Here is a 72,089-nt window from a genome sequence, read left to right as displayed (position 1 = left end):
AATGTGTAATTTATTTAATTTGTCATTTTAATATAGCCATGTAAGTAATACATAGGATTATCTATGAAAAACTTTCAAAATTATTTTCTTTTCTTACTCTATTATAAATTTATTTTAATAAAATTTAGTAATTTACATATATTATTAATATGTTATTCAATAATTATCCATTCCAATTAAAAGATATTACATATTTTAGATGATTGTAGATGGTAAAAAGTTAGTAAATAAGGTAAAATTTTAAAATGTTTTATAACTAATCAATCAAATAAATCTAATCAAAAAGATATTACATGATACGCTAAAAAGTATTTTCCTAATGAGAAAATGTAAAGAGTGGATTTTTTTTTTATTGTAAAGTCGACATGTGTCATAATCGTTTCTTCATTAGTATATTGTATAGATAGATTAAATTTGAAAAGTTGATTAAAAAGATAAAGAAAATGGAAAAAAGGAGGAAAGCTTTGTGCCGCTTTACAGGTGTGTTCGTTTATGGGCTGCCCCATATGATCGTCTCAGTCGCGTCTAAGTTTTTGTGAATTTGAACAATTGCATTGAAGACTCAATTCTCTTAAGTGATGGTAATTTAAAACACATATTAAATTAGAAAAATAAATTAAGTAATTACATTTAGTTGTTTTAGTTGGTCTAAAAATGATATTAAATATTAAGTGATTAATTGACAAATTATTTAAGTTCAAAATATTTTTAATTGAGATTAAATTAAATGACTTAAGATAATTTAAATTTAAGCTTTTGAATAAGATTAGATTTGAATTTGAATTAAATAAAGGTATGTTCAAGACATTTAAATATCTGTTTAAATTATACGTTTGTGTTTAAATTTTGAATACATTACACGTCGAATATGTTATTACACGGTTTATATTTGAATATTTGAATTTAAATTAGCTGTTTTGAAATTAAGCTATACTAATTATAGACTTTCTTATAAATAAGATGACAATTTAAATTGACACTAAAAATAGGAAAAGTCAATTTAAATTGATGATAAAAATAAGAATTAAATTTAATAAAGTTTTACACTTTGTATTATCTGATTTTGCTGAAGTTTTCAATATCTTGTATGAGTTCTAACGTGACAGCACAACAATAGTTGTTAATAACAAAATACGGGACACAATGATGTAATTATAATTTAAATTACAGAAGACGAGGAGAGGCCACAAAAATAGTAAAGAGGTAACAGGAAAGGCATGTTGGAGAAGGTTGTGGAAGTTCTGTGCTTGTGGTGATAATTTTTTTGTAGTCAGTTCTATTCCTTGTGTACAGCATTCATTGCAATTATAATTTTAATTACGAATACAACATTGAGCAATGTTTTTCACATGATTTTAGTTTCATAAATTGTAGTTAAATGTTGGTTACGGATTTCTGCTTTAAGATACATCCATTCAATACTAATAGTGCAGACGCTACAGAGTACCGAACCATGACAAACACCCTCACACAGCCAATAAGCCACTGGAGATTATGATTAGTGTTAACATTCATGCTTGAATGGCTTGTGCGTGCATTGATGAATGTACGCTGTCGAATCTCAGTCAACAAATGGGTTGTATTGCATATCCTGTGCGATGATCCTTATCTTCCCTGTGTTAACAGTTCTATTCGATCAATTACCGAACAGTTACAAGTCTAAATGTATAATCTGTTTAAGCTCGAGTTATCTCGCATTTCACAGTTAACAACAGAGATTGGAAAGCGAAATGCAAGAACAGTACAAGTGTTGAGCTCAACTACCAACTAGGAATTATTTGATGGGCAGACAGTAAACTTTTCAGAGACATCTAATTTACTGGAGCATATAAATGTAACAAAAGATACATCTGATTATGTTTGGTACACTGTCAGGTAAATTAATATTGATCCTCATGCTAGAGAATATTTATTATACATTTAAGAGGCAATAATATTTTTTGTTATTCAAATAATCACACCCAGTGAATGTGAATATTGAACACATAGGTACAAAATGATGGCTACCAAATTCTTTTCAAGAAAGTTGACTTTTGCTAGACTGATACTCTCAATTGATTTTGGCATATTTGATACAATATACGTTTTCAATCATAAATATTTCTAATTGTGGTTAAATAAAAATTATAAAAAATTAAGATTAATAAAATTTACAGTATGACGAATTAAACTAAATTTCACTTGAGTATGTTTCAATTTATAGATTAAAAATAAAGAGTATAATAAAAGCTATTCATAAATAGTATTGAAAAAACAAATTTACAATTAAAGGGAATAGAGGGATTTGGAGTACTTTATAAGAATAAACTTTTGTTGTTTGTTCAATTATGACAACCACTAATAATGACCATTTTAAATATGCTAATACAAAGCCATCCATAAAACTATTACTCCTTTTGGTTTTCTTGAAACTAAAAATTAGACCAATATGTTTTTATTCAAAACATACAAGATCCTCCCATGGCTTCTTATCTCTCTATCTTTAATGGCTTCCACACCAACCGCCATGATTACACCCAAAAACATGCTCACAACTCCAAAAACCAGTAAACCCGGATGCCCACGAAACTGTGGAAACCTAACTATCCCATACCCGTTTGGAATTGGTACTAAATGCTCTTTACATGACTGGTTCAGTATCACATGTAACACCTCTTACAACCCACCAAAAGCCTTCTTTGAAAGCGGGATTGGGTCCGAAGATCCGGAGATCTTAGACATAACCCAGACCCATATAGTAATCCGGAATTTCAATAACCAAGTAGCATTTAAATGCTATGATTTTAAGGGGAATAAGACATCAGCATATGTAGGGATTTTTGATATGAAGGGTTATCCTTTTAGTTATTCAAGCTCAGCAAATGAGCTTATAGTCATTGGTTGTGATGATTTTGCTGAAATTCATGCTGAAGGATTCCTACCAAACGGAAATCAATTCAATTATACTACTGGGTGTTTAGCTATGTGTTCTACAACTTCAACTATTAATGAAAAAATCCTTCCAAAAGGATCATGTTCTGGGACACTTTGTTGTCATACAGCCATTCCAATTGGGACACAGACCTTTAAGATAATTCTATCTCCATTGGTTCGAAGCCTTTACTATACAGAGCATTGTGGGTATGCCTTTATTGCTGGTAATCAGAGCTTTAGGTACAATGACCTTTCCAATTTGACTATTAATAGTACAGTTGGTGTAAACAGAGTTGTTGCTAGAGCTCCTGTTGTGCTGGATTGGTCTGTTGGAATTTCTAAGACTAGTCAATCAAGGCTTAATTGTAGCAAAGCTAGGAAGAATATGACAGCATATGTCTGTCAGAAGAATTCTGAGTGTGTCGAGTCTGAAGCCGGAGGATATCATTGTAAATGTCAAAATGGGTTCGAGGGTAATCCTTATCTTAAACCAGGTTGCACAGGTAAATTCGTTCTTTAATTCTTTTGTTCTAGATGATAGAGTATATATAACATATCTCGTGCTTCAACCAACAGAAAGAAATAGGAAAAAAGGGATTTTCAGGATGAAAATGATGGGAACAGCACGATATTTATATGGTATATGATGATAGAGTAAATAATATATTATGAGGCTTGTGGTGCATTTATATTTCTAGCACAAAGGCTCCTTGTGTGAGAGGCCGTGAACCTCGCATTAAGCTTTTGCTTAAAGCCTCAGGAAATGTTATATACTCTGTCGGCATAGACTCTATCATAGTTGATGAAATTTTCATGAAATATTAATAAGGTACTGAATTGCTTGTGTTATTTTTGTATAGATGTGAATGAGTGTAGAGCTGGTAAGAATAATCCATGTAGCAGAGGTTGTGTTAATACAGTTGGGAGTTTCAAATGCCCATGTCCTGAAGGATATTTTGGAGATGGATTAAAATCTGGGACGGGTTGTGTTAAGAATTCAGATAATAATTCATCAGCAAATCTCAAGAGAATCACTCTTGGTAATCTGATCTAAATCTTTCTTTCAATATAGAATTTCGGTGTTCAAACCACTTACATTTATTAATTCATATGAATGATTCATGAAAATGCAATGTTACTAATGTCTAATTCTGGTTATTGTAAACTACAGGATTGGGCATATCCTTAGGAACAATACTTCTCCTATTTGTGAGTTGGTGGTTTTCTACTATAATTAAAAAGAGAAGGATTACTAAGCAAAAGGCTACGAACTTTGCGAGAAATGGCGGGTTAATATTGAAACGACAAATGGATACTGATGAAAGTGTAGTCGCAAGAATGAAGATCTTTACCGCTGACGAATTAGAGAGAGCAACAGATAACTTCAATGAAAACAGGATACTTGGACGAGGAGGACAAGGTATAGTTTACAAAGGAATGTTGGGTGAAGGTAAAATTGTTGCCATAAAGAAGTCAATAGTAATAAGTGAAAGTCAGTTAGAAGGACTAATCAATGAATTGGTTCTATTATCGCAAATTAATCATCGAAATATAGTGAAGTTATTAGGATGTTGTTTGGAGACTGAAGTCCCATTGTTAGTTTACGAATTCATACCAAATGGAAATCTCCACCATCTTATTCATAACCCAAGTGAGGAATTCCCAATCACTTGGAGAATGCGCTTACAAATTGCTTCTGATTCGGCTTCAGCACTTGTTTACTTGCACTCATCATCTTCAATTCCTATACTTCACCGCGATATCAAGTCCTCCAACATACTTTTGGATGAAAAATACAGGGCAAAGGTATCAGATTTCGGGACTTCAAGATCATTTGCTATTGATCAAACCCATGTAACTACTCGTGTTATGGGAACTTTTGGTTATTTAGATCCACAGTACTTCCAATCAAGTGTGTTTACAGAAAAGAGCGATGTCTATAGTTTTGGAGTAGTACTAGTCGAGCTTTTAACAGGACAAAAGGCAATAATAAACATATCAGAAGATGAAGATAAGAATTTAACAGCATGGTTTCTTTATCATATGGAAGACTCTCGTTTGATTGATATTATAGATTCTCAAATCATACAAGAAGGTTCAAACGACGAGTTTTACACCATTGCTAAACTTGCAATGAGGTGTTTAAATTTAGATGGAAAGAAAAGACCCACAATGAAAGAAGTCTTACTTGAGATTGAAGGGGTTTTATCACTTCATATTCCTGAAAAAAATCCTAAAATTTTGCAAGAACCTCGGCAAGTGGTTACTGAAACAACAAATTATAATGTATATGATAGTGGTTGTACGAGTTCTACTCAAAATACTTCAGATTATACTAACTCTAACAGTTCAGCTGAAGTAACCTTGTTATTCAGTCCTAGGTGATGTTAATTGTTAAATGTATACAAGTCTTCAATGAGCAATGCAATAATGCATTTTTTTTAAGGGAATTTTTGTTGTAAAACTCAATCTATTTGGCAAGGGAACCGGTGTGGTTGAAACTCAATCGCAATATTGAAATAGATCTTAAGCAAAGACTTGACCTTGGTGAATTGATATGATAATAAAAATCAGAATGTTACGGACTTAAATTTTATTTACCTTTTATTAAAAAATAATGTGATTTTCATATAAGTAAGTTGCAATAAACTAAATAATCTGTGTTGAAAATTTAAACAATAAAGTTAAATTTTAATCATATTATTTTCTTAAACTTGAAAGCAAAGCAGAATTTAATATTCATCAAGTCTATTATCGACTTTCACCTATGATTATAAAATAGAAGCTTTGTCAGAATTTAGATAACCCAAAAAGGCAGTAGGGCATCATAATTGAGAACACAATGGAAAAGAAAAAGGAACCAACACAAACACATTGCAGAATCAAATCTTTACCTTGTTTTAATTTAATTAATACGAAGAAATCTGCATATTCAAATTTGATGACGAGATTTTGACTTTGAAGCAGGGCATAGTAAAATTTGACAAATTTATTAAAGACTTTATGCAATTTTAAAAATATGATGATTTTTTAACAACTTTGTATCATTAAACACTTAATGTATACTACGTAATTTAATATTAAGGTCTCAACTTTGTGGGGCCTTATGCAATCGTCGAACATGTTAAACATGAACCTCCCCTGTATAATAGTATAAAAATATTAAATAATTTGATTAATATCCCACTTGCACATTGTATTTGTTGCAGATTTGATTAAAATACAGGCAAGTTCCATGAATCATTGGTTGTTTTCATCAACTTGAAATATTTTATACAATAGTCAGTTATTCACATTATTTGCCACGCCATTTTTGCTAATTTTTTGGCCTTTTTGTCAAGGCTTGATTTTATTACGTGTTCCATTTTACTTTTTAGTCTCTCTAAATTTGCTATTAATATAAATTTATTTTATTAAGATTAATTGTAGGTTATGAGAGCAATGAGTCATAAAAGCAATATTACCAAATAAACAAAAATATAATATTTGTGAATGTGATTAAGTGAGATTGTGGAATCATATTCTAAAAAAATTAAAGTAAAATTGATTTGATAATGAATATATGAAATTAACAAATATAGTAAAATTTAAAAATAATAGGAACTTATTAACTTTTAGCTGTAAGTAAATTTTTAACTTGCAAGTATGGTCGATCAGTCATGATATAAAGATATTGCCAATTATGTCGTTCTATTTTAATATTCTTACCAAGGGAAAATTATCATCGACCATGCTAGAGAACAAACAAGCAAATTTAAGTTTGGTGGTAGTATATTAAAAAAATTTGGAAAAATTACATTGGAGCAATTCAATTTTTTTCATGATTTTCTTACAATAATCTCACTTATTGATTAATCATAAATAATCCCAACTTTACAGAGTATTTGCCTAAAATAAAGTTGGGTAAACGAATGACCTGCTATAACAAGTTTTATTTTTTTTTAAATAAATTAATATAAAATGTCGAAAAAATGTAAAAAATGTTAATTTTTTTCTGATTCTTTTTATAATTTAAAATTTTTTATGTATAGTTTCAAATTTTTTTCTAATTTTACATTTATTTAAGTTTAATTTTTTGACAAATTACCTTGTATAGTATGTCATTCGGTTACCCGAGTTTACTCTAGGTAAATACCTTATAAAATTGAAATTACATGGTTAATTAATAAGTAGGATTATCGTAGAAAAATCATATAAAAATTGGATTATTCTAAGTAATTTTTTCAAAATTTTTTTATCAAATTTAGTAGTTTATTATTAAAAACCGTACGGAGTTTTTGATAAAGGACAATTTGACATATAAAAAAGTTTCTATATTAGGTAAGGATTGCAATTGAATCGTATATTTTTCAGGGGTATGATTATGAAAATTCAAATGAGTTTTATAATATGGGAGTAGTTCACTAGTTCTATTATACCCTTTGAGTTTTGTCTCTTTGAATTTCATCAATACATCAACACATGCATAAATTATTGTGGTATATCCTGCAGTCTGGACCAAAAAAAAAAAAAAAGTAGGTATAGCTGTATAAGAAGCGTGTTTAAAATAAAATTTACATAAATGATTAATAAAATTTACATAAATGATTATTCATCTTTGAATACAATAAGGTAAAATAAATAATCTAACCTCAATATAGTTCAATAAAATATTAAGTTGTTTGAGTCACTATGTTATAAAAAAAAGTATTTTTAAGAAAAAATCTTAATTGGTAACATAACAATTTTTCTTTATAGTTAAAAGAATTTCTTCGTATTATTTTAATCAACCTTTTTATTTGATTCAATATCTCTTTGTGTGTATATATGTATATATACTAGTATATATGCCCATGCAATGCACGGATATGTAAGTATGTATATATATATATATAATTTAATTATAAAGATAAACTAATAATAACAACGTGTTATTATGATAAATTCTAAAAGTAAAGATATTAAAAAATCACCATTTTTTTAAATGAAATCTATTTATATGGGAAACAATTAGTTTTAGTGAGATTTACTTTGTGCAAGATACTCATTCTACAATCTAATAAAAAATATTTTAAATTAAAATTGCAAGAGAAGTTTTTCATAGATGTTTTAATCAAAAAAATGAATGATTTGTTAAAAAGTAGGAGAATATAAGGAGAAAAGTAGTATAAGAGATAGAATTATATCAGTTTCTCTTGTATTTCATTTTCTGTCTTGTAACAAAATACTACACTACCTTACACATATATGTAGCACAAGGAAAGGGAAAAGAAACAAATGTAATACTATTGCAAGGTATAGATAAATCCACATAACAATGCATTCATTGTGTGGTTATATCAATCACAACACTCCCCCTTGAATGCATTACATATATGTGGAAATTTTATTATGACATTCATAATCCTAAAACTGTCTCATTAAAAACCTTTATCAGAAAAAAAACGCAGTGGGATAAAAAAAAAAACTAATCAAAGGGAAAAAGAGTACAGTGAGCATATTTCTCCCCCTGAAGTTAACAATGTCTCGAAATCGGCACATCCCAATCTTGCTTACCAAATGTTGAAATACACGAAGATGGTCGAATGCAACAAGAAGGGGGGTGATTTGTTGTGTATCTAACTTTACTTCGTTTTTCTTCTAATTTGCGGAATTTTAACAAACAAAATAAAGTTTAAACGTTAAAAAGCAAAAGATAAAAAGGAGACAAAGATTTTACGTTGAAACCTTCTTGGCCTAATAAGAAGGAAAAACCACGACCCCCCGGGATTTCAAAATTCTCACTATGTTTTAGGCAATCAATTACAATTACATAAAACAAATATGCTTCACTTGAAGCTTCTCTACTCTAGACCTAATTCTCTTTCTCAATTCTCCCTTTCTCTTTCTCTATTCTCACGATTCTCTTTTCTAATCCCTTAGACTTCTCATGAGTCTAGTTACAACAAAAACACTCAATTACCCTTACAAGGCCAATTCTTAAGAAGATTAAAATTAAGTAGTTGCTCAAGAAAAATATAATGAATTAATTGGCATTAAAATAACTTTGAATATTTTTCTTAATTGATCTCCCTTAATGGACACTCTTAATGCCTACTTCGCTTAAGCGTATCTTCCCTCGTTTATAAAGGGAATAGTCATCAGTGCACTCAACCCACGATTTCCATGTAGTGCACTCACCCCATGACTTCCATTTACTTACTTGCTCCCAAAGAAAATTGGGAAGTTAAAGTAGAGGTGGAAAATGACTACAGTTCTCTTGTACGGTTAATAGTACATGAGTCACTAGGAAGATCCTAATTTATAGAAGACTTGTTCAAAGTAGAGAATAAATCTCTTGGGTGTCCGAATTTATAGGAGACTAATTCAAAGTGAGGAATAAGTCTTCTCCATATTTTTAGGCGTTTTAAAAAAACTTTTTGCCAATTAATAAATTAATTAAATTAAGCAACTAATTAAACTTTTAACCTTTTACATTAACTAAAAACAAAAAACGTAATTTTCGTAACTTCCAGTCAATGTCTTCTCAGACCTGTATCGTGGGGAACAGCGCACTGTCTCCATCTACAACTTTCGTCAGGACTTTAACTCTAGGAACAGTAAACTGACTTCTAAAGCAATTGTCCAACTTCTTGGATATTTGAGACATGTACAACTTCCACGAACCAAGTCATAGGCTTCATCAACGATTAACAAAATCGGATATTCACCTACAAAACAATCTCTAAAATATGTTTGTTTATTTAAAAGTGAAGTCATCATCAAAACCTTAAGAGCCAACACCAAATACTCGAATTGCTTTGACGGGAGTGACTTTGTGAATAAATCAGCGGGGTTTTCACAGGATTGAATTTCTTGGACTTTCACCTTTTTATCTCTCTGTAGATCATGTGCGAAGAATAATTTAGGTGACAAGTGTTTTGTAAAATCTCCCCTGATGTATCCTTCTCTGACTTGGTTGATACATGCATCATTATCTTCATAAATTGTAGTTGGTGCCCTAGTTGTATCGTTTAAGCCACAATTCCTTTGGAGTTGGCCGATCATGGATCTCAACCATACACACTCTCGGCTGGCTTCATACAAAGCTATTAGTTCTGCATGATTTGAGGATGTAGCCGTTAGAGTTTGTTTTGTTGATTTCCAAGATATTACGATTCCTACATATGAAAATACATATCCAGTTTGTGACTTGGCTGTATGTGGATCAGATAGATACCCTGCATCAGCATATCCAGTGAGTATAGCATCATTTCCTGACTGGAAAAATAATCCAAGGTCTATAGTTCCCTTTAGGTACCGAAATAGATGTTTGATCCCATTCCAATGTCTTTCTGTTGGGGCATTGCTATACCTAGCTAATAAATTTACAGAAAATGCTATATCATGTTTTGTATTATTTGCTAAGTACATTAAAGCACCAATGGCACTCAAGTATGGCACTTCCGGGCCTAAAATTTCTTCGTATTCTTCTTGTGGGCGGAATGGGTCATCTTTTATATTTAGTGATCGTACCACCATTGGGGAACTTAGTGGATGAGCCTTGTCCATGTAAAATCGTTTCAAAACTTTCTCAGTATAATTGCTCTGATGGACAAATATTCCACTTTTCAAATTTTCAATTTGTAGACCAAGACAGAATTTAGTTTTTCCTAAATCCTTCATCTCAAATTCTTTCATCAAATATTTAGCTGTTATCTCAATTTCTCTTGGGGTTCCAATCAGATTTAAGTCATCTACATACACAGTAATTATTACGTTTGATGAATACACATGAGCTAATTTGGTTGTTTTTGAATCCTGCTTTCATAAGATATTCACTCAAACGATCATACCACATTTCGCCCAGATTGCTTTAATCCATACAATGATTTCTTTAATTTTATAGAAAACATATCTCTAGGTACATTCTTTGTTGGTAAGTTTAGTCCTTCAGGGACCTTTATAGATGTCTGTGTTGAGTGACCCATATAAATACGCAGTTACGACATCCATCAATCTCATGTGTAGGCTTTGAGAAACTGTTAAACTTACCAAAAATCTGAGTGTGGTTGCATCAACTACTGGGGAATAGGTTTCTTCATAATCAACTCCTGGCATTTGAGAAAAACCTTGAGCTACAAGTCTTGCCTTGTATCTAACAATTTCATTTTTCTCATTTCTTTTTTCTTACAAATACCCATTTGAAGCCTACGGGTTTTATGCCTTTTGGAGTTTGTAAAATTTGCCCAAAAACTTCCCTTTTTTCTAATGATTTTAATTCCGCCTCAATTGCTTCTTCCCATCTTGGCCAATCAGGTCTTTTTCTGCATTCATTTATCGATATTGGCTCAAGATCATTTTCATCATTTATTATTTCAATAGCTACGGAATAAGCAAAGGATTCATTTGGAATGATCCTTTTTCGATTCCATTTTTTCTTGGAGAAAATATAATTTATTGAGATTTCATAATTTTCATCCTTTTCATTATCGAAAATGTCTTAATTTTCTCCTTAATTTTCATTTTCATTTTGAATGTTATTTTGTGAACCTTCTAGTTTCTCAATCTTCTTGGTTTTAAATCTTTTGAACCAAGTGGCCTTCCACGCTTTCTTTGCACAACAATTTCATCACTTTTTGCTTTTTCATAAGGAATTTCTATTCGTGCTGGAGTATTTGCTGCTGGTATATGTGATTTTGTAACTCTCTTACCATCTGTGAATGCATCAGGTAATTGGTTAGCAACACTTTGTAGATAAACAATTCGTTGTACTTCTTGCTCACATGATTTTGTTTTAGGGTCTAAATATTCTAAATGTGTTGCTTTCCAAATAAGTTCTATATTTCTTTTCTGTAAGTCCACATTCTCTCCCCCTAAGGATGAGAATATTGTCTCATTAAAGTGGCAATCAGCAAATCTAGCTTGGAATTGATCACCAGTTAATGGTTCAAGATATCGAAAACCGACATATATTCCCATTCTTCTTTGTGGACCCATTTTTGTACGTTGAGGGGGAGCAATGGGCACATATACAGCGCATCCAAAGATTTTCAAATGTGAAATATTTGGTTCATGACCAGCTACTAATTGCATTGGCGAATATTTATGATAAGCTGTAGGTCTTAGCCTAATCAATGATGCTGCATGTAATATTGCATAACCCCAGGCCGATGATGGTAATTTTGATTTCATTAGCAGTGGTCTTGCAATTAATTGCAATCTCTTAATTAAGGATTCAGCAATACCATTTTTTGTGTGAACATGTGCCACGGGGTGTTCCACTTTAATTCCAATTGACATGCAATAATCATTAAAAGTTTGAGATGTGAATTCGCCGGCATTGTCCAATCTAATACTTTTTATTGTATAATCAGGAAAATGACTTTTCAATTTGATGATTTGTGCAAGTAGTTTTGCAAATGCATTGTTTCTACTTGATAGAAGGCTTACATGTGACTATCTTGTGGAAGCATCTATAAAGACCATGAAGTACCTAAAAGGTCCACATGGTGGATTAATTGGTCCACATATATCTCCTTGAATTCTTTCAAGAAATATAGGAGATTCAGTAACAATCTTATTTACTGATGGTCTAGAAATAAATTTTCCAAGAGAACAAGAGGTGCATAAGAGCTCATTCGACTGGGGAATCTTAATATTTCTTAGTGGATGCCCGACTGAATTTTCTATTATTTTATACATCATCCCAGTGCCAGGATGACCTAAGCGGTCATTCCATAAAGTGAATAGCTCCTTATTGTCTAATCTTATCATATTTATTTCAATCGGGCGTATATGGGTGAGATATAACCCCTATGAATATGCTGGCATCCTTTCAAGGATAATTTTCGTTCCATTTCTTTCTGCTGTAAGGCATAAGAATTCTTTTTCATTTATACTTTTGGTTTCCATATGGTAACCATTTTGTCTTATTTCCTTGAAACTGATAAGATTTCTTCGAGATTTACTCGAGTATAGTGCATCATTTATTTCTAATTTTGTCCCCATAGGGAGTATGATGCATGCCTATCCAGTGCCTTCGATTAATTTTGCTGTTCCTGATATGGTATTAACATTTGCCTCAAGCAATGTTAAGTTTGAAAAATATTCTCGATTTTTCAATATCGTATGTGTTGCTCCACTGTCCAGGAGGCAATGAAATGTTGATCCAATTACTAACATTTCTTTTTCTAAGACGAGAAGAAAAAAAAAATTTATTATTAATATAAAGCTAGAATACTCAATACAAAAAGAAACATAAGTAGAGAATTACAACTTGTCAAATGAAAAACAATTTAGATAAACAGAAAATGCATCTAGTCATCTCAAAAGATGTAATTATCTTCTTCTTGGGGATCAAGTTTGTGGAGGTTCACATCCTCAGTAAAGAAATTGGAGACATCTAAGGTGGGCCCAGATGTACTTGCTTCATTTACAAAATTTGCTTCTGCCCCTTTTCCTTTGTTTTTCTGGGAAGCTTGATATAAATCCACTAAATGTTTGGCGGTACGACAAGTTCGCCCCCAATGTCCAGTCATGCCACATCTATTACATGTGTTTTTGTATTTCTGGACTTGTTTAAAATTATCATTTCGGGGGGGAAACATATTTCTTTCATAAACGTTGCTACGTCCACGGCCACGACTAAGTCCATGACCACGACCACGACCATGACTACGGCCATAGAAATTTCCTTGTTCGAAAGTATTCATGCCGCTCTTTTCGTGATATTTTCCACGACCTCTGCCTCTTATAAAATAGTTCCCACGACCTCGATGGCGCACATTCCTCTCAATCATATTTGTCTCATTAAAGGGCATAGTCCCAACAGGTCTCCTGTTGTGATTTTTCAATAATAGTTCATTATTTTGCTCCGCAACAAGAAGTGTTTTCAGCAATTCATGATATTTCTTGAAATGCCTTTCACGATATTGTTGTTGTAACAAAATGCTATTTACGTGAAAGGTTGATAATGTTTTTTTCTATCATTTCTTCACCTGTTATTATTTGTCCGCAATAGACTAATTTTGATTTTATCAGATGAAGAGCTAAATTATAATCACTGATTGATTTGAAATCTTGAAATCTTAACTCTCGCCATTCATCGATGGCCTTTGGGAGAAGTACACTTTTATTATGGCCAAATCTTTCATTTAGCTCTTCCCAAAGTAATTTTGGGTCCTCATAATTGGTGTATTCATGTTTGAGACTGTTGGTTAAATGATGTCTCAGAATTGATGCAGCTTTTGCCTTATCTTCCTCAATTTATATGGCATCTCTTTCAATACCCTTTCCTTTGTCGGTGGGATTAAGTTCAATTATTGTGTATAATAAACTTTTTCCTTTTAGATATAATTTGACATCTGAAGCCCATTGTATAAAATTGTTTCCTATTAATTCCAGGGCATTGAATTCTCTCTTTTTGAGATCAGCCATTATTTTCTACAATTAAGAAAATGACAAGGTTATTTAATGGTTTTGTGTATCATTAGAGATATTAAAGCATATTAGTCTTATCTCCCCCTGATTTAATATCTCAAACATAATAAGTACAATATAATAAAAATAAAATAGATAGTATTAATAGATAATAAAACAAACAAAAAATAAATACATATTGCTAAACAAATGCAAGATTTATAATTTATTTTTGGATAATTAGGTAGAGCATTAATGCTAGAGTAATACAATTAAACCCATAGTGATAAGGAATGCGTCTAGTATTTTAGTTATATTGTCGGCAATTGGATATATATATATATATATGTATATATATATATATATATGTATATATGTATATATATATATATATGTATATATATATATATATGTATGTATATATATATATATATGTATATATATATATATATATGTATATATATATATATATGTATATATATATATATATATATATATATATATATATGTATATATATATATATATATATGTATATATATATATATATGTATATATATGTATATATGTATATATATATATATGTATATATATATATATGTATATATATATATATATATGTATATATATATATATATGTATATATATATATATATATATGTATATATATATATATATATGTATATATATATATATATATGTATATATATATATATATATGTATATATATATATATGTATATATGTATATATATATATATATATATATGTATATATATATATGTATATATATATATATATATATATATATATATATATATATATATATATATATATATATATATATATATATATATATATATATATATATATATATATATATATATATATATATATATATATATATAAAGCTGACCCGACCTGCTAAACTGATCTGAAACCGACTCGAAATTAGCGGGTTTGGGTTTAGATTTTTGACCCAATTAATTAAATGGGTCAACCCGACCTGATCTGTTTATTAAATGGGTTAGGTTCAGGTTGAATATTTAAATCCGAAAAAAACCTGTTTAACCCATTTATTAAATTTAAGACGGATCAACATTTGCCAAATACTTCGTCAAACTAAGATAATACCAATTACCATGTATTGAGGGATTTGTGATCTGAAGATGACTTTCAATAAGAAAGGAAGTTGTCCCACATCGGCTAAGGGATTTGTCAGCTGAAGATGACTTTCAATAACAAACGAAGTTGTCCCACATCGGCTATGAAAGATACTAATAAAAGAAAAATCCTTTAAATCACTTCCACAAATCTCATAACAACTTACGCAGCCACGCCGTGAGCACAAAGCAAACTATTCTTTCGCCTTTTACTAAAGAATACCGTGTGCTCGCTGCATTAAGTGGCATACATTTACTTTTGGAGGAAGCCTTTAATTAAGGTTAAATGGGTCAAATGACCTGAAATATATGAATTTAATGACCTAAAAAAAAGTAGGTTAAATGGGTCATTAGCAGGTTGATCCGATCTGCTATAGATCAGGTCGGGGTTTCAATTTTTGACCCATTAATTAAATGGGTTAGGTTCAGGTTAAGGGTTTATTGACCCATTTATATATGATCCGAACCTGAAAATGACCCAACCCGACCTGTTTGACACTCCTATCTGCTATATCTGATAAAACAATCGGTAATTATTTTTTGTAAGTAAATGAGCATACATCAATTAAAAACCCGACTATTAACTTATTTCGATATTGACCCGATCAATAGTTATCCGTAACCGATAACTACTCGAAAAATAAAGCTCGAACCCGATCTGTATCCGAAAAAACCGAATTAATTAGTAATCGATGACAACCCGAGACCGATTTACACTCGACACGAACTTCAACCGACACCGAACTGATGCTAACCCGATAGCTTGAATAACCGATCTCTAACCGAACCGTGACTAACCGACTCGACCCGAGTGTGACCCGTTGTAACACACAACCGAAAATAACCGATCCGAAATGCAACCGAACCGAATAACACCTGTCCGAAACCGACCCGATCAACCGAATGAACACCTCTAGTTGCGTTGATGGATTATTTGTTGTTCGTACCGGTGGAATATTAGTCGGTGGAACTGGTGGATTATTAGTTGGCCGTAAATGTGAATTACGAGTTGGTGGTACAGGTGGACCATTAGTATTATTGGGATTATTATGTCGGAGTTGATTTAAATCAGTCCTTGCTGGGTTTGTAGTGAAGGGTATGGAATTATGCTCAATTATAAAATATAAAAATGTGTTAGAAACACCTTGGATGATGATGTTGACACCATTTGATTGTTGGTCCATTTGTGGGTACCGATGGAGAAAAAATGCTTAATTAGGTTTGTAAAAATATTACCTTCTTGATTATTAAGGGTAGAGCTGGTGCTGATAACGTGTTAAAAAGTAGGGAGAATATAAGGAGAAAAGTAGTATAAGCGATAGACTTATATCAGTTTCTCTTGTATTTCATTTTCTGTCTTGTAACAAAATACTACACTACCTTACACATATATATATAGCACAAGGAAAGGGAACAAAAACAAATGTAATACTATTGCAAGGCATAGATAAATCCACATGACAATGCATTCATTGTGTGGTTATATCAATCACAACAAAAATGATGTACTTGAATTAATTATATATTTAATCTCTAACTGAAAAAAATTATAAATATTGAGAAAAGACAAAAAAAGGCTAGAAAATTAATTCATTATAAACATAAACTTAATTATTAAATCTTTGTATGTATTATGATATTATCATTATCAAAGTGAATCAATAATTTATTACACAACAATATTAAAACATATACTCATAGTAATTATTGATAATTAAGACAAATAAAGTTCAAAGTCTTCAACAATGATAGATAGGAGGGAAGATTGAATTGAAAAAATAGTCAAATTAGTTAACTTATTCATTATGTGATAATGATTTATTATCTAAATTAAAATAAAGATTTACATGTATATTCTTTTTGGAAAAATTATTTTAAAAACTCCTAACTATTCTCGATTTAAATATAAAACTCCCAACTATTGATTATTATTCAAAACTCTCAACCGTCCAAAATAACGTATAATCGGATAAATTAATTTTAGTGGAGAAGTAGTAAAAACCAGCTGTATTACTTAATCAACTCACCCCTTTAACCTTACACAACCATTCACTTACTCTCTCAAATTAACAAAGCCTTTTACCCACTATTCTACTGTTTCAAAACTCCATTGTTGTGGAGTACTTGTGGATGCATGCTGTAGTTCAATTACCATTAAAACAAGGTATTTTTTTAAAATAAATTTTATTCCTCTTTCTTTTATGTGATAATAAATATTTCCCTCACTTTAAATTTTAAATTCACATAGCTTTTTACCCACTTTAAACTGTTAAAATTTTCCAATTTTGATACTAAAATGTAGTTTATGTTGTTTGTTAATTTTTGTGTATGTTCTTTGTGTTTTAATGGTTGTTCTAAATTTCATTGATTAATTTAGGGTTACATTTGATATTTGTTGATTAAAGATGAATTCTAATATTTGTTTGAAATTTTGGTATGGTGGAAAGTTTAAGGGGTCAATTAATGGTGAAATTGAATATGTTGGAGGATTAATGAGAAATTAATGATGAGAAGTTTAAGGAGTCATTTAATGGTTAAAATTTTCGAATTTTGATACTAAAATTGATTATTTTGATATGAAAATTTTCAAGTAAGGATTAAATTTATATGAGACCGTGAAAACCATGTTACTTTTTGAAAAATATTATTATAAGAAAGAATTTCAATCAAAAATAAAATAAAAAGCATGATAAAAAAGTGATACATTTTACATAAATCAACATGTTACTTTTTGTCAAAAAAAAATGTGTTCCACGTAAGTGTTACTTTATAGTGTTGCTTTTGTGTTACACAGAAATTTAGGAAAATAGTGTTACTTTTTACACAAAAAAAAGTTTAAAATTTTTAGAAAAAAGTGTTATTCTATAGAGTAAATATATTTTTCTAAAAAATTTTGGAAAAAAAATGTTAAATCAACAAATAAAAGTGTTGTTTTTTTATACATAAAAAGGTTTTTATTTTTGAGTTTAAACAGTGTTACGTTTGAGAGATTATTGTTTTCAGTGTTTTCATAAAAGATTAGTTCTCACTTGAATTTTAGTAAAAGAGTGTTTTAATTCCTTTTTTTTTTCAAAATGCAAATATATAAATAGGGTTTGCAACTAGTATACACACTTTCATCAGCATTGCAACACAAATTAAAAATATATCAACTAAAACTTCTATGCATTCATAATATCATACTCAACACAAAGCATGATGCATTTACAAAACATCTACTATATACATAAAAAGTAACTACTATAGAAACTCAAAACACCTACTATAATTGTTAGAAATAGCTACCATATACACCTACTTTCAACACTACAAGCACCTACATTAACCTTTATAATTAAACATCTACTTTAAAACTTACAAGCATATACTATACAAATTTTAAATACCTACTATAGTCACTATAAACATCTACTGCAATTATTACACTCTCCACTCCTTTTTGTTTGTCTATTTTATGTTTTTCTACTTTAGGAGAGAGAAATTTAAATTTGATTTTTGAAGTATATATTGAAGACAAAATATATTTATATAGAATCTTGTTCGATTCTTCTTGATGCAAAGAAATTAATATATAATATTTACAATTTTTACAATGCGCACTAAGAAATATCAAGACTCAAAATTTGCTTTAAAATGTTTGCAAAAAGTAAAGTGGACAAACCAAAAAAAAGGAAGGGAGTATAAATTTCTACAATAATAATCACTATAAACACCTAGTTAATTTTAATACTACTACAAACACCTAATTAATTTTAATACTACAAACACCAACTTTCAATATTATAAATACCTAATTAACCATATAAACACCTACTTTCAATAAAATAAACACTTAAGTTTGATTAATAACACCTACTTTAAGATCTATAAACCCCTAATGTAATTGCTGATATGCATGCTCAACAGAAGAAAACTACTTGAAGAAGCCTACTTAAGTCCTAGAATATCAATTGAACAAGAAAACTTGCACTCCCTCCTTAGTTTAAAGCCTTATGACACACATCTTAGCCCTTTTATACTAACTTTTGCGCTTTCTTTCTTTGATGGAGGCCTTACCAGAGGCTCTCTTTTTCCTCTTAATGTCCTTATTAACAAAATTTGATTGCTTCTCATCACCATCATTGAGAGTATCAACATTGTCACCACCACTTGCTGTATCATCATCATCATCATACCTAATGTCCCGCTTGGAAGCAGGGTCTGGGTGAGGCAATGTGACGGACAATCAATATCTGTTACTCCTTTCACAGGGAGGACTAGAGGAAAGCGATCGATTTTACCCCTAAACATATGAGAGCCCTACATAAAAAGAATATGGGTGACGACATTTTCACTAAGGAATAGCTACATAAAAAAGGTACGAATCAACAAGAAGACAACTAAAGAAACTATCAGTAATCTAAAATATGGATCTGACGTCTCCAACTATTCCTATTCCTAGTCAGGTCCAGGGAGAGGCGCAGCTCACTTAGGTCGCTCTTTGTTTGCTCAACCTACGTTTTTTTAGGTCTTCCTCGAGTTCTCTTACCCTCCACTATGATGCTTTTTATCCTTCTAATGTGACAGCCGACAGTCTTTCTTTGCACATGTCCAAACCCTCTTAACCTATTTTCACGCATTTTAGCAGATAATGGGGCAATGCCTTACTTCTCTCTAAACTCCTGGTTCTTGATTTTATCCATTATTGTGTTACAGTATATCCATCTCAGCATTTTTATCTCTGCCACTTTCATCTTTTGTTCATGGATATTCTTAACAGGCGAACACTTTGTCCCCTACAATAAAGCTGGCCTAATGGCAACTTTGTTAACTTTGCTTTCAGTCTAATCGAAAACTTCTTATCACATAACACTCCAGTAGTCGATCACCACTTAAGCTAACTCGCTTGTATACGATGCGTAACATCTCCATCTATCTCTCAATCACTTTGGATAACAGACCCTAGATACTTGATCTTAGTCATACTTGCAACTACATCTTTTCCAATTGTCATGTCTGTGCCATCATGTTGCTCATTGCCACTAAAATTGCATCTCAAATATTCTGTCTTTGTACGACTTATACGCAACCCTTGTCTTTCTAAAACTGTCCTCCATTCTTCTTATCTAGTGTTAGCCTCTTCGCTAGTTTCTGCGACCAATACTATATTGTCAGTGAATAGCATGTACTATGGCACACTCTCCCAGATAGACCTAGAGAGCTTATCTATGATTACTACAAAAAGGAAAGGGCTTAGTGTCGATCCATTATGTAAGCCTACTCTAACTGGGAAAGATTTTGTAATCCCAACGGGTGTTTGTATGTTAGTTGATGCTTTATCATACATGTCTCGTATAGCTTCAATATGAATCCGCGAGACTCCTTTAGCCTCTAGACTCTACCAGATGATACATCGTGGTATGCTATCATAAGCCTTCTCCAAATCTATAAGCACCATATGTAAATCCTTTTTCCTCTCCCTATATTTTTCATCAGTATAATGGTAGATATCCCTAGCATAAAACCAAATTGATGTTCCCTAATCATCGCCTCTTATCTGATCCTCTTCTCTATCACTCTTTCCCACAAATTTATTGCGTAGATGAGGAGTTTAATCCCTCTATAATTCCCACAAATTTGTGCGTCGCCTTTGTTTTTACATAAAGGGATAAGTGCAGTGCTCCTCTATTCTTCGGGCATGCTATGTGTCTTCCAAATAACATTGAAAAGGTTAGTCTACCATTGAATGACATCTTCTCTTAAACATCTCCATACCTCAATCAAGATGCTGTCAGGATCGGTTGCCTTGGCTCGCCCCATCTCTTAAAGAGCTTTAACTTCATTTGTGGTTATGCCTCTGTTTAACTCATATTAATCATGGCTTTGGACGTTGGGAATATGCCCTCTTACCTCCTCTGGTCCCCTAGAAAATCAATTAAAAATGGTGCATCATTGTCCACAGACTAAGAAATGTTGCTTGAAAAACATAAATCTAAAGTCATAACCTATAACAAAACAAATTAAAACTTAAAAAAATCTACAAGCCTAACCCCCTAAAAAATAAAAACTTAAAAACACATGAAAATAAAGCAAGATTAACATTACGTGCAAATTAAGGTCAACAAGAAATAACAAAAAACTGAAATTGAGCAAGAATTTAGAAAGATAATGGCACAATATATAAGAGAAAAGAAAATTTAATTTCTTGATGATGAGAACGAAAAGAGAAAATGATGAAAGTAAGGGATGGGTGTTATTTTTTATTCTTTACGTTTTGTATTTGATTTTTTTATAAATTCATTGGGCTGACGCAAAAGGACGATTTTCTCAAAAGACTCACTTTTTGGTGAATCAAAAGTTCTCAAATGATACGGTATCGCGTTGAAACTCATTGTATTCGGTTTACCCAATGTATACTTATAGTTTTTATTTGATCACTGAAGACTTAACTCATTTAAATGATGATATTCAAAATACATATTAAATTAAACAAATAAATTAGATAATTATATTTAGTTGTAAATAGGTCCAAAATCAGATTAGATATAAGGTGATTAATTGATAAATAATTTAAGTCCAAAATATGTTGAATTATGTTTGAAATAAGATGACTTAAGTTAAATGTCTTTATAAGATAAAGTTAAATTTGGTTTTAAATTTAAATGTTTGTTTTAATAAGTATTTACAGGTCTTATTACGTGATTAATTTGAATAAATAATTTGCTTGGCAAACAAGTTAAACTAATTATAGATTTTTCTATAAGTATGGAGTTAATTGTAGAACTTAGTCTCTTCATCCACACTAGCATGTTGGTTGGCTATGAGATGCAGTAATTGAGCATTGTCTCTTGCATGACTCTAAGTTGCTCGGTTAGGAGATTCAACTGGGCTTGGGGATCCATTCCCTCCCCAATTTCTTCTTGGTTCTTGTCATGAGGTAACAACTAATTAATAATTATGTCTTTAACACAAATAGATATGCACATGCATAACACTCTTTCTTAACTTTTATTGAATTAGTAGCTTACTAGCTTAATCAATTTCCATCCTATTGGATAACTTATTCAATAGTTTCAACACTTTTAATGACGACTTTACCTTCAACTTAATTTACCATCATGCTTAGGCAACTTAGCCACATAATTAGATCATGATTTGCTTACAAGGAACTTTTAAGACACCTAGTTTACTAACGGTATTTAGTCGATAAATCTGATTTAAGTTAAACTTACAATTTAAATCCTTTCTTTACCAATAATCCTTTAATTATCAGTTCATTTCCTAATGACTTCCATTAGTTACTCCGAACTTCAACTTCTCTAAGTTAAACTAGTTCTCCAATTTTCCTAGTATTTTAGACAAGCTTCTGAAGCCTTGGCTCTGAAACCAATTGTAACCGCCTCGAATTATGAAGGCAAACACTAACTGGAATTTAGTATTAATCAAGCGGAAGCTAAATTTTGCCAACACAATTAAGGGGTTACTTAAAGGATAAACCAATGTCCAAGAAGAATACTTGAACCCAAACCAAAGCAATATAACAAAAGTTTTAACTGTCTAAAATAAAGGAAAATTACAACTAAATCGAAATAAGTCCAAAGTTTAAATTACATCCTTAAAATAGTCCAAACCTAAACAACTAAACTAATAGTCTCTCAAATACAATAAAGAGATCTTAACAAAAGGGTAGTCATATTCCAACTCGGGTTCATCTTCCACTCGCATATCCATTTTCCGTCAAGGTGCCATAGGGGTTTACTCTAAAAACAAAACCACTGGAAAAAAAAACATACAAAGCATAGTATCAGCAAAAAGGCTGAGTATAAACACACTAGTGTCCGTCAAACAAGTTATTAAAACCCTTTTTATTTGAGTAAATTCATTTTGAAATATCCTTTTTTCATTTGATAAATCATATTATCATTCAAACCCAGTTCGATGGTTCTATAATAATTTCAAATTCTCATTTTTCATCAAAAATCATAAGATCTCAATGGATCCAAATCAATTTCAAACTCATATCATAAGTTTGCATGGGTACTCTATAAGTCATCCTGTGACTCATTTGGTAGTTGGTTTACCGTCCGCGACATGTCCGGCAAGTGTAAAACAATGGTATTGTAAACAATACGCGCTCAGCATTGGTGAGTCGTTTAATCATGCACAAAACATTTGTTGTGGCATATGTACCCGCCATTTGGGCTAAAACATTTTTGTATGTAATATATATCTAGTAATTTCAATTGCATTTGAAAAGTCAAAAATATTAACTTTTTTCATATGATAAACATCTTTTATTTGCAACATAGCAAAACATACTTTATTGCGACATAGCAAAATCAAATCATAATCTTTCCCACATGGTAAAACATACTTAGCATAATCATATCCTCAAACATAACCTTTGTATTATATTGGGGCATCACTAGCACGTATGAAAATGCATTGTAACAAAAAGTGATTAAAGTTCAATACAATTTTTCAAGGAAACCAATAAAATGTTTCGTTTCAATCCTTCTTAAAGTAAATATAACTTAAAAAAGTTTTGAAATTCATTCAAAACAACTAGAATATATTTCGTAAGTCTATAAAATCATTATCACAGAAGATTTCATAAAACACTATTTTCTTAGATACGAGATAGTTTTGCCGGTAATAAAATCGCTAATTGGTTTACAAAATACATATTAATTCTCCAACAAGGCCCAAATTAATCAAGTAATTATAATACCTTATTTAAAATGAATTTAAGGTGGTCCCATCAGATTATAATTCGTTATCTCAATTTATAACGATTTTACAATTACTTTCAACAATTTAGGTATTTACTGTTATTTAAATGATGTCTTAAATCCATGAAATTTATAAACCATCTAAATTAAAATTGTTTTATACTATGAGGCAGTAGGTTACTAATACAATTATAATTTTTTTATATAGTTCTATTTTTACTCAAATTTAATTATTAATATTACACCTTTTAATAATTCAACAAGTTATTATTAGTTTGATAAATTAGTAAATAATTAATAATTAGCTTAATAAAATACATCAAAGTTCCATAAGGCATATAACATGTTTATTAGGCTATTCAAACTTATAAAAGTATGATGTTTTATTATTTTGTATAGACATTTTATCGATAAATAGAATAAAATAGGTTTAAAATTATTTGAGTCCGAATAAAATATATAAAAAGTCTATGATGTTCCAGAAGCTATTTTAAGGGGTATAAAATTTTAAATAACCATTAAAATCATGTGGGGTATTTTTAATAATTAATATCGTTATTTTACCGATAAACAGAATAAAATTTATTTAAGTCTATATATGGTCACGAAAATCCATATAAAATTTTCAACATGTATCTAATATTTATATAAATGTCTCATAAAATTTGCATGTCTAAAAGACATTATTTAGTATTTATTTTATATTTTACCGTTTTCTAACTTACCGATTATTAATAACCGTGTAAAAATTATTAAGGTCTTTAACTTCAACAAAATCTTCCCGTAGTTTAACCAATTTTAGTTACTGTCCATATGAGTATGTGATAAAAATTTCAAATCCATATGTCTCTATTTTGTAATTATTTTATATTTTACTATTTCACAATTTACCGATAAATAATTTAAGGATTGCTCAAAATCATGAAAAATTCCAAACTAAATATATTCTGGCCAAATCTTGTTGCAGACATTATAATATGGTTTTATTAATTATTTTTGATGATCAAAAGTTTATCTAATACCATGTTTTATAATAAGAGTATTTAACACCTTAAAATCCATTAAAATATCAATTTAACGAATAAATTTCAACAAAAATATCCAAGAGATTTTTTAACATATAGCTACTGGAAATTACTTTTAAAATGAATTTCAAATATTTTCAAAGCTCATATAATCATTTCCATCACAATAACTTTCACAAAGTAGTGTTAAACATGCCTTTAAACATACAACAATTCATAAAATTAACATGTATGATGCCCACAATAATAATACATGTAATAAATTATTCCATATTTAAAATTATCATTTTGATATCATTTTTCAAGATTTAAGAACTTCTCTTTGATTTAAGAACTTCTCTTTGGGAATTTCATTTTTAAAAACAAATTTATAACACAAACTTTCCAAATTGTTCTTAAATCCTTTGAAAATCACCCTATATAATATACCTCAACTCCAAGCCTATATAAATATTCCGTAAGCTCCCACGTAAGCTCCTATACATTCTTAGAAGTGGTTCCAACTTCGGGTCCTTGCCCTTCAAGTGTCAACTCCAACTCTTCAACTAAACATAGTGCATTCATCTAAAAATCAATAATAATTTTAGATTTCTAACTTGCACTTAACTTTCCTTAGTTGGAGTTGTTAAATTAATTCTTGTGATGATTTTAACATATTTGGAGTATACTTATTATGTTGAGCAACATACTTAATCCTGTCTCATAATTTTACTTAATTCCTTAAAGTAAGAAAATTTATATGTTTGTTGAAATTCATCTTCTTATTTTCTATATAGCCGATTTTTATAGATTTATAAGGGATGATTTTCTTAGTCTTAGAAATAAAACACCCATTTTATAATGATCTTAATTTATAGAAGGATTCATGTAAAAAAATGTTTTACATGAACAAGTTCTAACAAAAAGTAGTGGAAGAAAGAAATGAACGTAACTTACTCTATACTTGATGAATTTCTTCAAGTTTGGTGTCTATGAAAAGCTCTTGAAATGAAGATTATTTTTATGGAAGATTTGAGTTTATAAACATAAATTTTCAGAAGTTTTAGATGGGTTTTTGAAGAAGGTTTGATGAGAAAAGAAGGTATTTTAATAGTTGAAAGTTTGAACGATTCTAGTGTTTGTTCACGGATGAACTTGAAAGCAAATGTGTTGGGGTTTATGGTTGATTCATTATTCAAAAAATAGAGTGTTTTTGCTTCAAATATTTGTGTAGAACAAAAGGGGTTTTGGGTAGTGTGATTGGCTTGTGTGTGCAAGTGAACAAGGAGCTACTAAGGGGATTGGGGACAAACATATTGGCTGCTGATTTGGGGTGCTTTTTGTCCTCAATTTGGCCTAAAATAGCGTAAGAAAGGTTTCTCTAAGATAGTTCAAAGTTTGGGTAAACGATCATAAGTAAAATAATTCTATTTCACTGATTAAAATAATATTTGCTAATAAAAAATAATTTTTACTAATCATAATTTTTCTTTCCTAAATGGATCGATTAATCTGAGTATATATTATATTTAAGGTTTACTAAATAGAGGCTAAATTATTGTGCAAACATTATATCAAACTTCCTTCTATGAAATGATGATACGGTGTACTTATACACAAACACTTTATTGATGGCATGTTCAAAATATATATTTCTATAATTTTCTTCATCATAATTATCATTGTAAAATTATTCTAAATAAGATTTTAATTATTATTTTGTAAATATTGAAGTTAGCTGAATAATTAAGTTGACAAATTCTTTAAGGTTACATAATTTAAGAGTTTTTAATTAGAAGGTTAGTTATAGTTAACAACTATTTTATATTCTACCCTTTGAAGATATTTCTTGAGCCGAGGGACTCTTTGACCGCATTCTCCTTTATGGGTATGAGTTGCCGTCCTCCTTCCTTTCCCAGACCCTGATCACAGTTTTCCTATGAGCTAGATACACTGGGTATGATGATGATAGAGTTTAAAGTTTGGGTAAAAATTGTTGTACATGTAACAAGTTATGTAACTTGTACTTCATGTTTAAAAATCACTTGTATATGTGTATGAAATATTTAATTTACTCCCATCATGGTTAGTAACATGGTCGGGTAATAATTAAAATTTTCTCAAACTGTTATGGGTAGTTGCTCAACTTTAAGTTTTACCTCCAAAGTTTACGTTACTTGTTACGATTCATAATCACGTTACGAATTAACAAGTTTCTAATAATCGTAGAGATTTTTCAATTTACTACCGTCACTAATTAAATTATAATTAGTAACGAACAAACATATATAAAAAATTTAGGTGCTAAAAACGACTAATGAAACCTCATAATAATGCGTGAAAGTTGATAGGAGATCGATTACTCTCTAGAGGGGAGGGGGTGAATAGAGAGTATGCCCGTTTAAAATTTTTGTCTAGAAGGTTAGCTCAAGAGCTTGGGTGGCCATTCAAAACTATTTTCTAGAACAATTTTAGGTCGATTGATAAATCAATAACGCAAGTGCGAAAATGAACTTAAACAATAACACACATATGTTAACGAGGTTTGGTTCTAAACAACCTACTTCCCACCTATAGGTTCTCTTCCAACTCGTAGGATTCAACGCCTTTTATTAATGAACTTTAAGACAATCTAGAAGATCTCTCTATCTTCTCTCATCACGTTCTTCTCCTTGAAGAACGTCTTACAAGTTCCCTTAATAAAAGCATAAATCCCAATCCCACAATAGAGATTACAAGTTGAACACTTTAAAAAGTATTCCAAGGTTAGGCGTATCAATCAATCAAAGTTCTAACTCTTTTTTTTTAACACTAAATCCTATTAAAAAATGTAAGAGTTAGATGACCCAAGAATTACTACACTTTATGAACGTTTAGATCTTAATTCAACAAGAGAGCAAATTGTAAGAAGTGCTGCAATCTTAATCCTTGAATGAAGCCTTATATTTATATATGGCACGCCTCAACATATCCTTGTAGAGCAAGAAAGCTTCATCGGTCAATTTCATTGACCTGGTTAATCTGCGCCAGTCTACAAGATATTGAATTTTAACTCAAACTGAAGTTGCACTGACAGCTCATATAATTACGTCATTGTGTGCTATATTTTGTTATTAACAACCATTGCTGTGCTGCCACGTTAGAACTCATACAAGATATTGAAAATTTCAGCAAAACCACATAATACAACGTGTAAAACTTTATTCAAATTTAATTCTTATTTTTAGCATCAATTTAAATTGTCTTTTCCTATTTATAGTGTCAATTTAAATTGTCATCTTATTTATAGGAAAGCCTATAATTAGTATAGCTTAATTTCAAAACAACAAATTTAAAATATTCAAATATAAACCGTGTAATAGCATATTCAACGTTTAATGTATTCAAAATTTAAACACAAACTTATAATTTAAACAAATATTTAAATGTCTTGAACATACCTTTATTTAATTCAAATTCAAATCTAATCTTATTCAAAAGTTTAAATTTAAATTATCTTAAGTCATTTAATTTAATCTCAATTAAATATATTTCGAACTTAAATAATTTGTCAATTAATCACTTAATATTTAATATCATTTTTGGACCAACTTAAACAACTAAATGTAATTACTTAATTTATTTTTCAAATTTAATGTGTGTTTTAAATTACCATCACTTAAGAGAATTGAATCTTCAATGCGATTGTTTCAATTCACAAAAACTTAGACGCGACTGAGACGGTCATATGGGCCAGCCCATAAACAAACACACCTGTAAAGCGACACAAAGCTTTCCTCCTTTTTTCGTTTTCTTTATCTTAATGTATACAATATACTAATGAAAAAACGATTAGGACACATTATCGACTTTACAATAAAAAAATTTCCACTCTTTACATTTTCTTATTAGGAAAATATTTTTTAGCGTATCATGTAATATCTTTTTGATTAGATTTATTTGATTGATTAGTTACAAAAGATTTTAAAATTTTACCTTATTTACTAACTTTTTACCATCTACAATCATCTAAAATATGTAATATCTTTTAATTAGAATGGATAATTATTGAATAACATATTAATAATTTATGTAAATTACTAAATTTTTATTAAAATAAATTTATAATAAAGTAAGAAAAGAAAATAATTTTGAAAGTTTTTCATAGATAATACTGTGTATCACTTACATGGCTATATTAAATGACAAATTAAATAGATTACACATCAATTATTTAAGTAAATAATAATTAATATTTAACAATTAGGATAAGATGTCGATGAAATAAATTTCAAATGATAATTTTATCACCTATGTTTGACAAGTTTATGATACAAAAATACTTTAATTAAGTTATATGTTAATTGTTATAGTAAAAAATATATTCTTTAGACTGAAAACTTATTTAAAGGTTTTACACAGACATTAAACATTTAAAATATTTTTATATTATTTTTTATGCGTAGAAATTATCTATTATTTTATGTAATTACTAGAGATGTTCATTCGGGTGATCGGGTCGGTTTCGGATGGGCGCCATTCGATTCGATTGTATTTCGGATCGGTTATATTTTGAATGCGTGTTGCGACGGGCCACACTCGGGTCGGGTCGGTTAGTCACGGTTTGGTTGAAGATCGGTTAGCATCAGTTCGGTGTCGGTTGAAGTTCGTATTGAGTTTCAATCGGTCTCAGGTTGTCATCGGTTAATAATTGGTTCGGTTTTCCAGGTACAAATCGGGTCAAGGTATTTTTCATCGGCTACGAATTGCGAATTACTAATTAGTATTGATCGAGTTAGTATCAGATTAAGTTGTTAGTCATTTTTTAATTGATGATAAGGTTCCTTTACTTAAAGCAAAATAGTGAAAATGCAAAATCAATTAGTGATCATTATTACATTGTTACTTTTACTTGTTTAACCAGAAATTAAAATTATAAAGTTCTATCAATTTTCATCTAATTCGATTAGAAGTAGTTAAATAAACATTAACCATTGATTATTAACTCTAAATATATGAAACCATGTATTTATAAAATTTATTTTATTAAAATAACTAATAAGATGATTGAATATGAGTCGATCATACTTCTATGTAAAAAATTGGTTCAGGTTTACAATAGTTCGATCTAAATTTCGTTCGAGTTAAGTCGGTTTTAACCGGATCAAGTTCAGTCTCCAGCATGATTCGGGTCGGATATGATTCGGGTCGGCCATTATTAGGTTCGGGTAATCTCGGTTAACGGTTATATGTCGGTTAGAAAAATCGGTTACAGCTTGGGTTCAGTTTTCCCATTTTCGGTTGTCAACCGGTTCGTGTATAGTTTCGGGTCGAGTAATGTTGGTTCGATAAACATAAAAAAGGAACACATTTTCGGGTCGGTTAACTTTCGGTTTCGGATTGGATTTTCGGGTCGGGTCACTTTTGAACAGCTCTAGTAATTACTTATAATCCATATTATTTAGTGCATAATTTTATGATTATGTTTTATATAGTAATATATTAATAATATGTATCTCAATCTAATAATAATACTTTTACCGTTTTAAAACAAATCAATTTATAATTTCAACATACTTAAGAAGTTAAGAGTCATATAATAACTTAATTACATATATAAGATTACTAATTTTTTATTTAAATAATTCAAAAATCGTGCTTGATACGAAAAGCTATCGAACTGATAACTCTTAATAAATTTTTGTTTCCTCCTTTACTTGATGTATATTAGTATTTTTGTGTAGATGGGGATGAGTTTTTGAAATTTAAAATTCAAATGATTTCAAAAAAGATGTTGATATTAAGAGAATAGAAGATGCGAGTGTTTAATTTTTGTTTTCTTTTGGTTGGTTTCAACTTTGAAGAAGGATAGTTTCAAGAAATAGTCTCATACAATCATAAAACACTTGCTCTTGGAGAATTGTGTTCTTAGAATGGAGATTTGGATTAACCAGACGAACTAACTACTAACTACTCTTGTTTCGGTCTTGAAACGAGGAAGTGGAAAACACTTGAAATACCGTTAGTAGATTTGTTATCTAGAGCGGCGTTCTGTGGAAGGAAGCGACTTAAATTCCTGCAAAACAACACGTTAGCCTTGTCCGGGGGTGATCTCCCGGAAAACCCCACCGACGCTCAAGTTAGAACGTGGATATGAGAATATTGAGTAGATGATTATAAATTGAATGCAAGAATGTTATGAATGGTAGTGTGTGACTTGAGTGCACATTAAAGGGTTGAATTCATGAGTGTGACTCTTGGATGGTGGTAACTAAATGGGTGTAATTATGTGTGGAGTATTCATGAAGAATTATGGGTGTTAATGAAGATTAATGAAGAAAATGAAAGGGTTTGATTTATTGTATGCTCGATCAAATTCTGACAGAGGAAGCAGTAAGGTCGCTCGACCTACCCGCTCGACCGAGCGAGTCATTTTGGTAGGTCGAGCGGTCAGACAGAATGCCCCAGTTTTGGCTGATACTCGCTCGACCGAGCCGCTCGACCGAGCGAGCTCTCTGATCCGGTCGAGCGGATCCTCTAATATGCATAGGATGCTTGTTTTCGACCTTTCAAATCCTTAGAGTTATTTCATAGTATTCATTACTCAATATTAACTATGTATTCAAGTGAGCTATTCATCTTCATGTACCTAGTACTATAAATAGGGCTCTCATACTCACACATCAAACATATCAAACACAACTCCTAAGCCAAACACATAGCCTCTATTTTTTTATCTCTATCTCAATTGTAATTCTTCATTAAGAAGTGTTGTTTGTATTCTTTTGATATAATATAAACAGAAACTACACACCACGGAGGATGTAGCCATCATTCGGTGAACCTCCTTAAATCTTTGTGTCCTTTTAGTTACATTGTCAAACTTTGTTTTGTTTGTGGTTGTTTGTTCTTAGCATCGTAACGATATTGGCGATCATTTCAATTGGTATCAGAGCCAGGTTTCTTTTACGGTGTTTTAAGAAATTATTACTTGAAAATCATGACTACAATGAAGCTCGACATTGAGAAGTTTGATAGGAATGTAAACTTTGGCTTATGACAAGTCAAAATGAGAGCCATTTTGATCCAAAATGGTGTGCATAAGGCCATTGATGGTGTAGATAAGATGCCGGAAGGAATGTCCGCATCGAGATGAGAAGAGATAGACACTAAGGCATTATCGGCAATCCAATTATGCCTTTCCAATGAAGTGCTAAGAGAGGTTGTTAAAGAAACAACAACCAAGAGTATATGGAAGAAGTTGGAATCACTCTACATGGCCAAGAGTGTTACGAATAGGCTACTTTTGAAAAGTAGACTCTACGATTTACGCTTGGAGGAAGGTAAACCTTTGAAACCTCACTTAGATGAGTTTTATTCCATTATTATGGATTTGCAAAATATTAATGTCAATCTTGATGATGAAGACTTGGCAATTTATCTTTTATGTTCTCTACCCCCTTCTTATAAAAATTTTAGAGAAACTCTACTCTATGGTAGAGATAATTTGAGTAGTGATGATGTGAAGAGTGCCTTAACACAAAGGGACCTTATTGATTCGCAATTGTCACAAAAGTCACCAAGCAATGCTAGTGATGGGTTGTTTGTGAGAGGGAGGTCACAAGAGAAAGGTTCCACTAGTAGGAGTGGAAACAAGGGTAAAGGGAGGTCCAAGTCCGTGAGGCCAAATAAAAATAAAACTTGTAACTATTGCAAGCTTAAGGGCCACATCAAGAAGGATTGTTGGAAGTTAAAGAAAAAGCTTGAGGAAGAGGCTAGGGAAGGAACTAGCAATGCTAATGCTAGTTATGTGAATGATAGTGATGATGGTGATGTTCTTGTTGCCACTCATGAGTACAAAGAAAATAATGAATGGATTCTTGATTCGGGGTGCACATTCCACATGACTCCCAACAAAACTTTCTTCCATATTTTTGAAAGTGTTGATGGAGGAAATGTTACCATGGGAAACAACACTACTTGTAAGGTTGTTGGGATTGGGAGCATTAGAGTGAAGATGTATGATGGGATTGTGAGGACCTTAACCGATGTAAGGTATGTCCCGGGGTTGAAAAAGAATCTTTTGTCTTTGGGTACTCTTGATAAGATCGGGTGTAGAATCACTTGTGAAGGTGGAGTTATGAAGGTTGCCAAGGGCTCACTAGTGGTGATGAAGGGGAAGTTGAATGGGAGTTTGTATGCTCTTCAAGGTTCAACCATTCTTGGCTCAGCAAATATTTCCACAAGCACAATGTCCGATCATGACACCAAATTTTGGCATTTGAGGCTTGGTCACATGGGCGAAAGAGGTATGTTTGAACTCTCTAAACAAGGTTTATTTGATGGGAAGAAATTTGGGAACCTTGGTTTTTGTGAACATTGTGTTTATGGGAAACACAAAAGAGTTAGTTTTAAACTCGCCATTCACAACACTAACGGAATTTTAGATTATGTCCATTCCGATTTGTGGGGGCCTTCTCGAATGCCCTCCTTTAGTGGTTGTAGCTACATGTTGACCTTTATTGATGATTTCTCTAGGAAAGTTTGGTGTTATTTTATAAAACATAAAAAATGAAGTTTTTGATGTCTTCTTGGAATGGAAGAAGATGATTGAAAAGAAAACCGGTAGGAGCATCAAGACCTTAAGAACCGACAATGGTCTTGAATTTGTTGATAGTAAATTTCTCAAATATTGTTCTAATGAAGGTATTGTTAGACATAGAACTTGTGTAGGACGTCCTCAACAAAATGGTGTAGCGGAGAGGATGAATAAAACATTGTTAGAAAGGGCTAGATGCATGCTAAAACAAGTTAATTTGGGGAAGCAATTTTGAGCCGAAGCGGTGGCTACGGCATGCTATTTGATCAACCGTTCACCTAATACCGCCTTGAAGTTCAAGTCGCCACAAGAGGTGTGGTACAACACTCCGGTAAATTATTCTAGTCTTAAAATTTTTGGTTGTCCAGCTTACTTTCATGTAAATGATGGCAAGTTAGAAACTAGGTCTAGAAAAGGTATTTTTGTGGGATATGGAGTGGGTGTAAAAGGGTATAGGGTATGGTGTAATGATTCAAAGAAAATAATTGTTTCTAGAGATGTTTTTGATGAAAATAGCATGCTTGATTCTAGTATTGAAAAATCTTTTAATAATGTTAATAATGATGCACAAGTGGAGGTTCAACCTTCTAATATTGATGATGAGAATAATTATGATGATGTTCAACAAAGGTCTCCTCCGTTGTCCACAACTAGGCAAAGAAGGAAGATCGTGGCTCCAAGGAGGTATATTGAAGAGTGTGATTATGTGGTTTATGCTCTCAACATTGCTAGCGAAGTCGAAGGGTTAAATGAACCAAGTACGTACAAGGAGGCTATGGCCTCGAATGACTCAAGCAAGTGGTTGATTGCTATGAAGCAAGAGATGAAGTCTCTTGCAAAGAATGGAACTTGGGATATCGTTGTTGCACCAAAGAAAAAGAAAATTGTGGGGTGCAAGTGGATATTCAAGAGGAAGGAGGGTCCTTCTAGTGATATTCCTCCCATCTACAAAGCAAGGGTAGTTGCAAAGGGATACTCTCAAATTGAGGGTGTTGATTTTCATGAGGTTTTCTAACCGGTGGTGAAACACTCTTCTATAAGGGCATTGCTTGCTTTGGTGGCGATGGAGGATTTGGAATTACATCAATTGGATGTAAAGACGGCTTTTCTTCACGGTGAGCTTGAAGAAGAAATATTTATGAAGCAACCGGAAGGTTTTGAGGTAGCCGGTAAGGAAAATCATGTGTGTAGATTGAAGAGGTCATTGTATGGATTGAAGCAATCTCCAAGGCAATGGTATAAAAGGTTTGATTCCTTTATGATTTTACATGATTTTATTAGAAGTTCTTATGATAGTTGTGTCTATTTTAAGAAGTTTGAAGATGGTTCTTTATTATATTTGCTCTTATATGTTGATGACATGCTAGTAGCATGTAGTTCTTTGTTTAAGGTGGAGAACTTGAAAGAGTTGCTTTCAAGTGAATTTGATATGAAAGATCTTAGTGAAGCCAAGAAGATTCTTGGGATGGAGATTTTGAGAGATCGGGCTAAGGGTATCCTATACCTTAGTCAAAGGAAATACATTGAGAAAGTTGTGCAACGTTTCTCTATGGATGATGCTAAAGGTGTGTCTACTTCTCTTGCTTCTCATTTCAAATTATCCAAGAATTTGTGTCCACAAACAAAGGCGGAAGAAGAGCAAATGGTAAGAATTCCGTACACTAGTGCCGTTGGTAGCGTTATGTATGCTATGGTATGTTCTAGACCCGACATTACTCATGCGGTGAGTTTGGTGAGTAGATATATGTCTAATTCGGGGAAGGGACATTGGGAGGCGCTAAAGTGGTTATTGAGGTATTTGAAAGATACTTCAAATGTTTGTCTCATGTATGGGAAAAATGCAAGCGAGCTAACCGGGTTTTGTGACTCGGATTATGGTGGTGATCTAGATAATAGAAAGTCCAAAAGTGGGTTCGTGTTCACTTTGGGTGGTTCGGTGATAAGTTGGCAATCATCGCTGCAAGATGTGGTTGCTCTCTCTACAACCGAAGCGGAGTACATAGCCGTGGCCGAGTCATTCAAAGAGGCAAAGTGGCTTAAAGGTCTTGTTGATGAGATGTGCAATAAAGTGTGTGAGATAAGTGTGCATTGTGATAGTCAAAGTGCAATTCATTTGGCTAGAAATCAAAATACATTTCATGGAAGATCCAAGCACATTGATATTAAGTATAATTTCATCGGGGATGAAGTTGAGTACAAAAGGGTGTTGTTGAAAAAGATTGACACTACGGAAAATCCGGCCGACATGATGACAAAGTCATTACCTACTACCAAGTTTGAATTATGTGTTGACTTGGTAGGTTTAGCTCCTTGCTTGAAGTAATGCCCTCTTGGGGCATTTTGAGGTGTGTATGTTTTTTATTATGAAGTGGATTGATGAATGTTTTGACTTGGGTGAACTCAAGTCAAGGTGGAGATTGTTATGAATAGTAGTGTGTGACTTGAGTGCACATTAAAGGGTTGAATTCATGAGTGTGACTCTTGGATGGTGGTAACTAAATGGGTGTAATTATGTGTGGAGTATTCATGAAGAATTATGGGTGTTAATGAAGATTAATGAAGAAAATGAAAGGGTTTGATTTATTGTATGCTCGATCAAATTCTGACAGAGGAAGCAGTAAGGTCGCTCGACCTACCCGCTCGACCGAGCGAGTCATTTTGGTAGGTCGAGCGGTCAGATAGAATGCCCCAGTTTTGGCTGATACTCGCTCGACCGAGCCGCTCGACCGAGCGAGCTCTCTGATCCGGTCGAGCGGATCCTCTGATATGCATGGGATGCTTGTTTTCGACCTTTCAAATCCTTAGAGTTATTTCATAGTATTCATTACTCAATATTAACTATGTATTCAAGTGAGCTATTCATCTTCATGTACCTAGTACTATAAATAGGGCTCTCATACTCACACATCAAACATATCAAACACAACTCCTAAGCCAAACACATAGCCTCTATTTTTTTATCTCTATCTCAATTGTAATTCTTCATTAAGAAGTGTTGTTTGTATTCTTTTGATATAATATAAACAGAAACTACACACCACGGAGGACGTAGCCATCATTCGGTGAACCTCCTTAAATCTTTGTGTCCTTTTAGTTACATTGTCAAACTTTGTTTTGTTTGTGGTTGTTTGTTCTTAGCATCGTAACGATATTGGCGATCATTTCAAAGAAGATGCCGTGGATGATATTACTGGAATTTTGGTAGGCTAATGAAGTGGAGTATGAGTAAGGATACTTAAGAGGATTATTTTCAGATGTCCCTCTCCTCTTTGATGGTTGTCCCTATTTATAATGGTGAAGAAGGAAGTTACTTCAGAAAGGAGAGGTTGAAGATCATGGGAGCAGTGGGCAGTTACCAGCCTTGGAAGAAGGATAACCAAGCAATGAGGGAGAGTGGAAAGTTGGGTCAAACAGGAGGTTATTTTGCTGGAGGGAGGTCAGGGTATTTGGAGGTTACTAGCCTATGGGCCTATCAAGGAAGATAGGGAATTCAGACAAAGGCCCATTGACCGAAAGTCAAGGTCAATCCAGAAGGTCAAAGGTCATTAAGGTAAAATGACATTAATAATTTAAACAAATAAATAAGTTAGGTTAGTGATACCATGACAACTCTTATCTCTGCTTCTCCCATGCTTCTTTCTATTAATGATTTCGATTATCTCTTCTCTGCCATGTCCGAATTCAAATGCCTTCAACCTCATCCAACTCTTATCCCTCTCTTTAACTAACTTTAGTTGTTTGATATTTGACTCGATATGAATTGGATTGGTACCCTCACGATTTGTTACCGCCAGGTCGGGTTGATTTGTGTTTCTCTCTTCTAGGAAAATCCCTTAAGCTTGAGTATCCGCGTTACTTGAATGAGTATGTGTTTATATAGAAGTTTTAAAATATATTAAATTTGTTATATTTGAAAAGTAATCTTTTTTTGTTGATTTTAGAGAAGAATTTGATAAAAAGTTCAAAAAATTGAATGGGTGGATGAGACTATTTCTTTGATATGAAAATTCAGAGCACGAACTCTGATGTTGTGACATATACATCTTGGGGCCTGTACAGTTCTTTCTTTCAGGTTGTGGCCAAGGGTTTGTTGATTGAAATGTTAGAGCGCAAGATTGTACCTAATATTTGTACCTTCAATATGGTAGTTTACATGTTAAAAATGAGTATGTTGTGGAAGCCGAAGCCAGTCTATGGTTTTTGTTTGAGAGAAGTGAAGCTATGAGCATCATACTTTACAGTGCTATAGTTGCTGGATATTGTTTACTTGGTCAGATGGAAGATACAGCAAATCTACTTGACATCATGGCCTATGTTGTTTGGTGCCTGATGTTGTAAGTTTTACTACTATGGTTAATACTTAATAGATATTGCAAGGCTTGATATATTCACAAGGCTCTAAACACTAGACAGGAGATGTGATAAAACTAAAATGGGCACCTAATCTTGTTATCTATAACACTTTTAAATGGATATTGCCGTCTTGTCTTCGTGTAACTTAACTGCTTAAGTGATTCACAAAAGACATTCTTCAAAAGTTCAACAAATAATTTGACAGTATGTGATGTTATCCATGGAGAGAATTTGGAGAATGGTAATAAGAAACTTGCTTGAACCTTGTGGTATGCTCATGCTGACTTTTTTTGTTATTAAGATATTTCTCCGATGTGAGATGTTATAACTTCTATGATATAAGCAATTTTAAAGGGATGGACTAAGTTAGTAAGTGTGTCAAATTCAAAGGGGCAGAAGGACTAATTGATGAAGTGTAGAGTAGCTTTTAAATTTTTAGTTATGAATGATTTATAGCTCGTTAAATCTTCATTTCTATCATGTTTCTTAAAATACTCCAAAGAATAGGCGTAAGTTGTACTCCCTCCATCTATGCATAATGGTCTCTAATGTGAATTTGAAGTATAGCTTAACCTTGAAGAATGCAATAGAAAAGTAACACTTAGTTAACCATCTGCCTTATATTACAATTTGCTGAAGAACATTTTCCTCTGCAGGCTGAGGAATAGTTAGAAAATTGAGGCGAGAAGCATTCGTCCCTTGCAGATTTAGATGGGTCAAATTCAAACAGCGTACAAGAAGAAGATCAAGAGCAAGAAAAGGCCAAAATTTGATTCAAAAGAGGAATACTTTATCAAGAATGGAGGTATTTTGTTGGAAAAACAAATTGCTCTTAGCCAAGGGCAACATAAAGGAGCAGGGCAGCTTAAAATTTTCTCAAGGGAAGATATGGAGAAGGCTACAAACAATTATGACCCTGCTCTCATTGTTGGTAGTAGTTCTTATGGAACTATCTATAAAGCTATCCTTGAAGACCGTATTGTAGCTGTCAAAGTCCCGCCACTGGTCGATCCAAATTCCAAACTAGTTGATCTCTACTTAACTGAAGTCTCGACATTAATGGTCATGAATAATGACAATATGGTAAAACTCTATGGTTGTTGCCTCGAAACATTTATACCAATGTTAGTGTATGGATACATGTCAAATGGAGGCCTCTTTCAACTTCTACATGGCGATGTTCCATCTAGCTTGAGGATTAAGTGGGCAGATCGTTTGAGAGTTGCTACTGACGCAGCCTACGCATTGTCCTATATGCATAATGCCTTATTAAAGCCTGTGGTGCATAGGAATGTAACGTCAGTCAATATAGTACTGGATCATTCATTACATGGAAAACTATCAAACTTTTTCTATTCAGTGTCCATTACCCCAAGAGAGACACAGAAATGGCCTGTTGAAGGAACTCCAGGATATATTGATCCCGAATACATAGAAACTCAAAAGGTGACTGATAAGTGTGATGTGTATAGCTTTGGAGTTTTGATGTTGGAACTATTGACTAGAAAACAGCCTTCTATGATGTCCAGAGATGGGGGGGACTTGGTTGATGAGTTTGTGTCAGCTGTAGGAAATAACTGCATGATTGATATGATAGACAATAATATATTGGATCGAGCAAGTAGGGATGAGATACAAAGGACTGTACAGCTTGCGTTGACTTGTGTGGCAAAGACAGGGGCTGAGAGACCGTCTATGATTGATATTGTTGGTGAGCTTTGGAGCATACAAGGACGAAACAGTAAATAAAGCAGAAACTGTGCTTGAAATTTCAGGTTCAAGCTTTTGATTAAATGAAATACAAGATCAAGAACAATCAGCAGAAGATATCAGTAGGCAAGTAATTTGTAAGTTGTAAGTGATTCTTTATGCATTCACAACATTCAATAACAATATGAACCAAACTACCGAAGTAAATCAAACAATATCAAAACTTACATTTTAATCATCTCAAAATTACAATGAATGTTGTATTTGTAAATTAAATTATAATTACAATGAATGTTGTACACAACCTTTTTGTGTGTAACTAACTAGAACTGACTACAAAATTTTTTTATCTACTGATAGAATCGAGAGTAAAACCTAAAAGCTATCACCACAAGCACAGAACTTCCACAACCTTCTCCAACATGCCTTTGCTGTTACCTGTTTACTATTTTTGTGGCCTCTCCTCGTCATCTGTCGTTGAGCAGAAACCGGAGACCTGCTTCTCGTATGGTCACCATTGCAACTCGGGACTTCAAACACTAAATCAGAGTTTGCACACTTTTTATTCTCCTCACAGATATCATGATTCTCCAAAAGTGCTGCATCTGAAGGAATGCAATCACTAAAAGCAGGTACAAGTTCTGCAACCAATCCATTCATAAGCTCGGTAACTAATGCTGCATCGTTATCTGACAACTCGAACTTCTTCACCATCTCTTCCATAACAGTATAAACTGTATCGGTTTCAAGAGAATACGAAAACTTTACAGTTTTCAGATGCTGCGCATCTTCAACAAACGATAGAACCATTAATATCGAATCCTTCATCAGCTTTCCTTGTAACATGAATTTTGTATCTAATGACTTCACTGAGTCCGCAGCACCAACACTACATTCTGATCTCAAACTCGAATCCAAAGGCGACAATACAGATTCACTCGGTGCAAGAAACGAGTCATTCAAAAGCTCGATAGCAGAAGGTCTTTCAGATACAGGAGCCAAACACTTGTCAATAAACTCCTTCACCTGTAAATCAGTCACTTTGTTAAGGGTTGAGATAACCTTCTTATAAATCTGAGCGGAGTTAGTACATTCACTGTAAGGTAATTCCCTAGTGACCATCTGAAGCAAACACATTCCAAAGGAATACACATCCACTCTCTCATCATATTCTTCCTCAAAAAGCTCTGGCGCCATGAATTGAGGTGTACCAGCACCACGCGGCATTGCACTACCTTGTCGAACAATCGTTGAAAGCCCAAGGTCTCCGATTTTGACCTTGCCAGAGTTGCCATTAATGAAGATGTTATCACACTTAAGATCTCTATGAATAATTGGTGGTTCGTGGCAATGAAGATAAGACAACCCACTTAAAATCTGTCGAGACCAATTCTTGATGGCCTTACTATCAACATGATTATGTTTCGTACGATACTCACTCATATTTCCTGATGAGAAAAGTTCAGTAATCATATTAACCGTCTTCTTCTGGTAATCAACCCATGAATGGTAACATCTCATAATATTAATATGTTTTAATGATTTCAACAAAACTGATTCTGCACATAAACTCTCGAGATAGTTCTGCGATTTGAACAAATTATCAGGTAACTGGATTATACTCCAAGCAATCTCTAAACCGTTAAATTCATCGAAACCCCTGTAAACTGTTTTAAATGCGCCTTCTCCGATGATTTCATCGTACCTGACATAACGTCTCGTCGGATCTGTCTCCACAATTACGAATTCACCGTCGCAATTCAAACCCATGATACGAGAGTGAAACAATAAATTAACGAACAAAACACAATAATAATTGACAATGGTTGCTTGAGCTTAACGTTAATGTTAGAGAATTAACGGTGGTTATGGTGAAACCCAGGAAGCATTGAGGGTTTGATTTATAGTTTGGGATTACCGTTACACTCGTGTGTGTTTTTTTAGAAGTTATAGTCGTGCGCTGCTAAGAAAGAGTATTCTTTTTTGTTTTTTAATTTATATTTTGAAAATAATGAAGGCCGTCTCCTAAATCCCTTGTGTCTATTTTATCTCTTAGAATTTATGAAAAGAAAAACTAAATATTAGTATATAAAAAATTTTCTCCATTTATTAAAATATTTATATTTGAGTCATTATTTTTTGGTTACTCTCGTGTAAAAATAGTATAAATATATTTTACTAATTGAAACAATAAATCAAATAAGTATAAAACAGATTTTTGGGCCCCTCTGATAACGGGGGTCTGTTCTGTAGACCACTTTGCACATGCTAATCGACAATTATAATATATATTATACTTTATTTTTTTTAGCTAATTTTAACATTTTTGTGATTCAGTTTTAATTTTAAATTTTTATGTTTCAGTTCGTTTTTTTTAAGATTGTTAAATTATGAGACTATTCTATATAGGTAGTCAATTTATCTAATTGATCACTTCGAATTTATAATTATAAGTGATCACTTTAACACACTAAATATATATGTGTCAACCTAATTAAATTGGTCTCACAGTAAAACTATTACATTTGAGATTGTATGTAAAGGAAATGGTGTGGATAGAGATGTAATGTAATTAGGAAAATAATGTTTTCTTAATAGTAGATGTTTTTATAAATTAAGGTAAATTAGGGGTTTTAGTTTTCTAAGCTAAATTAGGGCTTTCAAAAAATTAGAATTTTTTATTTGTCTATCTCTTTAGTAATTTTGAATGTACATAATTGTATTTTTTTTTTCAATTATCAACGTCAATTATTTATTTTTCTAATTTACCCTTGCGGATTATTATTTTAGTTTACAAATGCATACATTGTATCATTAATTGGTCATCTCGTCACATTTACGAGCAACAATACTCAGATTTGATCTTACACTCTCCAACAAACCTTTTTTATTGGGATTTGATCGCAATTGAAGGTTGTCTAGGCATTGAGAAAGATGGTTTTTTATAATGTTGATATTTAGACCAAGAAAGTTTTGGACTAACTAAAATATGGGTGATGAAATGAATAAGAATTTTAATTAACAGTTAGAAATATAAATAGAAATAAACTGAAAATAAAAACTTCAATTATGGGTTTTTTGGCGGAAAAAATCTGAACTTGACATTGTATTTATAAATCTTAACTTTTTTAGTGTTTATTTTTTATAACACATAACTTAAAGTGTTCATGTAAACTTATGGAGTAAATTTAGGTCAATCAAAATATATTAATATGGTGCATAGGTTTATAGGAAAAAATTTTGGTAAATTAGTTAATAAACTAAAGTTGGTATTATTTTAGGAAAAAAACTCTCTGATTTGGTATTATTCATAGTTAACTAAAAGTTGATATTATTGTATGAAAATTAACGAAAAGTTGTATAATTCATCGTAATTTTTTCTTATAAAAAAATGGAAGGGAAATTCTACGTGGTAACCCTAAGGTTTTGGGTTTTCCACGTAGTAACCCAAACTGTTAAAAAACTCATGTGGTAACCCTGGGATATACCAAATTGTTCCACTGTGACCTTTTTACATATTAAATGTTAGCAAATGTTAATTTATAAGCTTTAAAGCTGTTGTATGCCTATTTATGCGATTCACCATTTCAAATACCATCAGTTTCAACCTTTTCCCCCAAAATATAAACCTTAACTATATCATCTTTCATCGAAATCATATTTTTTTCCCCTAAATCCAAAGATGGTAGAGTTAAGGTTTATGTTTTGGAGGAAATGTTGAAACTGATGGCATTTGAAATGGTGAGTCGTATAAATAGGCGTACAACAGTTTTAAAGCTTCGAAATTAACATTTGATAAATTTTTATGTACAAAAATTTCACGGTGGAACAATTTAGTAAACCTCAGGGTTACCACGTGAATTTTTTAAAAGTTTTGATTACCATGTGAAAAACCCAAAACCTCAGAGTTACGACGTGTAATTTCCCAAAATGGAATATATTATACTAAGATAGGAGATTGTATTGTATCTTTTAATATAGGTAAGTATGTATAAATGTTTACAAGATGTGGTGGAGATGAAAGTAGTTTAATTATTTCCTAAAAAGTTAAAAAATAAAGATATATATGAACTTCCATAAATAAAATATATGGAACGTTTCATAAAATAAAGGAAAAATTACCGTGAATAATACAATTTTTTCTAATTAGTTAATTTTTTTACTATGAGTCAAACTTATATAATTAGTTAATTTTTTTTAATTCATTAATCAATTAAAAAATTTAGGTTATTTTTTAACAGACTAAATATATTATCATTTAAAATTTTATGTTTTAAAAAGAGGTAATCAAAAAATGAATATGAACTTGCTTAAAATAAAATATATGGAAATTAATGTTTTCAAAAATTAATAAATAGGGTTCACGTTCGTTTGTTTATATTGATAATACAAAGATAATCTTGTCCAATGGCAACTAATGGTTTCACCTCATATTCAATGAGAAGTAATGATCTCATACCTCTCCACATACACAAAGAAATCATGTTCAACATTCTATCAAGGCTACCAATCAAATCCTAATTCGATTCAAAACCGTATCAAAAACATGGCAAAATTACATCGAAAACTCCCAAGTATTTCATCCAAATTCATCTTCAACAATCCACCAAAACCCATGAATCTAATGCATTACTCCTCCTCAATCATTCTGAAACTAGAATTTATGTCTCCATGATTATCATCATGTTCATCAAAACTCAAAACTTCCACTTGAGGCTACTAAAATACCTTTCCCATCCTTTAATTTGAACAATGATGAATTTGATAATGACGATTACAACAAGAAAACCCTAGTTTTGGGATCATGCAATGGCTTACTTTTGCTTGAGATTAGATTATATTATGATTATAATTGTTATGATTCCAATTACTTTCTTTGGAATCGATGCATATATATGCGCATCAAAATCCCTAAAAAAAACTCCCATTTAAAAGTGTCATGATTAAGTATCATTGGTATATTTTTATAGGATTTGGGTATATCTGAAGTAAATAATAATTTAGAATAAACTAAATATGTATAGTTTCTCATATTACAATATTTTAGAATTATTAGGAGGATATTTAGTGTAACAGGAGAAACAATCTCGATACATAATTATCATTTAATAATTATGTTTAATACAAAAAATATTCTCAAAATGCCGAACTGTTAAAAACTTTAAATACTAAAACTTTTTAAAAGAAAAGTAAAATATTACATCTGATAAGAAATATTGTTTGCTTAAAAAGAAAAAAAAAATACATCATCATCGAGTCATCAATAAAGATACAAAAAACAGCTAAGTTCTCGATAAATAGTAATTGCTACGGCCTGGATCGGAACCCGAACTAAACTGTCATCCATGATACGGATGACAGCCGATTGAATCAGTCAGCGCTTAACGCCGAGCATAACTTCCTATCCAGCTCAAAATACAGAAATTATACGCTATATTTACAAAATAATAATTTCAGTACGAACTTATACTTAATTGACACCACCGTATACTTTTACCATATTCTTTTTCTGTTACATACTTTTAAGTCATTAAGATACCATTCTCGATCCTGACAGAAGTACGTTACTGCCACTTATACAATTCGGTAATCTTAACACTTAAGTAAGTTCATTTGGTTAATACTCATAACCATACCATGCATCATAGCATCAACACTAATCAAGTTTATCACTGATCAACAGACACATCAATATGACACCTGATATATGTAAGGGTCTGGTTAGGTGAGGACTGTAGTCCTAAACCCTAACTGTGGTGGGAGTCGTCACCCCTCCAATACAATATTTATGCTCGAGCTCTACAGGATAGGTAGCGAACCACTGTCTTACACTGCATTTTAAGTGTCGGCCAACACGGACGCCGGGATTTTCATGCTGGTCCATGGTTCGACATTACCTTACTATTAGGGTCATTCAATCAATACTCATTCACACAAGTACATCACATTTTTATTACTACAAGTTGACTTTGAATTTGACTTTGACCAACCTAGGTGGTAACTTCATTTATTTAATATAATTCTTAACCATAACGTTTACCTTTACGTCTTTATATGTTCATTACTTAATTTTTACACATTAAATTTTATTTATAACTTTATTTTAATAGCTCACAATATTCACACTAATAACTTAATACTCTATTAATAGTCTCCAAATTAGTATTTTCCGCAAGTAGTTACTAAAATCTATTTCTCTTGAAATAAGTTCCAAAAATCAAAATTTCCAACTTTAGAATAAGTAAAACTTTATTCTCTTCACAAAATCAAACATTCTAATTAAAATTCAAGTTAAACTGCAACCTTTGGATAAATTTTCAAAATTCAACAAGTTTACCAAAAATAATTATTTCAAGTTTGGAAAAACAAGTAAACTTATTAGATTCCCAAAAATCAACATTCTAGTTATAAAACAAATAAAACTTATAATTTCACAAAAATCAATATTTCACACATAGTTTAAGAGCAAGTTTACTAAAAATATTTTTACATCTTTTTATATAAATTTTGGTCAAATGGTTAGCAAATAAAATATTATTTTGTACTAAATAGTAATTAAATGTCACAAGAGTTATTTTTTAATTATGATATCTCATATATTCAAGAAAATCACTTTAATATTTAATAACTTATAAAAATTTCTCAAAAATAACTTTTAAGATTGTATTTTAATATTATCACAAAATAGCTTATAATAATATATAAAAGTAAAGTAAACTCTTTTTCTTTTTAATATGATAATGGTCGAATGGCCTATAAGTGTTTTGGGGCCTTTTTCACTAACAAAACAACTTCATTTAATTTACTATAGTAAATCCTAGATTTAAAAACTTTACGCAATAACTTAGAAATTTACTACAACTTTAAGGATAAACTTAAATCTCAGAATAAAGTATAATAACAATATTCTTAATATAATCATACTTGGTAAAATACATTCATAAAATAACTTACTACCTCATAAACTAGTTGAAGACTAACATAAACATATTAATAAAAAATTCTAACATAAAACAAATTCTTAAATATAATAACATTTCTAATGTAACACATAACTCATAAACATACTAGCACTAGTTTATAACATAAATCATACTTAATGTCACTAGAATATAATTTTGCACCCAACTTCCTAAACTTGTTCAAAGATTATTAAATTAACATACTAAAAATACTTTTAGCATCCACATACTTAATATAATCTTGATCGTAATTTCATTAAACTAACTTCCACTAAAACATATTAACATATTTCAGACTTTGCATATTATAAAATAAATATAATGTAAATTCCACAAAAAGACTAGGGTAAGAAGTTATACCATACTAACACAAGGATTAGTACTAAGTACTAATTAGGAAAATAATAAGAAATAAGACCCTCCAACATAGATAATAATGCTCCAAAGATAATTAACCCAAACTCCCAAAATAATGACGATGATTTAAGCTAAATAAAGAGTGTTCTAAGCTTCATGTTCTTGAATTTCTTCAATTAATAATAAAGGTATTAATGTAGTAAGATTTTAATGAAGTGAAAATATAAGAAAGAATGTTAGAAAGATTTGATGATGGTGGTGTAAGTGATCTCATGGCTAAGGGGGGGTATTTATAATGGGTTTGGGTAACTTTGTGGTTTATTAGATTGTATGAAAAAGAGTGTTAGGAGTATAGAAGAAGGTTAACTTGTGTAAGTGATTTAGGGTGTGTAAGTGAATGTGTAAGAGTTAGAGTGTGTAAGTGAATGTGTAAGAGTTTGGAGTGTAAAAGAAGGTTAGCTTGTGTAAGGAAATGGTGATAGCTTGTGTAAGTGATAAACATCATGAGTTACTATAGAAAGGATTTTGGTTCATCAAATTTTTGTTCTAGTATGTACAAGTGAATATACTTTAAAATAATGGGTAAATTTGATCATGAAAATATGTAGTTTATTTAGAAAATTTTGCTTAAACTATACATATTGTTAATGATAAAAATACGACTCATTTTTATATATAAAATAATTAAATCAAAATTATAAGGTTAAAATAATAAGTAGTAATGTAGTTTAAGGAAGAAAGTAAAAACGTAACGTTTTACAAAATCGTGAATATAATAATAAAATTTTACTTTTCGTACTATAAAATAATATTTTAGTGCTTATAAAAAGATTTTTTAAAAAAATACTATTTTAAAGTTTAATATTTGAAAGAAATTACAAAATCGGAAAAGATTTAGGAATTAAAGATGGTTTGAAATGGATAATCAAAGGATTAAAGAATTGAATTGAAAGTTCGGAATAATTAATTGGAAGATTAAAATTAATAATTTTGAGTCTGTTACATTTAGGGATTTAAATCTTTTAATTATGGTAGGTGTTTTCCTTTATAATCTGTATCTTTTTTGCACAGTAAATCAATGAAACAAACACAATTAAACACAGAGCTTTAATTTGAGAGTTATTCAAGTCTTCATGGTATCAGAGCCGACGGTGGTTCAAGCACTAATGGAAAAAAACGTATCCACTGCTAATCATTTGCTGCGGTTTTTATATACGCAGCAATAAATAGGAAAAAGAATTAGGAAAAAAAATAAACATTCAAATGCTGCGGTTTTAAGCTTGCCCGCAGCATTTAACACTTTCAAAAATGCGTCTTATAACGTTAAAATGCAAAGCCCTCTTCTATTTCATAAAACATACGTTTTCATCTTCTTCAAAAACCCAGCTCTTCAAAAACCGACAACAGTTTCTTGCTTTTCAAACCCTCTTCTTCATCATCTTAGTTCTTGCTCTTCTTCATCATTCTTGCTCTTCTTGCTCTTCTTCATCATATGCTGCTTCAAACTCACTCTGTACATTGTTGTTGCTCTTCTTAAACCCACGAAAAACCCACGAAATTTGGGCTTAGTTCTTGCTCTTCTTCAAGGTATAAATTTTTAAAGCTTAGTTCTCAAACCCATTGTTGTTCAAGCTTCATTAATTGTGTTTTAGGGCTTAGTTTTTTTTATACTATTTTTTTTTCATTGTATAGGTTATACACAACCCAAAACCCACGAAAATTCAAGGTATAATTTTCATTTTGATTTTGTAAATTAGGTTTAAATTTATCATAATTTATGAATGTGTATGTAGTTGTTATTTTTATGTTTTAAATTTATCATAATTTTTTTATAGTTTGTAAATTAGGTTTAATTAGGGTTGCTTATGGTTAAATTTATTATTATGATGGTTAAAACAATATTCTTATTAATTTATATATATTTTTTGAACAATTTATAGATCATGATGGTTTATTATTAATATTGTAAATTAGGGTTAAATGAATGATTGTTACTTAATTTTGGAGTTCGTTAAGTATATATGTTAAAAGTTGTTATTAATTTTGTGTTGAATTAATTAATCACACAAATTAGGATGAAAAAAGATCGTTCTTGGATGTATGGAAGCATTGAATCGTCAGAATTTATTGATGGCGTATTAGAATTTTGTAGTATTGCGGTTGAACATCAAGTTAGGACGGAGGGAGTTGGTTTTTATTGCCCATGTGTCACTTGTGGAAATGTATCAAAGGTAGATAGTGTTCATATCCTTAGGGAGCATATACTTTGACGTGGGCTTAGGCCTCAATATCACGTTTGGGTTTGACATGATGAGGAGGGAGTGTACAAAGAGAAAAGTGTTATTGAGGATGTCAATAATGTGGCCGATGTCAATGAGGATGTAGTAGATCGTTGTTGATGGGTATGAGACAGATGAAGAGAATGTCGATGAGGATGTGGATCGTGTTGATGAGATGATGGAGGGAGTCGAGGATGAGTTAGGAAAACGTACTCGTGTTTTTGACTTGTTGACAGAGGCTTCTCAAAGGCCGTTGTACCCTGGATGTACAAAGTTCACCAAACTAACAGCAGTGTTAAAAATTTTCAACATTAAGTCAAAGTTCAATTAGAGTGACGCTAGTTTCACAATGTTATTAGAAGCGTTAGGTGAGATGCTTCCTGAGGGAAATGAACTTCCAAAGTCAATATATTATGCCAAAAAGCTCATGTGTCCTTTCGGCTTAGAGTACCAGAAGATTCATGCGTTTCCGAATGATTGTGTATTGTATCGGAATGAAAACGAGAACTTAGAAGAGTGTCCTAGGTGTGGGTTATCGTGCTACAAGCGTAAAGGGGCTCGGGATGCTATTGTGTTGAAGTGGTTGGAATTGAAAATAATAGTCATATGCTAGAAATTAAGTGTTAAGTTGCGATTTTATGGGTTTTTAATCTTTTTTGGCACTTTTGCGCATAAAGTAGCTCAAACTTGGTTGTTTTGCACGAAACTTGGCACACAACACTATATGGTATATATTATTGTGTTGAAGTGGTTGGAATTGAAAATCATAGTCATATGCTAGAAATTACGTGCTAAGTTGCAATTTTATGGGTTTTTAAGCTTTTTTGGCACTTTCGCGCATAAAGTAGCTCAAACTCGGTTTGTTTTGCACGAAACTTGGAACACAACACTATTTGGTATATATTATTGTGTTGAAGTGGTTGAAATTGAAAATCATAGTCATATGCTAGAAATTACGTGCTAAGTTGTGATTTTATGGGTTTTTAAGCTTTTTTGGCACTTTCGCGCATAAAGTAGCTCAAACTTGGTTTGTTTTGCACGAAACTTGACACACAACACTATTTGGTATATATTATTGTGTTGAAGTGGTTGGAACTGAAAATCATAGTCATGCTAGAAATCAAGTGTTAAGTTGCGATTTTATGGGTTTTTAAGCTTTTTTGGCACTTTCGCGCATAAAGTAGCTCAAACTCGGTTTGTTTTGCACGAAACTTGGAACACAACACTATTTGGTATATATTATTGTGTTGAAGTGGTTGAAATTGAAAATCATAGTCATATGCTAGAAATTACGTGCTAAGTTGTGATTTTATGGGTTTTTAAGCTTTTTTGGCACTTTCGCGCATAAAGTAGCTCAAACTTGGTTTGTTTTGCACGAAACTTGACACACAACATATTTGGTATATATTATTGTGTTGAAGTGGTTGGAACTGAAAATCATAGTCATGCTAGAAATCAAGTGCTAAGTTGCGATTTTATGGGTTTTTAAGCTTTTTTGGCACTTTCGACAACACTAACATCTATTTTCTCTTAGTGCTTTCGACAAGATTATAATACCGTTGATTGCGGCTACTACACTCTCAAATACATAGACGATATCTTACAATCCGTGAAGGAGGTTGGAGTCGTAAACATTGGCGCCGTAAGTATTTGTTACGTTCTTAAATTATAATATTATATATTTATTACTATTGGTAAAATGTAATGTTTATGTATCATTTAATTTAATATTATATTACAGGTTTTATACGACACTCCAAGGGAAACATGCCCTTTGAGAGATGGAGAAATGCGCTAATTGAAAGACAAGATTGCCGCGTATCTTGCTAATTTTTGTTCTTGGTAAATAATGTAATTAGTTTAGATTTAGGACTTTAATTTGTATATGTACATATTATTATATATACAATCGAGAGTTTACAAAGAGATTATTGGTGATAATTGGTGATTATCATTGGATTGTTAATGACATTGTACATATTGTTAATGACATTGTACATTAATCATTGTTTATTACATTGTACATTAATATTACATTGTACATTATTATCATTGGATTATTACGAAAAAAGAAAAAATATATATATAACTATATGTTGCGGGCCTCTTGAAACCGCAGCATATAGTGTAAGACTATATGTTGCGGTTTGAGGAGGCCCGCAGCATATAGTCTTACACTATATGCTGCGGTTTTTGTAGGCCTGCAGCATATAGTTGACTTTTCTGCTGCGGTTTTAAACCGCAGCATTTACAATAGGCCATCTACTGCTTTCACTAATGCTTGGGGCCAAAACCGCAGCATATTATGGCAAAAAAACTGCAGCAAATGATTTTTTTTCCACTAGTGAAGGGACCAACATCGTTCTCTAGCCTCATCATCTACCATCCTTACTTGAAAATATGTCAGAAACCAGAGGAAACGAAACCACCCTAGAAATAGCCGGAAAACTAGTAACAATGAACCAGCTGCTGGAAATTCTACAGCATTTAAACACAAATCGAACCAATGCATAGGGGGGCTCGAATCAAGCCATTAACCTCAATGAAAAATTCAACTATCAAAACTATACAAAGTGGTCAAAATTGATGTATTTGGCCATAAGTGGGCAAGGTGAACTAAGTCTCATCATCGCTTCCCCACAACCATCACCAAATGAACCAGAATACACAACGTGGACACAATAAGATGCTATAGTCATTTCTTGGGTTATTGAGAACATTGAAAACGAATTGGTCAATCAATATCTCGATTACCCGACAGCTCGAGATTTATGGCAAGGAATTGAATCCCTTTACAGTAGCGGTGAAGATGAGCTACAAATTTATGATTTAACCGTCAAAGCAAACTCCATGAAGAAAAATACCGATTCAATCGAGGTATTTTACGAGAAAATGGTGTCGATTTGGAAGGAAATTGATAGGCGTGTTCCAAATCCTATGAAACACCCAGAAGATATAACAATCTTCAATGAAATTACACAAAAACAGAAGTTGTACCGATTCCTATATGGAATTAATGAAACATTCGACAAAGACAGGAGGGACATTCTAAACATATTGACATTACCATCAGTGGAGGAAGCCCACGCCTCCATTAGAAGAGAGATCTCAAGGAGGCAAATTTTAATCGATATTCGATTGTGGGGCCACTAACACTATGACATATGACCCTAATGATCTTATTTCCACCAGTTCAATAAAAAAATCTCTTATCCAGACAGTCAGTGGAGATTGTGTGGCAGTACGGGGTGTAGGACAATTGATATTCTTCCTAATATTAAATTAAATAATTGTCTTTTTTGTCTCCAATTTGTCTCATAAACTCCTTTCTATTAGTCAGCTGACTAAAGAATTAAATTTACTGTTCTAATGGGCTCCAATTCTTGTATTGTACAGGATCAGCAGATACGGGAATAAATGGGCGTGGTACTGAGAAAAATGGCTTGTACAATGTGGAGGAGGTCTCTCAAAAAGGTTGCGCAACACTTGTTCACCGATCTGTGGAACAACTTTAAAAATGGCATCGTTGTCTTGGTCATCCCTCCCTAGGGTACTTAGAACATCTTTATCCTGCTTTGTGTGGTTTTAAACTAGTTTTTGATTGTGAGTCTTGTATTTTGGCGAAAAATCAGAAACATTCGTGTTATCCCAGTCTAAGTCATTCCATTGAACCTTTTATTCTTTTACATTCTGAAGTTTGGGGACCTACTCTTGATGGAGTAACTTCTGTTCTTTTTTTATTATGTATTATTCATTGATGATTATACTAGAATGTGCTGGATTTATTTTGTGAAACAAAAATTTGAAGTTTGTGATGTTTTCATAAAATTCTATAAAATGATTCTCACACAATTTCAAAAACAAATCTGGATCCTACGAACTAACAATGGAGGAGAATACATAAACCAAAAATTACAAACTTTTTTTCCGACCGTGGACTTGTTCACCAAACCTCATGTCCTATCACCCCTCAACAAAATGGGATTGCAGAGAGGAAAAACAGAGCACTTCTTAATAAAGCTAGATCCATTATGATTGAATCATTTTCCCCTACAAAACTATGGCCTGAGGCCATTGCCACAACTACCTATGTCACAAACTGCCTTCAAACAAAAAGTCTCAAATACAAAACTCCTCTCGATACTCTCTCCTTACACACCAACTTTATATCTACCCACTCTCTTCCTCCAAAAATCTTTGGATGTATTGTTTATGTTCACCTTTCTAAACAGAATTGCACTAAACTTGAACCCCGAGCAGTCAAATGCGTATTCGTAGGATATGGTACGCACCAAAAGGGATATAGATGTTATGATCCTCTCACAAACCATATGTATACAACTATGGATTGTGAATTTCAAGAAGACTCCTACTACTGCCACCACCTTAGATGTCAGGGGGAGTATACCAAAGACGATCTAAGTTGGTTAATAGGTAACACAGATCACAAAGAACAAGGGGACAATGCCACTGAGACTGCCTCTGAAACAACAGTGCTGACACTATCTCAACCATAACTTTTACCCCTGTCTAATGATCCTAAAGAGGTAATTGTTTCTCCTTCAGCACTTATTGGTTTTATTGAATGTAATCCTATCATTGAGAAATTACAGGAGGATGATGGTGTGAATGATAATGGTAAGAATGATGATGGTAATGGTGACAATTCTATAACCAGAGAAGAGTCGATTGAATCAGTGGGATACAAATTACCTCCATGATGTACTAGAGGCATTCCCCTAAAGAGGTATGATCTAGAATATGATGCCTAAAGGTCAAAATATCCGATTGATATGGAAGATCGTGGAACCATGGCGGAATCTTCCTTAGCCTTTAAAGCTTCCTTATACTCAAGTAAGATCCCAAGAACAGTAGAAGAAGCTCTCAGAAGCAAAGAGTGGAAACAAGCCATGGAAGAGGAAATTGGAGCACTAATGAAAATAGAACATGGGAAAGATGTATTATTCCGAAAGGGAAGAAAGTCATAGGATGCAAATGGGTGTTCACAATTAAGTACAAGAGTGATGCTGCAATTGAGAGATATAAAGCACGACTAGTTGCGAAGGGATATACACAGACATATGGGATCGACTACTCTGAGACATTTTCCCTAGTAGCAAAGATCGACACCATCAGGATACTTTTTTCAATAGCGGCTAATAAAGATTGGCCCCTGCACCAGTTTGACGTTAAAAATGCTTTCTTACATGGAGAAATTGAAGAAGAAGTGTTTATGTAAGCGCCACCAGGGTTCACAGGAAAATTTGGGAAAAATGAAGGGTGTAGGTTACGAAAGGCTCTCTATGGCTTGAAACAATCACCTCGAGCATGGTTCGACAGTTTTACCCTTGCATTGAGAACATTTGCATACCATCAAAGCAACTCAGTTCACACATTGTTTCTCAAAAGAAAAGGAGATTTGATAACATGTCTTATCATCTATGTAGATGACATGATTATCACAGGAAATGATAAAGATGAGATACAATTGTTGAAAAAGAAATTGTTCAATGAATGTGAGATGAAGGATCTTGGAAAAATAAAATACTTTCTGGGAATTGAGGTTATTGAGATCAGCAAGGGGAACTTTCATATGCCAGAAGAAGTATGTTCTAGACCTTGTAACTGAAACGAGGATGTTGGATTGCAAACCGACTGAGACTCCAATAATAGTTAACCATGGGTTACAAATGTTAGAAGGAGGGGAAGCAGCCAACCGAGAGCAATATCATAAATTAGTAGGAAAGCTTATCTATCTATCCCACACATGACCAGATATTGCCTATGCAGTTGGGATAGTAAGTAGATTTATGCATCAACCTCAGACACAACATATGGAAGCAGCAATCAGGATCCAAAGATACTTGAAGGCACACCAGGAAGAGGAATTTTCTTTCGAAGAAACAGACATCTAAGCTTACAAGCGTACACAGACTGGGCAGGTGATAGATTTGACTGAAAATCAACATCGGGATATTTTACACTTGTGGGAGGAAATCTTGTGACTTCGGGAAGCAAAAAACAAAAAGTGGTGGTTCTATCCAGTGTTGAAGCAGAATTTAGAGGGATAGCAAAAGGGATCACTGAAGTACTTTGGATAAGAAAACTCCTGACAGAGCTCAGTTTCAAACAACGCAACAGTTGTGAGTTGAATTGTGAAAACAAAGCAGCAATAAGCATATCAGAGGAATCCTGTTCAACATGATAGAATGAAACACGTAGAAGTTGATCGACATTTCATAAAGGAGAAGCTTGAAGCAAAGATAATCAATACTCCGTTTGTTCGATCCAAAGAACAACTTGCAAATATCCTAACCAAAGTTGTAGGAGTGAAATAATTTCAAGACACACTACGCAAGTTGGGTGTTGATATTGAAGATCCCACTACCCAACTTAAGGGGGAGTGAAGGAAAGAATAATTTAGAATAATTTAAATATATATAGTTTCTCATATTACAATTATTTTAGTATTATTAGGAGAATATTTAGGGATTTAAATCTTGTAATTATGGTAGGTATTTTCCTTTATAATTTGTACTTTTTTGCATAGTAAATCAATTGTTATGAATGGTATGTGTGACTTGAGTGCACAAATTAAAGTGTGTATTCATGTGTGTGACTCTTGATTTGTGGAATGCAAATGGATGTAATTATGTGGAGAGTATTCATGATGAATTATGGGTGTTAATGAAGATTAATGAAGATTAATGAAGAAGAAGGGACTTGATTTATGGTACCTCGATCAGAATTCTGACAGAAGGATCAGAAAGGTCGCTCGACCTACCCGCTCGACCGAGCGAGCCATATTGGTAGGTCGAGCGGTCAGACAGAATGCTCCAGAATGTAGCTCATGTTCGCTCGACCAAGCGAGCTCCCTATTTCGGTCGAGCGGATCTTTTGATATGCATGGGATGCTGATTTTCGACCTTTCAAGTTTCATATTATTCATTACTTAATATTAACTATGTATTCAAGTGAGCTATTGATATTTTAGTACCTAGTACTATATATAGGGCTCTCATACTCACACATCAAGTAACATCAAACACAACCCCTAAGCCAAACACATAGCCTTTTGTTTTATCTCTTACTCAATTGTAATTCTTCATTTAGAAGTGTTGTTTATACTCTTTTAATATAATATAAACAGAAACTACATACCACGGAGGACGTAGCCATCATTGGGCGAACCTTCTTAAATCCTTGTGTCTCTTTTGTTTAGTTTACATTGTCAAACGTTGTTTTGTTCATTGTTGTTTGTATCGTTCTTATCATCGTAACGGTTTTGGCAAACATTTTCATCAATGAAACAAACATAATTAAACACAAAGCCTTAATTTAAGAGTTATTCCACTCTTCATGATCATCAAAGTGGGAAGTACAAAATATTATTTCACACAAAAGAAAAGTGTGAAAGTGAAGAAGTTATAGTTTACAGCTTCAACTCGATTAGCACGAAAAGGGATGATTCATGGAAAACGATAAGAAAAACTTGTGTAAATGAGATGCTTTTTTATCAAATTTACGAGACGGGTTTAGTAAACAACTGCATATATTGGAGGCTTTGTGGGTTTTCACCACCAACAATCCTGAGATTTGAGCTTGATACAGAGAAATGGAGCTATATACACCCACCAGTATGCGAAAATATATTTGATGTTACTGTATTTGAAGGAAAAATGTTTTGTAATGGATTTGTGGGTGACGAAACAAAACGATGAACAAGAAGAAGACAAAGAGACTCTCTGTTTCTACTGAAAACTTTGTCTCCCTTACAAGAACACCTTCTGTTTTGAGGGTGAGGTCCAGGATTCAAATGTTGTCCCCGTTTCTGTATTATTTTGAAGGTAGCGTCTGGGTTCAAGATAACAAAGACAATAACATGATTCACAAGATTAATATTCAATGTCTTCCATCTAGTCATGATTTTGTGCTGGGTAGATATTTTGTTGGTAGCTTTGTTCCTGTTCTTTAGTTTATTACTCAATCTGTTTTGTTCGTTGTTTACAAAACTTAAGAAAAATTACATCTTTTAGATTATGAAATTTTTTTTAAAGAATGCTCTCAATTATTACTTATTGACTCATAAGACCTCTAATTATTATTTAATCATGTATAATTATACCTCTATGTATGTACTGGGATATTCAGCCTTGAACACCATGTACATTATTTTCAACTGATTGTTTTGGTATTTTGAGTCAATGAGCAATGATCCGAGATATACAATGTTAAATGTCTAGATACTTGAGGGTATACAAGATTAATTAAATAAGGACTAGTTGGGATATTTTGACTTAATAAGCATAATTGTTAGTATTATTTATAAATTTTTCTATTATTTTGAAGAATAATAAATTTAATAAAATAAACATTAAAATCAAGTATGTTTATCAATAACTGCAAATGCCAAAAATGAGAACAAAGTCTTGTTGTTTAGATGAGTGGTGCTCTCACAATTTGCAGTTAATTCATCTTGTTTTTCTTTGAGAATTCATGTTTGTTTAGAATTTATTCAGTCAAGTGTTTCATTTTTGCTTGGCTCGGTCATTGTCTATTGACATTTAAAGATTTCTCTATTTCATTAATAACTGCAAAATATATTGATGAAGGAGTGTTGGCAAATTAACTTATTGAGAGTTGGGTGGTCAAACCAGCTAACGCTAGTGTTTGGTGAATTAGCTAATTGAAACAGCTTATTGATACGAATAAGCTGTTTTTGAACAAGCTGCTTATAGCAGCGTGTTCAGAATCAGCTAGTCAAAACAGTTAATACAACCAATTGGTCAAATCAGCCACTATAATCAGCTATCAGCTACTAGCTATCAGTCATTTGCAAAACTCCCACTAGTGTTCTTACAATTTTTGTGTTAAACCAAACACGAACCATGTGTTTGGTTGATGTTATTAAATGAACATAATTAGGATTGTTTAAAATCAGATATTGGATCGATTTGAATATTTGATTCTTCGATAATGTAAATTATGATCTAGTTTTAATCTGAAAAAATCAAATATTTGGATCAGAATTCGACTATTCGGTTTAATCCCGATCGAATATCATATATATGATTAAAAATTTGTTTTTTTTTGGCTTTTTAATTTTTTTTCCATATAAATATAAACAGCTAGTCTTGGACGAAATAGCCTCCTGATAAAACCGTCAATTTGGGCAGGCCCAATTTGCTCGTGCAACAGCCTGGGCATTTTTTGATCTTAAAGGTATCAATTTTGATCTTAACGGTATTAATTTTCAAAATTAATATCTTTAAGCTGAAAATTGATAAATCCCCAGAAAAATGAAATGTTACACGCGCGAATTAAGCCGTCCCAAATTACAGTCTCTTAATGAGACCGTCTCGTCCAAGGTGTTGTGAAATATAAATGTTTAAGCCAACTTCGTTTATTTTTATTTGATCAAACTTATTTTTTAAAGGGATATTTTATATGGTAGCAACATATTTTTATAAAACACCAGTGGTATCAAATCTTAAAAAAAATTCTACAAAATAGCATTATAATATTGTACTTAAAACTACAGTAATATTAATGGGGTAAAAATGTGTAATTTGCCGTTAAGTTGTGAAATATCTTAGGGGGTACCAGCATCATATCTTAATAACATCTATTAAAAAAACTGTGAAAAGCCAATTGCCGAATTTCTAGAACACTTGCCATGTGTAATTTTTCTATTGGAGTATTTAAATTAAATGAATTAAATAGTTGACTAATCTACATTAATCAAAGATTTGACAATTAATCAATATTTAACCTGTTACATTTATTGATTTAGTTATAGAAATTATTTCAACTAATCAAATACTCTAATCTATAAATTGACTAAGAGAATAGAAACAATAAATTAAAAATCATTTAGGTGATATTAACAAATTTAAAATTATAAATTAGGGAATAGAATATTAATTATATATCTTTTAATAAATTACTGGTAGTGAAATTTGAAAACAAAATAAAGCAAGTAATATTTAGATGACATTAAATAATTTATTAGATTTAGAATGATTTAATTATATAACTATTTCAACTAATCATCATACAATTGAATAAAAAGACTGAAATTCACACGCGTCATTCTTTTGGAGCCATGCTAGATGAAACAATTTTATTGGTTGATATTGGCTTACATGGCAAATAAAATAAATCAACATGTTATTTATTTTACTCATCTACAAACTATTCAAATTTATTACACATATAAAAAATGTCATATCACCCTATTTTAATCATTATTATTTATTACATCATATTTAGTATATAGTATATTTATTATTACATGTTTTTAAAAATTATATTTATATTATATCTTCATACTAAGAATTTCGTGCATTGCACGGGGTTTTATACTAGTAATTTTATGAAACGCAGTGGTAGCAGATCTTAACTATAAAATATGATGTAGCTTTAAAGAAAGAAGACAATGGCAAATAAGATATTTTACAACTTAACAGTCAATTAAAAGTTTTTAGCCCATTATATTACTGTAGCTTTAAGTACAACATTACAATGCTATTCTTTGGAATTTTTTTTTATGTTTACTACCAGTGACGTTTCATGAAAGTATATTGCTACCATATAGAATATCTATGAAACTTTGAAAATAAAACATTTTGAGGGTATGGTTGGATTTTCAAAGGTCTAAATTAATTAACGATAAAATATTTTATGCAGTTTAGTTATAGTTGATAATTGTATATATTAATAAATTCAATTACCTAAACTTAATAAAATTTATTTTTTAAATAAATAATAAAAATGAAAATTCGGATATTTGGAGTATCCGGTTTTGCCAATGTTATGATCCTAATCCGATTTATTTGATTTTCAAAAATAATATATTATCTGATTTTTAAAATCAGATACCGGATATTTCAAATCGGATCAAATTGCATATTTTTAGGCACCCCTAATCGTAATTGAAAATTTTACATGATAAAAAAACATGACTACAAATATTGTCAAGAGGTTTACAGTAACATTTCATTATTTTGTAATTATTTATTACCGGAAACCAAACGAACTGGAAGTTTTTTTCAGTCGTATTCACACTCAAACTTCATTGCGTCGCCACTCTTTATATATTAAAATTCCATTATAACTTGATTTCTCTAACTTCTCTCTAAAAAGTTTCTTTGAACTAAAATTCAATGTCGAAACACTATGGAAAATGAAAATAATCACCAAAATGATTGCATCGATAACTATTATTAATTAAAAAAAATCGTTTGTGGTGAAATTTGGTACATGTCACTCTTTTGGCCATAACTTTTAATAAAAAAATCACACTAAAAATATTTATGGCATTAGAAACTACACTTCAATATCTTTCAAATGAAATGTTATATGCCCTATTCGATAACCTAGCGAGAAACGACGATCGTTTAAAGTTTGCTTGTGCTGAAATTTGACACACGTGCAAGGTTTGCGGCATTAGAAACTAGAGTTCAAGAGCTCTCCAATGATATATTACATGCCCGATTCCGATAAGCAAGCTTTCCAACATTTGCACGTGGACAAAATAATAATTTTTTTGTTAACTTTACGTTATTTTTACCAAACATAATGATATTTTTTCAAAAAAACAAACATCATTAGCACTGTAATGGCCATATGTTTCGATATCTAGTCAAAATAAGTACTTAGGGTGTGTTTGGTTGGTTATTGGAATGGGTATGGAATGGTATGAGAACCCATTCCAATGTTTGGTTGTCTAATTTTACATTGGGTTCTCATACCAAAAGGGTTCCCATACCCTTATTTTCCCCAATATCCCATACCCTCCTAACCCCTAAAGTTTCAATATCCATTCCTCCCATATACAAACCCTAATTCCTAATCTTTGCTGCTCTTCAATCTTCATCTCCACGAGTTCTTCTCTGATTCTCCTTCAATCTTTTGGATCTTCCTGCTCCTGCTCCTGCTCTTCAATCTTCCTCCGTACTCTCTTCTTCCTCCGTTCGCTGAAACTCAATCTTCCAAAGTATGTACCTTTTTTTTTCTTTCTGCTTTTGATTCCCTTTTTAATTGTTAAACAATCTTTGTTTAGTGAGACTCAAGTGTATTGGAGATTGCTTTTTTATTTCACTTCGTCTTCCTTCTGCAATTTTTTTCAGATCTGCAACTTTGAGAACTTCGATTTCATGGATTAATTCACTTCGTCTTTCTGTTTTGCTTTGTACTGGATTTCATGGATGTTTGATTGCTTGGTTTATTTGTGGTTTTTGGATTGATTTCATGGAAATTGGAAATTGGGTCTTTGGAAATTGATGTATTGTATTGGAGGTTTATTTGAGGTTTTTGGCTTTAGTATTGGAAATTGATGTACTGTATTGGAAATTTGGCTTTGGAAACTGGAAATTGTTGATGATGCAAATGCTCAGTTTGTATTGTTCAGTTTGTATTGTTTACTTTATATTGGATATACTGGAAATTGTTCAGTTGGGTTTACACAGTTTGTATTGGATTAATGCTCAGTTTGTATTGGATTAATGCAAATGCTCATTTTATTAACAATGTGAATTAGCCATAGTAATGATTGCTAGATTAATTTGATGATGCATATATACATTCACAGAAATGATTCCATCTCAATTAGCCATAGTAAGAAGAAGGAAGAAGAGACAAATTGAATTACTTGTACTTCTCATGGTTGTTAACAATGTCGTCACACTCATGTACTTGGTGATGTATATGATGGGTGTAATTGTTTATTAAATTGAACGACCACGTTATAGCAAAAGTGAGATGAAACACCTTAGACAAAAGCACTTGGATGCACTAATCAAGGATAGTGATATAGTCTGCAAAAGTGAACTTCGTGTGAATAGAAAAACCTTTTATCTCCTTTGTGAGATGGTCCGAGATGTCGGTGGTTTAGATGGCACTCGAAATATGTCTTTGGAGGAAATTGTAGCTATGTTCTTGTACATGTTGGCACATCATTTGAAAAATAGGACAATTGGAAGTCATTTCTTTCGAAGTGGAGAAAGTGTTAGTAGAAACTTCCACCGATGTCTTCTTGCCGTGTTAAAACTACATACACACTTGCTAAAAGAGCCGACACCTATAACAGAAGATTGTGAAGTGGATAGATGGAAATATTTTAAGGTAATAACATAATTTCATCTATATTATTTAAAAATCTACCCACTTTGTGTATTGTAAAACTTATCCCTCTTAACTTTTTTTTGTAGAATTGTTTAGGAGCCTTAGATGGCACTCATATTAGTGTTCATGTGCCAAGTGAGGATAGAGCAAGATATCGAACAAGGAAAGGTTCTATTGCTATGAATGTGTTAGGTGTATGTAACCCTAATTTGGAGTTTATATATGTTCAACCTGGTTGGGAAGGATCCGCTCATGATGGTCGTGTCCTTCGAGATGCTATTACTAGGCCTAATGGTTTAAAAGTGCCGCAAGGTAATCATACTTTTTGGTAGATTTTATATTGCGGAGTCCAATAAGCAATGTCATGACCTATTTTTTTTTTCCATATGTCAAGGTTCCTACTATTTGGTAGATGCAGGATACACGAATTGTGAAGGATTTTTAGCACCATATAGAGGTCATCGATATCACCTTAAAGAGTGGGGGAACCGACAACCAATTAGTGCGGAAGAGTACTTCAACATGAAACATTCTAAGGCAAGGAATGTTATTGAGAGATGTTTTGGACTATTAAAAGGAAGGTGGGGTATTCTTAGGACCCCATCCTTCTTTCCAATACGTACTCATGGGCGTATAGTTCAAGCATGTGTACTATTACACAATCTTATTCGAAAACATATGCCAACAAATTACACAATGTATTGGGATTCCGATAATGAAGAAGGCGAAAGTGATGATGATGGCCTAGATGATGAAGTTGATTTGATTACTCAAATAGCTACTACGGATGCTTGGACTGCTTATCGGAATAACTTAGCACAAACTATGTTTAATAATTGGAGACTTAGGCATAGTAGCCAAACATAAATGTTTCTTTAGTTTATTTGGATTTATGTTTGAGTTTTCCTTTTTATGATGTAATCGAATTTTATGGTGTTGACATACTTTTTTATGGTGTAATCGGATTACTTAATTTATCTTGCAAATAAGAAAATAGCCTTATTTCGTAATCTTTTTTTTAATACATCATTGTTGTATAGGATGAATGTTGGTCAATCTGTTCAAAGTGGAAGAGGGAAAAACAAGCGATCATGGAATAAATCTGAGGAAGAGTGTTTGATTAATGGTTTGTTGGAGATGAGTGCCGATCCTTCATGGAAAGCTGATGGGAGTTTCAAAGGTGGTTTCAAGAATAAGTTAGAGGAGAAATTGAATGAGAAGTTTCCCGGGTGTGGGTTGAAAGCTATTCCCCATATTGAATCAAAAATCAAATGGTTTAAGGATAAATATAATGTGCTAACTGAAATGTTTCGCACTTCTGGTTTTTCTTGGGATAATGAAAAGAATATGATTGTTTGTGAAAGGCAATCTTATGAAGAATTTTGTAAGGTGACTTGTTTACTATTTGTTAGAAATTATAACATATTGTAAATGACGTATCTTTTTTTAATTTCAGCAACACAAAAATGCTCAAGGATTATGGAATGTTCCTTTTCCTTTTTATGATCAACTGTCAATTATCTTTGGTGCCGATCGAGCTACTGGAGTGCAATCTGAGACTTTTGTCGAAGCTGTTGAGAATCAAGAGAAAGAGACCATTGAACTAGATAAGGGTGGTAGTGATGAAGACGATGAATTTGATGATAATGAGTCCGTCAACCAGTCAAAACAATCAACTCCAAGTGAACCTTCTTCAAAGAAAGGCAAAAAGGAAAAGGCTCCAAATGAACTAGCAAGGAAAAGGAAGAAGCCAGAGGTTGTGGACTTAACTTCTTCTTTTAACAATATGTCTTCTAGCTTTTCAAATCATATGAATGAGATGAACAAGCACATCTCTACCATTGCAAGTGCCTTCTCTACTACACAACTACATGAGCAAGCTATCATGGCTCGTGAAGAAGTTGAGGAAAATAAAAAAAAAATTTGGTTAGTGAATTGCTTCGCATAGAAGGATTGACAAGATTTGAAATGATGGAAGCTTCCAAGAGGTTGGCCTCCAATCCAAGTGAACTCTCACTCTTTTACCAATGCTCGGATGATGAGTGGAAGAAAGAGTTTATAAACAACCTCATTCATCCTAACTTGGATAAGTGATGTAATGAAAATGCTTAACTTATAAAATTATGTAGACTTTGTGTTGGTTGTCAAAAACATATATTGGAATCTTTTTGTGTGGAGATGTATTGACACCATTTTGAGTGAAAATGTATTGAACTAGTATTTTTTAATTAGTGGTAATTATCTATTTGCAACATAATATGTATGTATGTATCTATATACAAACTGGACAGAGAATCCATTCCATAATTGAACCAAACAGTGTCAATGGATTCAATATCTATTACAGGATTGAACCAAACAGTTTTAGTCTGGTATGGAGCTCTGAATCCATACCATCCTGGTATGGGGTTCCATACCATTCCATTCCTGCTCACTGAACCAAACGGACCCTTAATTTAACCAAAAATGTAATATTTGGTCTACCACTTGAAAAACTTAAAAGCTCAAAGCCACCACACGAATTTAAAAAACATTTCTAAAAAAGCCAAAAACTCCGAGTCACCAAATGGAATTTTTCTAATTCTTTTAAAACAATAGATGTAAAAGGGTTCATGGTAGAATCTGAATTGAATCTAAATCTCAAAAGTGCAGACTCAAACTTTAAAGTCATGACCCAGATCCAACCCAGACCAATAGATTCTAAAAATAGGTAGATCTAGACCTTTAAATTAGAGTAGGTTCAGATATAGACCCTAAGGGTCTAAGAACCATACTTATCCCTAGTCACCCCAAGACAAACTTAAAAAGAAAATTATGGCTAATTCTTTGGAAAAAAAATAGCATTTAGCATTTTAAATTCATGTAGGAAAACTACACATACACCAAAATCCAAATGATTGAAGTATATTCGATTTGAATACATCTTAAATCTAAAGTTCAATAAATAGCATATTTTTCATTTGCTTTCTATGTTTTGGACAAAGAAACAACATTTTGTTACCTCAACGTCCGTGAATAGCTTTTGTCTATGCGGAAATTGAGAAATTCAAAAATACGCAACTCTAACCTTGTAATTATATAGCGAGGCGCATTACTGCTCCCCAAATAACACTGATATGTATCCTGTTTCCATTGTGTATCTCTCAATATAAACAAATGATGATCATACAAAAACATTCTTGGCAGAAAGCACTGGAATCTCAGAATCACGCCAAATGAACATCGCAGCTTCCAAGCTTGTATTCAGCAATGCCGACAAACAATGAACTTAAAAGTATAGGACTGCACACGATATTGAATATTCACATATACAAATCCACATGATTAACGACATAATCAGCTGTCCTTGGGACTTCAAAACAGCACCATGAAGTTCTTCTTGATAACCAGAAGCGTTTGAACAACACGATTAGAGCTGCTCCGTGCTACTAGAGACATCGTTAACTTCTGCCACAGACCCATCAAAAATTGATATCACGTTTGGTTTTCTGACGCCAAAGATGGATTCTTGGCTGTCAAAGCACGAAGCGTGGACTGAGTATCAACCAGTTTATCTCTTAGCATCACGTTGTATTCGTATAGATTTCGAAGGCTCTTTTGAATATCAGACATATCAATTGTGGAACTTCCATTCGATTCTGCTACAGCCAACATTGTGAATGAGTAAAAAACACTACACTTTTTACAGACTAGAATCAAAAGTCACGTGTAGTCTTTATGTCTTTTATCAACATGTTTTATCCGTATAAGTCATAACTCACAAAAAAATTGCCCGCTTGATGAATTTAGGAACAAAACAATTACAAGAAATTACTTACCGGGTAAGAATGGTGGAGGTGGAATATTGTCTTCTTTTAAGCTTTTTGCAGCCACTGACGAAGGTTTTTCCGCCTGATCAAATAAATAAGACGGGTTGAGGATTCTTTGGTTATTATATAGCAAAGAGAAGATATTTAGTTTTTCCATAGCAATCAAAATATGTACGCACGCAGTAGAAATGTAACGGACAGCCACCAAAGGATATAAAAGATCATCATTTAGAGACTTACTGTGCCCTTAGTTGAGTTAACTTTCTTGTCAAAACTAATAGCACGCAAACTACTTTCCCGACGACTCCTTTTGTGCAAGGATTCACCGTGTCTAGTCATGGAACCCCTGCCACAACTACAGCATACATCACTGCCAATGTTATAATTTTCTTCAAGTAATGATTTAGGACCCCATGTATACATCACGTATTTTCTTAGCTGGACAAAACGTCAAACAGAATAATCCATCAGAATTCAATTTTATTAAAAAATGGAAGATTAACCACAAATTGCCAACAAATGTGAATAGAACCGAACCTTGTCCCAATTATCCTGAGCTTTACATCGATTTCTGATATTCCTGAAAACTTGATCCTCTTTACGGAGTCTTTTGACCCTATATTCACACTAAAAGCAACAAGAGTTTATCAGAAAACAATTGAAAATTGGAGACTTCAGACTGGTACTAGGGTACATTTGATCTAAATTTATAACTGAACCAATCACATATATGAAAGCACAATTTTGAAAGAATGGCATATCCCACTCATAAGAACTTTGATCAGGGTCCGGGGAGAGAAGGAAGGCAGCAACTCATATATACAAAGGAGAGTACATCAAAAGAATCTCTCAGCTCGAGAAAGATGCACAAATGAATCTCAGAAAAAACCTCAGTAGTCAAAAATATATAAATAAATAAAATACATATAAATAAATAAAAATAAATAAATACATATAAATAAATAAAATACAAATGAATCCTCAGAAAGAATGGCATGAAAAGGTAAAAGGGATGAAATTATTAAAATTAATTTCACATCATCTATTTGTTGGTAAAGGGAAACGAGTCTTTTTTCAAGAGAACCCACAACAAGAAACCATAAAAGAACAATTGCAAAACAAGTTCCCAGAAGGAAGCGGATTGCCCATGTAGCCCGCAGGTATGTGAACAGAAGTTAGCTCATATACTACAGGGTTGTTTGGTAAGTGACCAAGGAAAGAAATTAACCCCATATAAAAATCAATCTTTCAAGTAGCTAAGAGAAAGAATTTAAAACCATCTATCGACAAATTGTGGTTGCCAATTTAACAACTTTGCAGATGCAATAATCAAAATCTAGTGCTTTCTTGTTTGTAAGCACATGAAATTCAAGCAATATTGCGATAAATAAAGAAACAATTAAATAGCGAAACCAATAGAGACACATGAGATTTAGAGGTTCACCCATATTTGGCTACATCCTCCTTTGGTGGTATGAACTCGAATTGGTGATGTTTAATCGGGTGAAACTTAGTTACAATTTGTATTAAATGCGGGAAGGGTAATTTATGTTGTAACTCCAAGTAGAAACATCCACGTGTCGAAGTATAAGGTAGCTCAATCCAATTACTTGAGGTTGAATGTGATTGAAGATGGTCGAATGTGGTTGAAGATCTTCGAATGAACCTACAAAATGAACAAAGGTTACTTACCCGGAGGCGGCACCCGGGAAAGCCCTTGCGATGCTTAAGTCAGTACGAGGTTGAATATGAAATGTGACAATGGAATTACTTAGAGAGAATATGGGAGAAAAACTCCCTTCATTAGGACATTTTGTGAGTATTTATAGTCGTTTGCTTCCAACTGATGTTGAAACTGACCGTATCTGCTTTTCGGACCGATAAATCACAAAAAAGATCGATACGTAATCCGGAATTGGGCTTGACTATTTTATTGACTATGTTTGACTTGGGCTTGACCATATATAAGGCCCAAGTAATATTAAGGCCTTAGACCCAAAACATTAGCCCCACGCACACAGGGCGTTAATGTCGAACGATAATTGGCGGACTGTGTGCGGAATCTTGACGATAAGGGGCTTTTGGAAAATTTCTAACGAAGCACACCAACCTGACTATGACTTGTAATGACTTTTTAATATCTTGGCTATTCCAGATGAAATATAACATTGGGTATGTTCTTACGCTAATGAGCCCCAAGAAATTAAGACTCAATTAATTATGGGGACTTACCTAGGCTAATAAGCCCCAAATAAATGAAATAAATGATTTTGGATATGAGAGTTTTAGAAAAGTATGGAAAATAGGGAGGGCAAAAAGACTAAAATAAAGATGAACCACTTATAGATAGGTTTACAAAAAGAGGAAAAAGAAAAAAGAAAAATAAAAATTTGGAACACCAACAAAAGGAAGGCCGAGCATACATATTCATGCTCATTGATTTTCAAAGTTACATGCCCCCCTATCTCCCTCTTCATGATATATCAATACTTGCCCCTTGATATCACGTGACCTTCCCCCTCCCTTTTCTTACTTCCTCCTTCTTTCCTTTATCATCATGCCCTCCTTCTCTACTCTTGTTTTTTCTTGAAAATGTGCCCCCCTTCCCCTTTTTTCCTTACTTTTGCTTTTTCTGATTTTTCGTCTCTCCTTTTCTTTTGAATATAGCTGTACCACATAGGCCGAGCATACCTTCCATTTTCAAGCCATGAAAATTCAACTTTACTCTCCCACATCTCCCATTCACCTCCTTTCTCGCCTCCTTTTCGTTCCTCTTGGCCATTTTTGAAAGTTGCACTCAAGCAGGTCCGAGTATACCACTCAACTGACCACTTCGAAAGCTTCATATAAGTATATTGTTTACTTGAAAATAGGATCAGCAAAAAGGAAATCAAGTAATTTGGGGTCAAAGAGTAGGCCAAGCATACTCTTGTTTTTCTTGGCTTTGAGAGTTAAATGACCCCCTTTTGTTTTTCTTACTTTTTGAAGACAACCTCCTGCAACTCCCCTTCTTCCATATTCTCCTAAACTTTCTATTATTTCTCCTTCCTTCTCTTGTTTGTGAAAGTTCATCCTTAACCAAGAGTCCGAGTATACATTTCAAATTTCGGAAACTTTTTCTCCATCACTTTCTATTATTTCTCCTTCCTTCTCTTGTTTGAGAAAATTCATCCTTAACCAAGAGTCCGAGTATACATTTCAAATTTCGGAAACTTTTTACCCATCCCGCATCCTGTCTTATTTTCGCCATTTTTGGGAGGTTGAACCCATTTCATTTGAAACTGAATCTGCTATTTATGAGAGTTGTATTCAAAGAGGTCACCTGTTTGAACTTGTTTAGCATATGTTGTAGTTGTAGTTTGAACTTTGAAGGGCGACGATATGTCACGTCACCCGTGATGCTGAGTTGGGGAATCCCAAAGGAGTCCGAGCATATACCATTACACGTAAAAATTTTCTGGATGACTACTATTTGGATCCAAGTATACCTATTATGCTATTTCCTCTTTTTTTTTTTTTCTCTTTCAAGGTATATTTTGGCTGAAATTACTATTTTTTGGTGGTGTGGTTTCTGAATGCATACTATTACATGAGAAGAGGCCAATGTGAATCAGCCCTCTATGTGTTCAATTTCATGCTGCATGGAACTGTTGTATCTTGGAACGCTATGACTTCTGAGTACTTGACAAATGATAAATTTCAGGATGCACACCAAATATTTGAGAAAATGCTTGTTAGAGACTTGTTTTCTTGGAATACAATGCTACTATGCTAGCAGTGTATGCCCAAGGTGGGTTTGTTGATCAAGCCAGAAAACTGTTTGATGGGAGGCCAAATAAGAATTCTATATCATGGAATGGCATATTGTGTGCTTATGTGCAAAATGGGAAGGTTGGTGAGGCTAAAGCATTATTCGCGTCTAGACTAGTGTGGGAATTAGTGGCTTGGAATATTAAGCATGATGAGCACTTAGCAGCTTCGAGGTGTGCTTTTTTTTTTTGACTTCTCGCGTCTATCTAGACACGTGTGTACTGTTTTGACTATAACTTTTGATATATTACTCCGAATGATGCAAGACAGGCGGCGTTGGAAACTAGACTTCAAGAGCTTTCCAATGACATATTATACACCCTAAACGGACATCGATATTGGAAGTTATGATTGTTTGAACCTAACAGTTCGTAAATGACTTGGATAAAATGTAAGGAAGTATAAAATGTTTATAAGATATGGGTCTCTTCAAATGAGCTCGACTATACATCATAATAGCGAATTTGTTATGGCTTGCTCTTCTAAAATCTTCCCTTCCATGAAGACTTCATGCTTTACCTTTTTGACACTAGGCAAATTTGTGGACTTTCAAAGAGTCCCAAATGAATCAAGCATGTTATTATTTTAAAATTTACTAAGCCCAAGGTATTAAGAATATTGTGATTGTTGTGCGACAGCGGAAGCAAAGGCGATGTACAACAATGAAACAACAAGAAATTCAATGAAACAAAAAGAAAATGACACAAGAAATTAACGTGGTTCACTATCAACGTGATAGCTACGTCCACCGGCACCGAGAACAAATAATTTCACTATGATCGCAAAGAATACAAGATGAATTACAATCACGCTCACAAATTACGATGGCTCTCTTGTGATCTCTCTTTCAATTTGTGAATCATACCACCCTAGGCTAACAAGGAGGTGTATTTATAATAAAACGACTTGAAAGACGGTTTTAGGGACTAAGTAACCACAAATAAAGGTAACCGTCCCAAAAGACGGTTCCCGTGAAAAGAAACTTCAATTGCGCGACCCGTGTAAAATTACGCGAGCCGCAGAGCGAGACCAGAAGCAGCTCCGCGCCCCGCGGAGAATTACGCGCCCCGCATACTTTGATCTGTACAGGCTCCGCGCCCCGCGGAGTTCATTCTGTCCCATATTTCATCTTCTTCCTGTTTTGCTAGTTTGAGTCATTACTTAGCAACAATATCCACCTTGACGAAATCTCGTATTCAGCAAACGACCTCATCAACACATAGTGAACATATCTCAAGCCAAAACCCGATGTAAAGCTCATGCATAAACCGTACATCTCGATAAGTCCTCAACCAAGACTCATCCCGACAGGTCTTCAACCAAGACCTATCACATACTTGTCACCAAGTATAACAACTCATAACGCTCCACCTGCATCACAAGCCCCGGGCAAGCTCTACCTTAAGGCCAACATGCCTACAATAGGAGCTCCCCAACACCGCCCCTAAGGGCCTACTACATCACATAGTAATCAATATTTAGTAAGTCTAAGCAATGTTTAAACTTACTAAATGGAACAAACTTAGTAAAGAAATCAGTTGGGTTGTCAGCGGTCCCGATCTTCTTTACCTTTACTCTCTTGTCAGTACGCAAGAAATGATACCTGAAGTCAATGTGCTTGGTCCGATCATGGTGTACTTGGTCTTTGGCTAAGCAAATAGCACTTAGACTATCAAAATACACCGTAGCAAAATCCTGTGCGATAGCGAGTTCACCTACAAGGCCTTTGAGCCATATAGACTCCTTAGTTACGGAAGTTAAAGCCATGTACTCAGCTTCAGTAGTAGACAACGTAACCGAAGAGTGCAATGTAGACTTCCAACTCACCACAGAACCACTCAAAGTAAACACATATCCGGTCACCGACTTCCTGGTATCTACATCAGCTGCATAATCAGAATCACTATATCCAGTTACCATACACTCCTTACCATTTCCA

At 32.6% G+C, this 72,089-nt stretch overlaps 5 protein-coding genes and 1 non-coding gene across 8 annotated transcripts in view; 3 read left to right on the top strand and 3 right to left on the bottom strand.

The window, feature by feature from the left end:
* Positions 1 to 2,348: 2,348 nt before the first annotated feature.
* Positions 2,349 to 5,471, top strand: LOC130817872 (wall-associated receptor kinase-like 8). Its single transcript, XM_057683831.1, has 3 exons — positions 2,349 to 3,416; positions 3,774 to 3,953; positions 4,085 to 5,471. Exons 1-3 carry the CDS (start codon positions 2,429 to 2,431, stop codon positions 5,296 to 5,298), a joined length of 2,382 nt encoding a protein of 793 aa, XP_057539814.1. The 5' UTR covers positions 2,349 to 2,428; the 3' UTR covers positions 5,299 to 5,471.
* A 7,728-nt stretch (positions 5,472 to 13,199) lies between these two features.
* LOC130818569 (uncharacterized) lies at positions 13,200 to 13,694 on the bottom strand. Its single transcript, XM_057684733.1, has one exon. It carries the CDS (start codon positions 13,692 to 13,694, stop codon positions 13,200 to 13,202), a length of 495 nt encoding a protein of 164 aa, XP_057540716.1.
* Positions 13,695 to 15,621: 1,927 nt separating this feature from the next.
* On the top strand, positions 15,622 to 15,737 carry LOC130819596 (U5 spliceosomal RNA). The gene has a single exon (XR_009044635.1). It is a non-coding gene; the product is annotated as a U5 spliceosomal RNA (small nuclear RNA).
* A 1,682-nt stretch (positions 15,738 to 17,419) lies between these two features.
* Positions 17,420 to 41,784, top strand: LOC130817871 (wall-associated receptor kinase-like 2). 2 transcript variants are annotated; one of them, XM_057683830.1, is made up of 2 exons: positions 17,420 to 17,616; positions 38,755 to 41,783. In XM_057683830.1, the coding sequence occupies exon 2, from the start codon at positions 38,810 to 38,812 to the stop codon at positions 39,845 to 39,847; it is 1,038 nt and encodes a 345-aa protein (XP_057539813.1). In that variant the 5' UTR covers positions 17,420 to 17,616; positions 38,755 to 38,809; the 3' UTR covers positions 39,848 to 41,783. The 2 variants fall into 2 exon arrangements, with proteins under 2 accessions (XP_057539813.1, XP_057539812.1); XM_057683829.1 differs by lacking the exon at positions 17,420 to 17,616 and adding an exon at positions 37,831 to 38,079 and having other exon boundaries at positions 38,755 to 41,784.
* On the bottom strand, positions 40,184 to 41,578 carry LOC130818568 (probable serine/threonine-protein kinase WNK4). The gene has a single exon (XM_057684732.1). The coding sequence runs from the start codon at positions 41,576 to 41,578 to the stop codon at positions 40,184 to 40,186; it is 1,395 nt and encodes a 464-aa protein (XP_057540715.1).
* A 23,625-nt stretch (positions 41,785 to 65,409) lies between the features above and the next one.
* LOC130817870 (uncharacterized) overlaps positions 65,410 to 72,089 on the bottom strand; it is a 20,260-nt gene continuing 13,580 nt past the window's right edge. Inside the window, exons 5-8 of one of the 2 annotated variants that reach the window (XM_057683827.1) lie at positions 66,878 to 66,967; positions 66,581 to 66,778; positions 66,350 to 66,422; positions 65,410 to 66,172 (exon numbers count right to left, since the gene is read on the bottom strand). In XM_057683827.1, the coding sequence (XP_057539810.1) occupies positions 66,006 to 66,172; positions 66,350 to 66,422; positions 66,581 to 66,778; positions 66,878 to 66,967 (528 nt within the window). In that variant the 3' untranslated portion in view covers positions 65,410 to 66,005. The remainder of the gene's footprint in view (positions 66,173 to 66,349; positions 66,423 to 66,580; positions 66,779 to 66,877; positions 66,968 to 72,089) is intronic. The other variant, XM_057683828.1, reaches the window with a different exon arrangement.

Source organism: Amaranthus tricolor, chromosome 7 (assembly GCF_026212465.1).
Source record: "Amaranthus tricolor cultivar Red isolate AtriRed21 chromosome 7, ASM2621246v1, whole genome shotgun sequence".
Lineage (NCBI taxonomy): Eukaryota > Viridiplantae > Streptophyta > Magnoliopsida > Caryophyllales > Amaranthaceae > Amaranthus > Amaranthus tricolor.
Note: the sequence above shows the minus strand (reverse complement) of the source record. Positions and strands in the feature narration are given on the sequence as shown.

Bases quoted from the DNA above. Each gene is read 5' to 3' on its own strand.
- LOC130817872 (XM_057683831.1), top strand. From the start codon at position 2,429: ATGTTTTTATTCAAAACATACAAGATCCTCCCATGGCTTCTTATCTCT. The intron at 3,417-3,773 runs GTAAATTCGTTC...ATTTTTGTATAG, and splicing joins TCTTAAACCAGGTTGCACAG to ATGTGAATGAGTGTAGAGCT. The intron at 3,954-4,084 runs GTAATCTGATCT...TGTAAACTACAG, and splicing joins TCTCAAGAGAATCACTCTTG to GATTGGGCATATCCTTAGGA.
- LOC130818569 (XM_057684733.1), bottom strand. From the start codon at position 13,694: ATGCCCTTTAATGAGACAAATATGATTGAGAGGAATGTGCGCCATCGA.
- LOC130817871 (XM_057683829.1), top strand. From the start codon at position 38,810: ATGGGTCAAATTCAAACAGCGTACAAGAAGAAGATCAAGAGCAAGAAA.
- LOC130818568 (XM_057684732.1), bottom strand. From the start codon at position 41,578: ATGGGTTTGAATTGCGACGGTGAATTCGTAATTGTGGAGACAGATCCG.